The sequence below is a fragment of the Ranitomeya variabilis genome, chromosome 5 (assembly GCF_051348905.1).
Source record: "Ranitomeya variabilis isolate aRanVar5 chromosome 5, aRanVar5.hap1, whole genome shotgun sequence".
Taxonomy (NCBI): Eukaryota; Metazoa; Chordata; class Amphibia; order Anura; family Dendrobatidae; genus Ranitomeya; species Ranitomeya variabilis.
The window spans coordinates 583,747,950-583,820,038 of record NC_135236.1 but is presented as its reverse complement, the minus strand read 5'-3'; the positions used below and the strand labels follow the sequence as shown (position 1 = coordinate 583,820,038).

The 72,089-nt window shown below is 47.1% G+C and overlaps 1 long non-coding RNA gene across 1 annotated transcript; it reads right to left on the bottom strand.

The window, feature by feature from the left end:
• Positions 1 to 31,048: 31,048 nt before the first annotated feature.
• LOC143776527 (uncharacterized) lies at positions 31,049 to 62,574 on the bottom strand. Its single transcript, XR_013215856.1, has 4 exons — positions 61,951 to 62,574; positions 33,565 to 33,600; positions 31,731 to 31,786; positions 31,049 to 31,442 (listed from the first exon to the last, which is right to left on the bottom strand). It is a non-coding gene; the product is annotated as an uncharacterized LOC143776527 (long non-coding RNA).
• Between the last annotated feature and the right edge of the window lie 9,515 nt (positions 62,575 to 72,089).

Genomic DNA, 72,089 nt, shown 5'->3' with positions numbered 1-72,089 from the left:
CCAGGAACAAATTAGCATAACTGGGCGCACAGGGGCTACCCATTGCGGTGCCCCTGAGCTGGTGGAAGGTTTGTCCATCAAAGCAAAAATAGTTGTTACAGAGTACATTAAACCAAAAAAAGCAAAAAATTGATCTCATAGCAATATATAAAATAGAAATTTTATTGATGATTATAACAAGACAATTTTATCATCATAAAAATAAATAAATAAATAGAAACAAAAAAGAAAAAGGATATAGTGACACCTTAGTGCCACATCCAAAAACAGATAGTATGGTTAAAAAGGTTTAGTTAGACCACAGACATGTATATATCCACATATAATTCCTATAGGAGGCAGCCTACTAAAAGACAATATATAATAAATATATTGAAGTCCTGCTCTCCCCTCAGCCCCGCTGATCTCCCCTCAGCCCCGATGATCTCCCCCCTGCCCCGCTGATCTCCCCCTGCCCCGCTGATCTCCCCTCTGCATTGCTGATTTTACCCCTGCCCTGCTGATCTCCTCCCTGCCCTGTGGATCGCCCCTTGCCCTGCTGATCTCCCCCTGCCCCGTTGATCTCCCCTCTGCTCCGCTGATCTCCCCCCTGCCACACTGATCTCCCCCTGCCCTGCTGATCTCCCCCCTGCCCTGCTGATCTCCCCTCTGATCTCCTACTGCCCGCAGATCTCTCTCCGCCCTGCTGATCTCCCCCATGCCCCGGTGATCACCTCCCTGCCACAGTTTTTCCATTAGGGTTAGAGTTTGGCTAAGGATAGGGTTGGGGCTAAAATTAGGGTTAAGGTTAGGCTAAAGTTAGGGTTGGGATTAGGGTTAGGGTTAGGATTAGATTTGGGATTAGGGTTAGGGTTTTTAGGATTAGGGTTGGGATTAGGGGTAGGGTTAGGATTAGGTTGGGATTAGGGTAGGGTTAGGGTTGGGATTAGGGGTAGGATTAGGATTAGGGTTGGGATTAGGGGTAGGGTTAGGATTAGGGGTGTGTTGGGGTTAGGGTTGGGGTTAGAATTGGGGGTTTCCAGTGTTTAGGCACATCAGGGGCTCTGCAAACACAACATGATGCCCGCAGACCATTCCATCAAAGTCTACATTTCAAAACGTCACTACTTCCCTTCCGAGCCCCGACGTGTGCCCTAACCGTGGTTCTCCCCCACATATGGGGTACCAGCATACTCAGGACAAACTGGACAACAACTTTTGGGGTCCAATGTCTCCTGTTACCCTTGTGAAAATAAAAAATTGCGGGCTAAAAAATAATTTTTGAGGAAAAAAATGTTTCTTTATTTTCACGGCTCTGCGTTATAAACTTCTGTGAAGCACTTGGGGGTTCAAAGTGCTCACCACACATCTAGATTAGTTCCTTGGGGGGTCTAGTTTCCAAAATGGGGTCATTTGTGGGGGAGCTCGAATGTTTAGGCACACAGGGGCTCTACAATCGTGAAATGGTGTCCGCTAACGATTGGAGCAAATTTTCCATTCAAAAAGTCAAAAGGCACTCCTTCCCTTCGGAGCCCTGCTGTGGGCCCAAGCAGTGGTTTAACCCGACATATGAGGTATCTGTGTACTCCGGAGAAATTGTCCAACAAATTTTAGGATCCATTTTATCTTGTTGCCCATGTGAAAATGAAAACATTGAGGCTAAAAGAAAATTTTTGTGAAAAAGTACTTTTTCATTTTTACGGATCGATTTGTGAAGCACCTGAGGGTTCAAAGTGCTCACTATGCATCTACATAAGTTCATTGGGGGGTCTAGTTTCCAAAATGGGGTCACTTATGGGGGAACTCCAATGGTTAGGCACACAGGGGCTCTCCAAACGCGACATGGTGTCCGCTAATGATTGGAGCTAATTTTCCATTCAAAAAGTCAAATGGCACTCCTTCCCTTCCGAGCACTGCCGTGCGCCCAAACAGTGGTTTACCCCCACATATGAGGTTTCAGTGTTCTCAGGACAAATTGGACAACAACTTTTGGATTCCTCTCTCCCCTTTTACACTTGGGAAAATAAAAAAAATGTTGCTAAAATATCATTTTTGTGACTAAAAAGTTAAATGTTCATTTTTTCCTTCCACATTGCTTTAGTTCTTGTGAAGCACCTGAAGGGTTAATAAACTTCTTGAATATGGTTTTGAGTACCTTAAGGGGTGCAGTTTTTAGAATGGTGTCACATTTGGGTATTTTCTGCCATATAGACCCCTCAAACTGACTTCAAATGTGAGGTGGTCCCTAAAAAAAATGGTTTTGTAAATTTTGCTGTAAAAATGAGAAATCGATGGTCAACTTTTAACCCTTATAACTTCCTAACAAAAAAAAATTGTTTACAAAATTTTGCTGATGTAAAGTAGACATGTGGGAAATGTTATGTATTAACTATTTTGTGTCACATTACTCTCTTGTTTAACAACATAAAAATTCAAAATTTTAAAATTGCAAAATTTTTGCCAAATTTCCAATTTTTTTCACAAATAAAAACAAAAATTATCAACCTAATTTTACCACTAACATGAAGCCCAATATGTCATGAAAAAACAATCTCAGAATCACTTGGATCTTTTGAAGCGTTCCTGAGTTATAACCTCATAAAGGGACACTGGTCAGAATTGCAAAAAATGGCCAGGTCATTAAGGTCAAAATAGGCTGGGTCATGAAGGGGTTAAAAGACCAATAGAATCCCATGCTTGCTGTACCACTTTTGGCTGGTATTAGGCGGGAGGGGGGAATGAGGGGTTTAAGGAGACCTGCTTTTGCAGCTCATAGCCATAAAAATTCCTGAAGGAGGGGAAATGAGGGGCTTAGGATTACACATGCAGGCACAGGAAACAGCAGCTGAGAGCTCTGTATGTGTAATTGAAGTAGTCAGAACTTCTTCCTATTTCCTGACACCTATGCTACGGAGGCAGAACCTCGTGGTACTCCTCCATGCGCACCTCGGCAGGTTCAACCCGGCGGGACAATCCATCTGCATTGCCATGCTCGGTGCCCTTTTTGTGCTTCACAGTGTAGTTGTACTGTTGGAGGGCAAGGCTCTAGTGTAGCAACCTTTCATTGGTCCCACACATGGCTTGTAGCCAGCGCAGAGGGTTGTGGTCAGTCACCACAGTGAAGGTGTGATCGTACAGGTAGGGCTGCAAAAGTTTCAGGGCCTAGACTATGGCCAGGCACTGCTTCTCGATGGTGGAATAGGCCACTTCCCTCGGCAGAAGCTTCCAGCTCAGGTACAACACGGGGTGCTCTTGGTTCCCCGAGTCGACCTGGCTGAGAACAGCACTGAGGCGAAACTTGATGGCGTCGGTCTGCACCAGGAACAGTCAACTGCTTTTAACACAGGGGAGTGTAGCACAGGGCTGTTTTCAAAGCCTGGAAGGCTCCCTCACAGCCATCGGTCCAGTCGACTATTTGGGGTAGCTTCTTCCTGGTGAGGTCCGTCAAGGGTTTTGCCAGGCTACTATAGTTCTGTACAAAGCTTGTATAGAACCCTGCAGTGCACAGGAAGGACATCACCTGTTTCTCGGTCTTGGGAGTGGGCCAGGACGCGATTCCCAGGCTCTGGCCTTATGGAGTTCCCGCCTACCCGGTGACCCAGGTAGTGGACCTCTCATGCCCACCTGGCACTTTCCCAGCTTGATGGTCAGACCTGCTTGGTGAATTCGCCTGAGCGCCTCCTGAAGATGCTGCAGGTGTTCATCCCAGGAGGAACTGAAGATGGCAATGTCATCCAAGTATGGCACCACGTACTTCTGCAGTCGCTGAAGCAGGTGGTTGACCATGCTCTGGAAAGTGGCAGGGGTATTCTTCGTGCCGAAGGTCATGGACGTGGACTCATACAGTCTGAAGGGTGGGATAAAGGCAGACTTGTCCTGCACCTCTGGGCTCAGGGGAATCTGTCAGTATCCTCGACTCATCCATTATGGTCAGATATTCGGCACCAGCAAACAGCTCCTCGATGCGCGGCATTGGGTGCGTGTCAGAGGCTGTGATGGCATTGAGCCCCCTGTAGTCCACGCAGAACTGGGTGGTCTGATCCTTCTTTGGCACGAGAACTACAGGTGAGACCCCTGTGCTCTTTGACCGTTGATACACCCCCAGATGTAACATCTCATCAATCTCCTGGCACATAACCTGCTGCACCTCGTCGGAGATCCAATAGGGTGTTCGCCATAGTGGGGCATGATTCCCGGTGTCCATCTCGTGTACCACTCACTCAGTCCTTCCAGGTCAGTTGGAGAACACGGCCCGGAAGGGTTCCAGCGTGGTCCGCAACTGCGACCGCTAGGGTTCGGTTAACAAGGCACTTACCTCCACATCCTCAATGGACCCACCAGCCTTGGTTTGGGCCAGCATGTCCAGGAGGGGGTCTTCCTCCCTGTCTTCGGGCAGGCAGCAGACCGGTAGGATGCAGGCTTCATGTTGGTGATGAGCCTTCATCATATTGACGTGAAAGCCCTTTCGCCTACCCCGAGCATGGTCAAGCATGACCACGTAGGGTTGAGCTGTTGGTGGACGACCTATGGGCCATCCCAGGTTGCCTAAAACTTATCCTTTGGTAAGGGGACCCGCACCCACACCTTTTAACCCACCTGGTAGGTCCGCTCCCTGGTGTTCTGGTCGTACCAGTGCGTCTGATCAGCCTGAGCCTGCGTCATGTTGTCATCAAAATGTCTGCATCAAGGTCTGCATTTTGTAACAGAAGTGCATGACATACTCCACTATGGACACTTCAGAAGGGTTTAGCTCCTCTTCCCAGGATTTCCTTACCAACCCAAGGGGTCCCCAGACTTGCCTGCCATACAGAAGCTTGAAGGGGAGAACCCCATCGAGGCCTGCGGAACCTCTCGTTAAGCGAATAGCAGGTGTGGGAGGTACCGCTCCCAGTCACATCCTTGGGTCTCAACCAGCATGCGTAGCATCTGTTTGAGGGTACCATTGAAGCACTCACACAAGCCATTGGTCTGTGGGTGATTCACACTCAATACCAGACGCTTCACCTGCACTCCCTTACAGAGAGCCTCCATTAGGCGAGACATGAATTGGGTCCCTTGATTGGTAAGCATCTCCCTGGGAAATCCTACCCATGAAAAGATGGCCACCTTATCCACCCTAGTTGAGGACAGAGCCACTGCCTCTGGGTACCGGGTAGCGTAGTCTACCATAGTGAGGACGTACTGCTTTCCAGAGCTGCTGGAGACAGCCAGCGGGCCCACAATATCCTCTGGAAAGACTCCTCTATCACTGGCAAAGGGATCAGGGGAGCCTTAAGAGCAGGCCCGCCTTCCTCACTCTTTGGCAGGTGATACAGGAGTGGCAGTGGTTTGCCACATATGTCTCCATCTTGGGCCAATAGAAGTGTTGAGACAGAGGGGCCTTAGTTTTGCTGATTCCCAAGTGTCCAGCGAATGGGATCTCATGGGCAATCCGCAACAACTCACCCCTGAATTGGTACGGGATGACCAGCTGTCTTTCCCTCAACCACTCCTTTTGGGATTTTCCGGGTACTGTCTCCCAGTACAACCTCCCTCGTTCCCAGAACACCCTCTCCTTATCTGTCACGGAGGTGAAAGTCTCTGCGAGGTGTCTCAAATTCTCGAGGCTCCCATCTGAGTGCAGAGCAGTCTGGAACTCCTGGCTAGGGGCAGCCAGAAGTGAAGTCAGCGTCCCTTCCCCACGGGAGCTCTCTGGGACCTGCTCTGGATCCATTTCCGGCTCAGTCACCCCTGTGACTGAGGAGGGTCCAGAAGGCAGAACGTTATCTGTGTTCCGGGCACTCTGACGGTGGGTGACAGCAGCTACGCAGGCTGTCTTCCCGGGGATTTCCACAGATCCATCAGCCGGCGCTGCTATTAGTTCTACCTCCCCATCCACCCCCAACATCCCAGGAGAAGTGCTACTTATTGGGCAGTTACCTTCTTCTGTGGCACTGGTCAGTTGCACGGCAATCACCTTCCTCACAGTTCCCATGCATCTCCCCATTCCCTTAGCACCATCGCTTGCTCCTGTTAGGGGTTCCTCAGCCATCCTACCCCACGGAGTGACGTGGCTGAGCACTTCTGCACCTGTGAACACATCACTCTTAGGAAATAAATGGTTAGCAGGAAAAACATGCACATTTACATCATCAGCATCATGAGTATTACCCTCGGCATTTTCAGAAAAATGATTATCAGGTACATCATTAATCGGTAAAGCATTGTCAGGTAACACATGCAATTTCCCATCGCTATCATCAGCATTCGATCAAGGAGGGTAGTCAGGGACATAATATGCAACCATCCTCTCCAAATCAGTCCCCAATAAAACATCAGTGGGCAAGTTATCGGACAGCCCCACTTCCTTCACCCCGCTCTCGGCACCCCATATACACCCGGGCCATTGGCAGGGGACAGTGGATGTCCCCAATCCCAGTGACAGTCAGGGTTTTCCCCGGAATAATCTCTTCAAGGACCGCCAGTTTGGGTCGGATGAGGGTTCGTTCAGCCCCAATGTCCTTGAGGCCTTGAGCTACATGGCCCCCCACAGTGACGTGCTGCACGTTGTCATACACTTTCCCAACCACCCCACCCACCAAAAGAACTGCTGCATTAGGCCCTGGGGCCTTGGCGGGGGTTCTTCTGCTTCTCTGGACAGTGGGCGCTGATATGACCAGTACGCTTGCAGAAAAAACACTGACGAAGGTCGGTGGTAGGTCTGATGCTGTTGGCAACAGGTACAGGGCCTCTGGTGTGTTGGCTAGCAGGGGCACTGGGGTTGGTTGAAGGCTTACCCCCTCTCTAGATGGCAGTGACTGGCTTCCGCACTTCCGGTTTACGGTTGGCCTCATAGGAGTCGGCAATCTGCGCTGCTTTATCCGTGTCTTTGGACTCTCGGTCCATTACGAACTGTCGCACCTCAGCTGGGCACAGATGTAGAAATTGGTCTTTGATCATCAGGTCCCGCAGCTGTGCAAAGGTGGTCACTGACAGCCTTTGGGTCCACTGGTCAAAGTGGGTCCTGAGTCCATGAGTCACATCACCGTAGCTGTCGTTTGGGCCACATTGAAGGTTCCAAAACTTTCTACGGTAGACCTCAGGTGTAAGGATGTACTTGGTTATCAGGGCCATCTTGATGGCCTCATAGTCTTCATCTTGGTCTGGCGGGAGAGTGGCAAACACCTCCAGAGCTTTGCCTTTTAGCCCTGTGGTCAGGTATTGGGCCCATTTGTTCCCAGGCAGCCAGTACTCTCTGCAGGCTTTTTCAAATGCCCGCAGAAAAGTGTCCAAGTCCCCGTCCTTTTCCATCACAGGAAAGTGCTCTGGTCGAGGTTTAGGGGTCTGAGCACTGTTGGGCTCGCAGCTGGACTGGGAAGACCTCGGCTCAGGCTAACTCCAGCTGGTACTCTCGCTCCGCTTGCCGCTCTGCTCTCTCCTGGTATTGCTGGACCAGCTGCAGATGTCCATCATGGTCGTTGGTGGGGAGTTGTTCCAAGGCTGCCAGCAGGTTGGGGTCCAATCCGCCTTGGTTGCAAGTAGGGCCAGCATTCAGTGGTTGGACCTTTGCTGCAGTCGGGCGGATTCTTTTAAAGGGAATCTGTCACCCCAAAAATGGCCTGTAAACTAAGGCCACCGGCATCAGGGGCTCATCTACAGCATTCTGTAATGCTATAGATAAGCCCCCGATGTATCCTGAAAGATGAGAAATAAAGGTTATATTATACTTACCCAGGGGCGGTCCTGCTGCGGTCAGGTCCGATGGGCGTCGCGGTCCGGGTCCAGCGCCTTCCATCTTCATAAGATGATGTGCTCTTCTTGTCTTCCTGCCGTGGCTCCGGCTCAGGCGTACTTTGCCCTGTTGAGGGCAAAGCAAAGCACTCCAGTGCGCAGGCGCCGGGAAAGGTCAGAGGTGCCTGCACACTGCAGTACTTTACACTGCCCTCAACAGGGCAGACAAAGTACACCTGCACCGGAGCCGCGGCAGGAAGACAAGAAGAGGAAGTCATCTTATGAAGATGGGAGGCGCTGGACCCGGACCGCGACGCCCAGCTGACCGGACTAGGACCGCCCCTGGGTGATTATAATATAACCTTTATTTCTCATCTTTCAGGATTCAATGGGGGCTTATCTACAGCATTACAGAATGCTGTAGATAAGCCCCTGATGCCGGTGGCCTTAGCTCATATATACGATTTTTGGGGTGACAGATTCCCTTTAAGTGTAAACATGGCGTAGTTACATGACCCGCTTACGGAGAAACCCACTCCTTGCACTCATTGGGTTCAGCTCCTAGTGATTTCAGTGAGCTATAGATCTATCGATGGACATCCAGTATATATAATCCTTATATCTCTAGCCCGGATCAGTGCCAATATACATGACCTTAAAAGACCAATAGAATCCCATGCTTGCTGTAGCAGTTTCGGCTGGTATTAGGCAGGAGGGGGGAATGAGGGGTTTAAGGAGACCTGCTTTCGCAGCTCATAGCCATAAAATTCCTGAAGGAGGGGGAAATGAGGGGTTTAGGATTACACACGCAGGCATAGGAAACTGCAGCTGAGAGCACTGCATGTGTAATTGAAGTAGTCAGAACTTCTTCCTATTTCCTGACAAGGCTTAATTATAGTCTATGGTGGGGCTGCATTATACCCTATGAGGGGGGCTGCATCATACTATATGAGGGGGGCTGCATTATACTCTTTGAAGGCGTTACATTATATTCTATGGGGTATTGCATTATATTCTATGAGGGGGCTGCATTATACTAAACGAGGGGGCTGCATTATATTTTATGGGTTGGCTGCATTATAATATATGGGGTGGCTGTATTATACTCTATCCAACTATGAGCAGTGCATTATACTATATGTACTACATGGGACCTGCGTTATACTGTATCGAAGACAATGGAGAATACATTATGCTATATGATGGACTATGGGGTGCATTAAACTATGGGAAGTGAATTGTACTACATGGAGGACTATGGGGGATGCATTATACTATATGGAGGACTATGAGGAATGTATTATACTATATGGAGGACTGAGGAGTGTATTATACTATATGGAGGATTGAAGAGTGTATTTTAATATATGTAATCATCAAGAGTATTAGGCTGCCTAAATGGTGCTTCCAAAAAATCATACATCAAACAAAGCAAAACGGAAGCTATGTGCCATAAAATTATTCCAATTTTATTAGCATATAATTAAAACAATGAAAAAGCTAAATGTGAAACACTTGTCGGGGAGTTAGCACCACTTAAAGGTACAGTACCCACTTACAACCAATGATCCCTTTTTTTCATTTTGCTTTCTCTGCCTAAATCCTTCATTACTAGTAAGGCTTTTCTTAAGGGATAATAACCTCAGGCACTTCAATTGCTGCTGTAACAACTCTGCTGGCATCACGGCATGGCCTCACATCTCTCACACTATCTTACCCACTGCTCCAGGTCATGATGTGGTTTCTGTTTCATGCCAGCTCCATGTTCTGTGTCTCTGCTCTCTGCATGCTTAATGGCTGTGTGTATAGTGGGGCGGCGCCTGAACTCTCTGGTTCTTATAGGAATCAGGTGCATCTGTCTAATCTATTCCTGACCAATTACCAAGAGGCCTCCAGTATACTGTATAGTGCAGCTCCACCCAGTGTTCTGGGCCTGTGCAATGTGTTAGCTCAGTTTGTGTTTAGCTGCTGAGTTTGCCAGGCCTTGCTCTGAGTTACTCCCTCTCTGGAGGCTTTCCTCTGTGCTATTGCCTTGATCTTGTTGTCCGCCCTCCAGGAGGAAGAATATCCTGGTCCCTGTGTCTTTGTTTCTTGTCTTGTTCCATTTCCTTGTCTGAACTTAGTCTTATCTCAGTCTCCTTGTCTGTGGCTTCCTTCCCTGCTGTGTCTTTCCTCGTGTTCTCAGTCTGCTTACACTCCGCGCTCTTGCGGCTCTGCCTGCTCTGTACCTTTGTGGCTTTTCCTCTGCTCCGCACTCCTGCAGTTCTGCTCCTTTCTACGCTGCTTAGCTTCTGTAGCTGCCGTAATCTCTTGCTGCAGCTCCTCTCCACATTCCTTGTGGCTCCGCTCTGCTTTGCTGCAGAAACCTCTCGCTGCAGCTCCTCTCCGTATTCCTTGCGGTTCAGCTCTGCTTAGCTTTTGTTGCTACACTTTCTCTTGCTGCTCTACCATTCCTATCCGCAGCCTTGCGGTTCTCTTCCTGTGTGAAGAGGTCCCAACCTGTACCTTCATTCTCCCTTCCTTCTGGCTTGTTTCCGTACCTACATCTCCTGTGTGAACAGGTCCCAACCTGTTCCTTCATACCTCATTCCTTTCTGCTTCTTTCCTTTCCTGCACCTCCTGTGTGAACAGGTCCTGTTGTGAATTTGGATTCTGGGCTCCCCCGGTGGCTACTGGTGGAATTGAACTGGTGTTTTCATCTTCTCTGTTCACCTGTTCCCATCAAGATGTGGGAGTCGCTATATAACCTTGCTGCTTTGTTAGTTGCTTGCCGGTCATCAATGTTATCAGAAGCCTCTCTGTGCTTGTTCTTGCTCCTAGACAACTACTAGATAAGTTGGACTTTTGTCCATGTTTGTTTTTGCATTTTTGTTCCAGTTCACAGCTGTAGTTTCGTTACTGTGTCTGGAAAGCTCTTGTGAACAGGAATTGCCACTCTGGTGTTATGAGTTAATGCCAGAGTTTTAAAGTAATTTCTGGATGGTGTTTTGATAGGGTTTTCAGCTGACCATGAAAGTGTCCTTTCTGTCTTCTGCTATGTAGTAAGTGGACCTCAAATTTGCTAAACCTATTTTCATACTACGTTTGTTATTTCATCTTAATTCACCGCCAATACATGTGGGGGGCCTCTGTCTCCTTTCGGGGTATTTCTCTAGAGGTGAGCTAGGACTAATATTTTCCTCTGCTAGCATTATTTAGTCCTCCGGCTGGTGCTGGGCATCTAGAATCAACGTAGGCATGCTACCCGGCCACTGCTAGTTGTGCGTTAGGTTTAGTTCATGGTCAGCTCAGTTCCCATCTTCCAAGAGCTAGTTCCTATATATGCTGATGCTATGTTCTCTTGCCATTGAGAACATGACAGTTTGACCGGCCTACTAAAGGGTTAAAATCCTTGGCTGAGAAAGGAGAGAAATAAGAAGTCTGCTGAGAACTTTTTTTTTTTTTTTTTTTTTTTTCCTAATCTTTGAATGGCTCTGTGTCCACCTGTTTGTAATGGATCTTCAGAGTGTAACTGCAGGTTTGAATAATCTCGCCACGAAGGTACAAAATTTACAAGACTTTGTTTGTCATGCACCTGTATCTGAGCCGAGAATTCCTTTGCCGGAATTTTTCTCGGGGAATAGATCTGGGTTTCAGAATTTTCGAAATAATTGCAAATTATTTTTGTCCCTGAAATTTCGCTCTGCCGGAGACCCTGCACAGCAGGTCAGGATTGTGATTTCCTTGCTCCGGGGCGACCCTCAGGACTGGGCTTTTTCATTGACACCAGGGGATCCTGCGTTGCTCAATGTGGATGCGTTTTTTCTGGCCTTGGGGTTGCTTTATGACGAACCTCATTTGGAGCTTCAGGCAGAAAAAACTTTGATGTCCCTATCTCAGGGGCAAGATGAAGCGGAAATTTACTGTCAAAGATTCCGTAAATGGTCTGTGCTTACTCAGTGGAATGAGTGCGCCCTGGCGGCGACTTTCAGAGAGGGTCTCTCTGATGCCATTAAGGATGTTATGGTGGGGTTCCCTGTGCCTGCGGGTCTGAATGAGTCCATGACAATGGCTATTCAGATCGATAGGCGTTTGCGGGAGCGCAAACCAGTGCACCATCTGGCGGTGTCCACTGAGAAGTCGCCAGAGAGTATGCAGTGTGATAGAATTCTGTCCCGAAGCGAGCGGCAGAATTTTAGACGGAAAAATGGGTTGTGTTTCTATTGTGGTGATTCTACTCATGTTATATCAGCATGCTCTAAGCGCACTAAAAAGCTTGATAAATCTGTTTCCATTTGCACCTTACCGTCTAAGTTTATTCTATCTGTGACCCTGATTTGCTCTTTGTCATCTATTACCACGGACGCCTATGTCGACTCTGGCGCCGCTTTGAGTCTTATGGATTGGTCCTTTGCCAAACGCTGTGGGTATGATTTAGAGCCTTTGGAGACTCTTATTCCTCTGAAGGGGATTGACTCCACCCCATTGGCTAATAATAAACCACAATACTGGACACAAGTAACTATGCGTATTAATCCGGATCACCAGGAGATTATTCGCTTTCTGGTGCTGTATAATCTACATGATGATTTGGTGCTAGGATTGCCTTGGCTGCAATCTCACAACCCAGTCCTCGACTGGAGAGCTATGTCTGTGTTGAGCTGGGGATGTAAGGGGGCTCATGGAGATGTACCTGTGGTTTCCATTTCATCATCTATTCCCTCTGAAATTCCTGAGTTCCTGTCTGACTATCGTGACGTCTTTGAAGAATCCAAGCTTGGTTCATTACCTCCGCACCGAGAGTGCGATTGTGCCATAGATTTAATCCCGGGTAGTAAATACCCAAAGGGTCGTTTATTTAATCTGTCTGTGCCTGAACATGCTGCTATGCGAGAATATATAAAGGAGTCCTTGGAAAAGGGACATATTCGTCCATCGTCATCTCCCTTAGGAGCCGGTTTTTTCTTTGTGTCAAAAAAAGACGGCTCTTTGAGACCATGTATCGATTATCGGCTTTTGAATAAAATCACTGTAAAATATCAATACCCATTGCCGTTGCTGACTGATTTGTTTGCTCGCATAAAGGGGGCCAAGTGGTTCTCTAAGATTGACCTTCGTGGGGCGTATAATTTGGTGCGAATCAGGCAGGGGGATGAGTGGAAAACCGCATTTAATACGCCCGAGGGCCACTTTGAGTATTTAGTGATGCCTTTTGGTCTTTCAAATGCTCCGTCAGTTTTCCAGTCCTTTATGCATGATATTTTTCGCGATTATTTGGATAAATTTATGATTGTGTATCTGGATGATATTCTGATTTTTTCGGATGACTGGGACTCTCATGTCCAGCAAGTCAGGAGGGTTTTCCAGGTTTTGCGGTCTAATTCTTTGTGTGTGAAGGGTTCTAAGTGTGTTTTTGGGGTACAGAGGATTTCCTTTTTGGGATATATTTTTTCTCCCTCTTCCATTGAAATGGATCCTGTCAAGGTTCAAGCTATTTGTGATTGGACGCAGCCCTCTTCTCTTAAGAGTCTTCAGAAATTTTTGGGCTTTGCTAACTTTTATCGTCGATTTATTGCTGGTTTTTCGGATATTGCTAAGCCATTGACCGATTTGACTAAGAAGGGTGCTGATGTTGCTGATTGGTCCCCTGACGCTGTGGAGGCCTTTCGGGAGCTTAAGCGCCGTTTTTCCTCTGCCCCTGTGTTGCGTCAGCCTGATGTTGCTCTACCTTTTCAGGTTGAGGTCGACGCTTCTGAGATCGGAGCTGGGGCAGTGTTGTCGCAGAAAAGTTCTGACTGCTCCGTGATGAGGCCTTGTGCCTTCTTTTCCCGTAAATTTTCGCCCGCTGAGCGGAATTATGATGTGTCATGATCTCTGCAGGCAGAGATCATAGCAAGCCTATAGAGGGACAAGCTCTCGGAAGATGGAACTATACTGACCATGAACTAAGCCTGCCGCGCAACTAGAAATAGCCAGGTAGCATTTCCTATTTATCGCTAGATGCCCAGCTCTGGCCTAAGACCTAAATAGCTAGCAGAGGGAAATATAAGACCTGGCTCACCTCTAGAGAAATATTCCAAAGAAGACAGTAGCCCCCCACATATAATGACGGTGAGTTCAGATGAAACAACAAACGCAGCAGGAAAATAGTCTTAGCAAATTTGAGGTCCGCTTACTAGATAGCAGAAGACAGATAGTATACTTTCATGGTCAGCAGAAAAACACTAACAAAACACCATCCAGAGATTACCTTAAACTCTGGCATTAACTCATAACGCCAGAGTAGCAATCCCTGATCAACGAGAGCTTTCCAGACACAGTAACCAAACTTCAGCTGTGAACTGGAACAAATAGGCAAAACAAAACATGGACAAAAGTCCAACTTATCTAGTAGTAGTCTAGAAGCAGGAACAAGCACTGAGGGGCATCAGATAACATTGTTGACCGGCAAGAAACCACCAGAGAAATGAGCTTAAATAGCGACACCCACTACTGATGGAACCAGGTGAAACAGGAAAGAGGATGACAAGTCCAATTCCACAAGCGGCCACCGGGGGAGCCCAGAATCCAAATTCACAACAGTACCCCCCCCTCAAGGAGGGGGCACCGAACCCTCACCAGATCCACCAGGGCGACCAGGATGAGCCCTATGGAAGGCACGAACAAGATCAGAAGCATGAACATCAGATGCATTGACCCAAGAATTATCCTCCTGGCCGTAACCCTTCCAGTTGACCAGATACTGGAGTCTCCGTCTGGAAACACGAGAGTCCAAAATTTTCTCCACAACGTACTCCAACTCACCCTCAACCAACACCGGAGCAGGAGGCTCAACTGAAGGTACCACAGGTACCTCATACCTGCGCAATAACGACCGATGAAAAACGTTATGAATGGAAAAGGACGCAGGGAGGTCCAAACGGAAAGAAACAGGATTAAGAATCTCCAATATTCTATAAGGGCCGATGAACCGAGGTTTAAACTTAGGAGAAGAGACCCTCATAGGGACAAAACGAGAAGACAACCACACCAAATCTCCAACACAAAGCCGAGAACCAACACGACGATGACGGTTGGCAAAACGCTGAGTCTTCTCCTGGGACAACTTCAAATTGTCCATAACCTGCCCCCAGATGTGATGCAATCTCTCCACCACCGCATCCACTCCAGGACAATCCGAGGATTCCACCTGACCGGAGGAAAATCGAGGGTGAAACCCCGAATTACAGAAAAACGGGGACACCAAGGTGGAAGAGCTGGCCCGATTATTGAGGGCGAACTCTGCCAATGGCAAAAAAGCAACCCAATCATCCTGGTCAGCAGAGACAAAACACCTCAGATATGTCTCCAGGGTCTGATTAGTCCGCTCGGTCTGGCCATTAGTCTGAGGGTGAAAAGCAGATGAAAAAGACAAATCTATGCCCATCCTAGCACAGAATGCCCGCCAAAATCTAGACACAAATTGGGTACCTCTGTCAGAAACAATATTCTCAGGAATACCGTGCAATCGGACAACATTCTGAAAAAACAGAGGAACCAACTCAGAAGAAGAAGGCAACTTGGGCAGAGGAACCAAATGGACCATTTTAGAGAAACGGTCACAGACCACCCAGATGACAGACATCTTCTGGGAAACAGGCAGATCTGAAATAAAATCCATCGAGATGTGTGTCCAAGGCCTCTTAGGAATAGGCAAGGGCAACAGCAGTCCGCTAGCCCGAGAACTACAAGACTTGGCCCGAGCACAAACGTCACATGACTGCACAAAGACTCGCACATCTCGTGACAGGGAAGGCCACCAGAAGGATCTTGCCACCAAATCCCTGGTACCAAAAATTCCGGGATGACCTGCCAATGCAGAAGAATGTACCTCAGAGATGACTCTGCTGGTCCAATCATCCGGAACAAACAGTCTATCAGGCGGACAACGATCCGGTCTATCCGCCTGAAACTCTTGCAAGGACCGCCGCAGATCAGGAGAAACGGCCGACAAAATTACTCCCTCCCTAAGGATACCTGTGGGTTCAGAATTACCAGGAGAGTCCGGGTCAAAACTCCTAGAAAGGGCATCTGCCTTAACATTCTTAGAACCCGGTAGGTATGACACCACAAAATTAAAGCGAGAAAAAAATAAAGACCAGCGCGCCTGTCTAGGATTCAGGCGTCTGGCAGTCTCAAGATAAATCAAATTTTTGTGGTCAGTCAATACCACCACCTGATGCCTAGCCCCCTCGAGCCAATGGCGCCACTCCTCAAACGCCCACTTCATGGCCAAAAGCTCCCGATTCCCAACATCATAATTCCGCTCTGCGGGCGAAAATTTGCGAGAAAAGAAGGCACAAGGCCTAATGACGGAGCAGTCGGAACCTTTCTGCGACAACACTGCCCCAGCTCCGATCTCCGAAGCGTCAACCTCAACCTGAAAAGGCAGATTCACATCAGGCTGACGCAACACAGGGGCAGAGGCAAAACGGCGCTTAAGCTCCTGAAAGGCCTCTACAGCATGAGGGGACCAATTAGCAACATCAGCGCCTTGTCTGGTCAAATCAGTCAGTGGTTTAACGACATCCGAAAAACCAGCAATAAATCGGCGGTAAAAGTTGGCAAAGCCCAAAAATCTCTGAAGACCCTTAAGAGAGGAGGGCTGAGTCCAGTCACAAATAGCTTGCACCTTGACGGGATCCATCTCAATGGAAGAGGGAGAAAAAATATACCCCAAAAAGGAAATTTTCTGGACCCCAAAAACGCACTTAGACCCCTTCACACATAAAGAATTAGACCGCAGAACCTGAAAAACTCTCCTGACCTGCTGGACATGAGAGTCCCAGTCATCAGAAAAAATCAGAATATCATCCAGATATATTATCATAAATTTATCCAGAAAATCGCGGAAAATATCATGCATAAAAGACTGGAAAACTGAAGGGGCATTAGAAAGACCAAAAGGCATGACCAAATACTCAAAGTGGCCCTCGGGCGTATTAAATGCGGTCTTCCACTCATCCCCCTGCCTGATCCGCACCAAATTATACGCCCCACGAAGATCAATTTTAGAGAACCACTTAGCACCCTCTATACGAGCAAACAAATCAGTAAGCAATGGCAATGGGTATTGATACTTAACAGTGATCTTATTCAGAAGCCGATAATCAATACATGGTCTCAAAGAGCCGTCTTTTTTTGAGACAAAGAAAAACCCAGCTCCCAAGGGAGAAGAAGATGGACGAATATGTCCCTTTTCCAAAGACTCCTTTATATATTCCCGCATAGCAGCATGTTCCGGCACAGACAGATTAAACAAACGACCCTTGGGATATTTACAACCCGGTATCAAATCTATGGCACAATCGCACTCACGGTGCGGAGGTAACGACCCAAGCTTGGGTTCGTCAAAGACATCTTGATAATCAGAGAGGAACTCAGGGACTTCAGAGGGAATGGACGACGAAATAGAAACCAAAGGTAAGTCCCCATGAATACCCTTACATCCGCAGCTCAACACAGACATTGCTCTCCAGTCCAAGACTGGGTTGTGAGACTGCAACCATGGCAATCCCAGTACCAAATCGTCATGTAAATTATACAGCACCAGGAAACGAATAATCTCCTGGTGATCCGGATTGATACGCATGGTTACTTGTGTCCAGTATTGTGGTTTATTATTAGCCAATGGGGTGGAGTCAATCCCCTTCAGAGGAATAAGAGTCTCCAAAGGCTCTAAATCAAAACCACAACGATTGGCAAAGGACCAATCCATAAGACTCAGAGCGGCGCCAGAGTCAACATAGGCGTCCGTGGCAATGGATGACAAAGAGCAAATCAGGGTTACAGACAAAATAAACTTAGACTGAATGGTGCCAATGGAAACAGACTTATCAAGCTTCTTTGTACGCCTAGAGCATGCTGATATAACATGAGTAGAATCCCCACAATAGAAACACAATCCATTCTTCCGTCTAAAATTCTGTCGCTCGCTCCTGGACAGAATTCTATCACACTGTATACTTTCTGGCGTCTTTTCCATAGACACCGCCAGATGGTGCACCGGTTTGCGCTCCCGCAGACGCCTATCAATCTGAATAGCCATTGTCATGGACTCATTCAGACCTGCAGGCACAGGGAACCCCACCATAACATCCTTAACGGCATCAGAGAGACCTTCTCTGAAAGTTGCCGCCAAGGCGCACTCATTCCACTGAGTAAGCACAGACCATTTACGGAATTTTTGGCAGAAAACTTCAGCTTCGTCTTGCCCCTGAGATAGTGCCATCAAAGTTTTTTCTGCCTGAAGTTCCAAATGAGGTTCCTCATAAAGCAAGCCCAAGGCCAGAAAAAACGCATCCACATCGCGTAACGCAGGATCCCCTGCTGGCAATGAGAAGGCCCAATCTTGAGGGTCACCCCTGAGCAAGGAAATCACAATCCTAACCTGCTGAGCAGGGTCTCCAGCTGAACGAGACTTCAGGGACAAATAAAGCTTACAATTATTTCGGAAATTCTGGAAGCTAGCTCTATTCCCTGTGAAGAACTCCGGCAAAGGAATTCTCGGCTCAGATACCGGAGCATGTACCACAAAATCTTGTAAATTTTGTACTTTCGTGATGAGATTATTCAAACCCGTAGTTATACTCTGGAGATCCATTATTGTCAGGTGCACACAGAGCCATACAGAGATTAGGAGGAGAGAGAGAAAAAAGACTGCAGCAAGGCAGACTGGAGGAAAAAAAAAAAAAAAAAAAAATTCCAGCAGACTTCTTATAACTCTCCTTTCTCAACCTGGGTCTTTAACACTTTATTGGCCGGTCAAACTGTCATGATCTCTGCAGGCAGAGATCATAGCAAGCCTATAGAGGGACAAGCTCTCGGAAGATGGAACTATACTGACCATGAACTAAGCCTGCCGCGCAACTAGAAATAGCCAGGTAGCATTTCCTATTTATCGCTAGATGCCCAGCTCTGGCCTAAGACCTAAATAGCTAGCAGATGGAAATATAAGACCTGGCTCACCTCTAGAGAAATATTCCAAAGAAGACAGTAGCCCCCCACATATAATGACGGTGAGTTCAGATGAAACAACAAACGCAGCAGGAAAATAGTCTTAGCAAATTTGAGGTCCGCTTACTAGATAGCAGAAGACAGATAGTATACTTTCATGGTCAGCAGAAAAACACTAACAAAACACCATCCAGAGATTACCTTAAACTCTGGCATTAACTCATAACGCCAGAGTAGCAATCCCTGATCAACGAGAGCTTTCCAGACACAGTAACCAAACTTCAGCTGTGAACTGGAACAAATAGGCAAAACAAAACATGGACAAAAGTCCAACTTATCTAGTAGTAGTCTAGAAGCAGGAACAAGCACTGAGGGGCATCAGATAACATTGTTGACCGGCAAGAAACCACCAGAGAAATGAGCTTAAATAGCGACACCCACTACTGATGGAACCAGGTGAAACAGGAAAGAGGATGACAAGTCCAATTCCACAAGCGGCCACCGGGGGAGCCCAGAATCCAAATTCACAACAATGATGTTGGGAATCGGGAGCTTTTGGCCATGAAGTGGGCTTTTGAGGAGTGGCGCCATTGGCTTGAGGGGGCCAGACATCAGGTGGTGGTATTGACTGACCACAAAAACTTGATTTATCTTGAGACCGCCAGGCGCCTGAATCCTAGACAGGCGCGCTGGTCATTATTTTTCTCTCGGTTTAATTTTGTGGTGTCATACCTACCGGGTTCTAAGAATGTTAAGGCGGATGCCCTTTCTAGGAGTTTTGAGCCTGACTCGCCTGGTAACTCTGAGCCCACAGGTATCCTTAAGGATGGAGTGGTATTGTCAGCCGTTTCTCCAGACCTGCGGCGGGCCTTGCAGGAGTTTCAGGCGGATAGACCGGATCGTTGCCCACCTGATAAACTGTTTGTTCCTGATGATTGGACCAGTAGAGTCATCTCTGAGGTTCATTCTTCTGCGTTGGCAGGTCATCCTGGCATTTTTGGTACCAGGGATTTGGTGGCAAGGTCCTTCTGGTGGCCTTCCCTGTCACGAGATGTGCGAGGCTTTGTGCAGTCTTGTGACGTTTGTGCTCGGGCCAAGCCTTGTTGCTCTCGGGCTAGTGGATTATTGTTGCCCTTGCCTATTCCTAAGAGGCCTTGGACGCACATCTCGATGGATTTTATTTCAGATCTGCCTGTTTCTCAGAAGATGTCTGTCATCTGGGTGGTGTGTGACCGTTTCTCTAAGATGGTCCATTTGGTTCCTCTGCCCAAGTTGCCTTCTTCTTCCGAGTTGGTTCCTCTGTTTTTTCAAAATGTTGTTCGTTTGCATGGTATTCCTGAGAATATCATTTCTGACAGAGGGACCCAATTCGTGTCTAGATTTTGGCGGGCATTCTGTGCTAGGATGGGCATAGATTTATCTTTTTCGTCCGCTTTCCATCCTCAGACGAATGGCCAGACCGAGCGGACTAATCAGACCCTGGAGACATATCTGAGGTGTTTTGTGTCTGCTGACCAGGATGATTGGGTTGCTTTTTTGACATTGGCAGAGTTCGCTCTCAATAATCGGGCCAGCTCTGCCACTTTGGTGTCCCCGTTTTTCTGTAATTCGGGGTTTCATCCTCGATTTTCCTCTGGTCAGGTGGAATCTTCGGATTGTCCTGGAGTGGATGCTGTGGTGGAGAGATTGCATCAGATCTGGGGGCAGGTGGTGGACAATTTGAGGTTGTCCCAGGAGAAGACTCAGCTTTTTGCCAACCGCCACCGTCGTGTTGGTCCTCGGCTTTGTGTTGGGGATTTGGTGTGGTTGTCTTCTCGTTTTGTCCCTATGAGGGTCTCTTCTCCTAAGTTTAAGCCTCGGTTCATCGGCCCGTATAAGATATTGGAGATTCTTAACCCTGTTTCCTTCCGTTTGGACCTCCCTGCATCCTTTTCTATTCATAACGTTTTTCATCGGTCATTATTGCGCAGGTATGAGGTACCGGTTGTGCCTTCCGTTGAGCCTCCTGCTCCGGTGTTGGTTGAGGGTGAGTTGGAGTACGTTGTGGAGAAAATCTTAGACTCTCGTGTTTCCAGACGGAGACTCCAGTATCTGGTCAAGTGGAAGGGATACGGCCAGGAGGATAATTCTTGGGTGAATGCATCTGATGTTCATGCCTCTGATCTGGTTCGTGCCTTTCATAGGGCCCATCCTGATCGCCCTGGTGGTTCTGGTGAGGGTTCGGTGCCCCCTCCTTGAGGGGGGGGTACTGTTGTGAATTTGGATTCTGGGCTCCCCCGGTGGCTACTGGTGGAATTGAACTGGTGTTTTCATCTTCTCTGTTCACCTGTTCCCATCAAGATGTGGGAGTCGCTATATAACCTTGCTGCTTTGTTAGTTGCTTGCCGGTCATCAATGTTATCAGAAGCCTCTCTGTGCTTGTTCCTGCTCCTAGACAACTACTAGATAAGTTGGACTTTTGTCCATGTTTGTTTTTGCATTTTTGTTCCAGTTCACAGCTGTAGTTTCGTTACTGTGTCTGGAAAGCTCTTGTGAACAGGAATTGCCACTCTGGTGTTATGAGTTAATGCCAGAGTTTTAAAGTAATTTCTGGATGGTGTTTTGATAGGGTTTTCAGCTGACCATGAAAGTGTCCTTTCTGTCTTCTGCTATGTAGTAAGTGGACCTCAAATTTGCTAAACCTATTTTCATACTACGTTTGTTATTTCATCTTAATTCACCGCCAATACATGTGGGGGGCCTCTGTCTCCTTTCGGGGTATTTCTCTAGAGGTGAGCTAGGACTAATATTTTCCTCTGCTAGCATTATTTAGTCCTCCGGCTGGTGCTGGGCATCTAGAATCAACGTAGGCATGCTACCCGGCCACTGCTAGTTGTGCGTTAGGTTTAGTTCATGGTCAGCTCAGTTCCCATCTTCCAAGAGCTAGTTCCTATATATGCTGATGCTATGTTCTCTTGCCATTGAGAACATGACAAGGTCCCTACCTGTTCCTTCATATTGCATATCCGTTCCTGCACCTCCTTTGTGAACAGGTCCCTACCTGTTCCTCCACACTACATATCCATACCTGCACCTTCAGTGTGAACAGGTCCCTACCTGTTCCTTTATAAACCACATCAACCAGTCCTGTGTTCTCTGCCGTGCCTTCCAATCCAGTGTTCCTGCCAGTCCTGCCGTTCCTGCCGTGCCTTCCTGTCCTGTGTTCCTGCCATCCTAGCCAGTCCTGTTTTCTGCTGTCCCTGCCAGTCCTGTGTTCCTGCCAGCCCTGTGTTCTCTGCCGTGTCTCTGCCAGCCCTGTGTTCTCTGCCGTGTCTCTGCCAGCCCTGTGTTCTCTGCCGTGTCTCTGCCAGCCCTGTGTCTCAGCCGTGCCAGCCTACTCGTCTGAGTTTCAGCCGTGCTCTTCTGCCAGTCCTGCCTGATGCCCGCACCAATCCTGGTGTTCCTGTCTCCCAAGTGGGATCAGCAGCCACAGCCAGACACCACCCTGGAGTAGCACCTGGCAGCTGCCTGCTGCACAAGCCTGACCTCACCATCAGAGGCTCCAGTGAAAACCCAGGCAGCTGTCATAGTCACGCACCTTCCAGGGTAGTCTGGTTTGTGGCACAGTGGGGCCACAAACCCCCCGAGCTCACGCCCACCAGTCAGGGCGTGAGCGTGACAGCTGCTACTTATATCGACCCTAGACACAAGAATATCTATTGCATGTGAGCAGAATAATTCATTACTGTTGGATTGGGGATATATGGATAACTCTTTTTCTGGAAGCTAGATTACTCCTTAATGATTTTGATGTGTATATCCCTCCTCCCTTGCATTGGAAGAACTTTACAAAATTTTCTGTATTTCACATATGTTATACCATTGTGTTACTGTGTTCCCTAAAGTGGTTGCTTTTTTTGCACCGTTGTCTCCTTTTTTCACATTTTTATCTATTTTCATTGTTTAAATTATATACTAATAAAATTGGAATCATTTTAAGGCACATAGCTTCCGTTTTGCTTTGTTTGATGCATTTTAATATATGGAGGACACTATGAGGAGTGTATTATACTATATGGATGACTATGGGGAATGTATTATACTATATGGAGGACATTATACTATACGGAGGACTATGGAGCACATTATATTATATTAGATGGTGGCCCGATTCTAACGCATCGGGTATTCTAGAATATGCATGTCCACGTAGTATATTGCACAGTCCATGTAGTATATTGGTCAGACACGTAGTATATTGCCCAGTGACGTAGTATATTGCCCAGCTACGTAGTATATTGCCCAGCCACGTAGTATATTGCCGAGCCACGTAGTATATTGCCCTTTGATGTAGCATACAGCACAGAGCTACACAGTATATTGCACAGTGATGTAGTATACAGCACAGAGCCACGCAGTATATTGCACAGCGATGTAGTATACAGCACAGAGCCACGTAGTATATTGCCAAGCCACATAGTATATTGCCTAGCCACGTATGTGACAGGTTAAAAAATAAAAAATAAACATACTCACCTTCCGATCCGAGGGCCCCTTGTAGCTCTAACATACTCACCATACTTGTAGTTCTGTCGCCTGTGCGAGGTATACGTGACGTAGTATATTGCCGAGCCACGTAGTATATTGGCCAGCCACGTAGTATATTGCCCAGCCATGTAGTATATTACCCAGCCATGTAGTATATTACCCAGCCACGTAGTATATTACCCAGCCACGTAGTATATTGCCCAGCCACGTAGTATATTGCGCAGCCACGTAGTATACAGCACAGAGCCACGTAGTATATTGCCCAGCGATGTAGTATATTGCCCAGCCACGTAGTATATTGCCTAGTGACGTAGTATATTGTCCAGCGATGTAGTATATTGCCCAGCGACGTAGTATATTGCCCAGCCATGTAGTATATTGCCCAGCCACGTAGTATATTGCCCAGCCATGTAGTATATTGCCGTGACGTAGCATACAGCACAGAGCCACGCAGTATATTGCACAGTGATGTAGTATACAGCACAGAGCCACGCAGTATATTGCACAGCGATGTAGTATACAGCACAGAGCCACGTAGTATATTGCCCAGCCACATAGTATATTGCCTAGCCACGTATGTGACAGGTTAAAAAATAAAAAATAAACATACTCACCTTCCGATCCGAGGGCCCCTTGTAGCTCTAACATACTCACCATACTTGTAGTTCTGTCGCCTGTGCGAGGTACAGGCGGCAGCTTCCAGTCCCAGCCTGCTCGCACAGGCGCGCAGGGCCTGTGATGACGTCGCGGTCACATGACCGTGACGTCATGGCAGGTCCTGCTCGCGCAGAGCCTGTGATGACGTCGCGGTCACATGAGCGTGACATCAGGGCAGGTCCTTCTGCCAGACCATCCGTGCCAACGGAACGTGGCGGTTGCATCGCGAGGAGCGGGAAAGGCGGCGTAGGTGAGTATATAATAATTTTTTTTTTTTTTAATTATTTTTAACATTAGATGTTTTTACTATTGGCGCTGCATAGGCTGCGTCAATAGTAAAAAACTTGGTCACACAGGGTTAATAGCAGCGGTAACGGAGTGCGTTACCCGCGGCATAACGCGGTCCATTATCGCTGTGTGAGCAGTGAGTGGAGGGGAGTATGCGGGCGCCGGGCAGTGACTGCGGGGAGTAAGGAGCGGACATTTTCTTCCGGACTGTGCGCGTCGATGATTGGTCGCAGCAGCCATGACAGGCAGCTGGCGAGACCAATCAGCGAACGAATAACCGTTACAGACAGAAGGACAGACGGAAGTGACCCTTAGACAGTTATATAGTAGATGGAGGACTATAGGGTGTCCATTATACAATATGAAGAACTGTGGTGCACATTATATTATATGGAGGTGTCATGATCCAGGCCGGGGTTTTGTTTTGTCTTTGCCGGTTTGGTCATGTCAGGGGTTAACTTTCACAGTCTTGTTCCCGTGTCAGGTCTACTATATATCTGTGCTGCTACCTGCATTCAGTGCCAGTTATATTGCTTGCTTTCGGCGTGCTAGCTGGCTCTGGTGAGTTCCTGATCTCTCCTGCTGCATTCAGTTAACCCGACCCGTGTATATCTCCCGCCTACCTGTCTCAGCTTCTTATTTCCCTGTTTGTTTGGATTTCCCGATACCTGAATTTGGCTTGACTCTGACCTGATTTTGTCTCTCCCCTCTGGTATTTCTGCTACTGACTCTTGCTTTCCTCAGACTTTGCACCTCTGTTTTTCCCTTTTTTGTACTTCGTTTTCCTCTGGTATTGACTCGACTCTCTGACTACTCTGCTGCCACCTAGTGGTGGCTTCGCTGTACTGCTGTGAGACTGCTTCTCAGCAGGATATTCAGCTCACTCTCCACTCTGTTGCCATCTAGTGGAGCTTGCGTTACTCTGCATTAACCCTCAGTAGTACAGCGTGACAGGAGGACTGTGGGCACATTATACTATATGGAGAACTGTGGGGTGCATTATAATAATATATGGAAGACTATGGGGTATATTATATTAAATAAGCAAAATGCTGCCTATCCATAGAGTGATTGGCTTGTTTATGAGAGAACAAAAATCATTGTTCTCAGCAGCACATCGCATGGTGAAAATTGAAGATATGCTGCTGATAACATGATAGTGTATGTGAGGACTGGCGGAACGCACCGAGTTAATATGGATGTTATAATTGGTGCATTCGCAGCCTGGGGTCCACCTTGCAGGAGACTACCTGCTGCTAGAAAATGACGGCACTATATGGCGGTATAAGTGAACTCAGTTACTTCACTGAGTCACACAGAAAAGAACACGCTGTGCCGTGTTAGCGTTACAGGGGAACACAGCTAACTGCTGAGCTGATGGGAGTCAGTGGTTATGCACACAGAGAAGCACACAAAAACTCCTCACCGGAGGTGTTGGTATTCTAGGGGCTTATTTCAGCCGGGTCCCTGAATACAAACATACAAACTCCTCACCGGAGGTGCCGGTATTCTAGGGGCTTATTTCAGCCAGGTCCCTGAAAACAATCATACAGGCGTGACCACAATTAGCAAGCTCATAACATGAAGTGATACTAGCGCATGGCCGTGCAGCTATGCAAACCTTTAATAGCTTCAGCAGCTTCATGACCTTCCTAGAGGACCAATGGAAGCTGCTACAATACCAGAGCAACTTCAGGACCTTCCTAGAGGACCAATGGGAGCTGCAGAAGTACCTGAGCATTTGACCCCTGACCTCCAATGAGAGGTCTTACCCTGGGCATGTGGAGCGCCCCCAAGGGCTAGAGGGTACTCGGAGCCGGGTCCTTCGGTTCTCAGGGGAATGTCACGGTGGCTGACCCTGTCCGTGTCCCTAGGGACATCCGTGTATGAAAGGGGGAAAGGTCTTTAAAGGGATTGTGTTTGTGATGCCACCTGTGGTATTCGGTCAGGGTGACCGACGCTGCTTTAAAGGGTCCGCTGGGTTGATGTTATTGCAGCTAGATGGTATACCTTCCCACAGGTGAATTGTATCCCCAGGGCTTCCCAGTGAGTAGATGGTGGATGGTGTGAAGCGCAGTGAAAAACGAGGACACAAGGTTGCAGTCTCTTTACCTTTTACTGAAGGCTTCAGCATCCACAGTCCCGAGCACCAGACCACAGGGCAGGCAGAGTCCGAGCGGATTGGAGGCAAATCCAGAGTCCCCTTATCCAGGTGGAAATCAGTAGCCTTCCTCTAGCGCCTGGGTGTTGTAGTACCTTACTGCTGAGCTTCTCATAAGGTCCTCACAACTGTGGTGGATGTTCTAGATGTTGTGTCTCTCTCTGTCCCCCGGATGGATAGGACAAAACCCGTATGACCGGTGGCGTGAGGCTTTTTACAGGGACTCTATCACACCCCAGCCTCTCGTGGGTGCCACCTTGCCTCCTGGGTATAGGGCGGGCAGGTAATGTGAAATTAGCTGTCCTGCCGGTCTCTGGAGCAAGGCATAAAGGACTGTTGCTCCCTCGGTGTTCCGGCTACCGGTATCCTGCGCCTCAGAAGGAGGCAGCCTGTGCAAGGCAGTACTCCTTCTGGTTTCCTCTCCTTTTTGCTGACTTCTCACACTTTACAACACAGTTCTCTGTTCGTGTCTCTTTCTGAAAGCTGCCACACGTCGAGCAGGCGCAGCTCTGTGGCCTTCTGTCTAGGCCTCCGACAGGATCCCACCCCTGTCAGGGACCAACTACCTGAGCCGAAGCTCAGCCAGCAACTGCCTGAGAGAAGTTCAGACAGCATCTGCCTAACTTCCTATCCAGACCACCAGTTTTTCCTAATTGTGAAGAGTGCCCTAATAAATAGGAGCATAGCTCCCCGTGGTGGACTGGAGTATGAAGTGTGTTGTGCGTTGGTGTTACCTGGTAGTGAGATCTCCTTTATTGTCTCCAAAGTAACATCACTCCCCCCTAGAGGAGAACGACATGACCAGGACCCTGGGGCGCTGCACCCCCCCCTCCCTTCCCTGTTAAATCCAGTACTCCGGGACTGGGAAAAGAAAACAACAATACATTAGCAAAAAAGACATGCAAATTTTTAAAATGCTATAAAACAAGTTAATTTAACTGATGCTTCCCTTTATGGGAGGTGAGGACCCTTGAACATTACAAACAGAAACATGTTTACATTGCCGGCCTACTCCTAACAATAGAACGTCCTAGTAACAAATATATTAACTAACTATGAAGTGTAATTACCCATACGGGCATACTATCTATCAAGAGCAAAGGTAAACATTTTATTCTTATTCAAGTGCGAAACAATTATTCCTTTCTAAGCAGATCAGTCTATCAACCCCCATGGGCTCACTACACGTTCTGTCAATTTATTCACAAGTGCATCATTTCAGACTATCTAACTTTGAACTCTATAATGTTAACTACATTCTATCGATTATGTAAAACACAATTCTATCTAACTATTCAATACTTTCAAACATTATCACTTTTAGGCAAAGTGAAACAAATAAACATTTCCTTTAAGGGCAAACTCAAGTCTTTTCTGAGGTAGTGCAACATATCAATCACATCATCAATATTCAGTTCAGTTTAGCAACAAAGGTGACATGATGTGAGGGACCCCTGACGAACCCCCAACGTTGATTTGGGCGGGCTACAAGGCGTGTATCCTGACCCGGAATTCTGCCACACCAACGGGATTTTCTTCAGGTCTGAAAAGCAAAGCAATTCCTACAACAAATTAGTAGTAGTTTCTGTTGGAAGCAGTCTGAGTAAAAGCCTCCTTTGTAAAACCAGTAGGAAGCACCCTTAAGAATATGCCAACTATTTACAAGGACAGTTAGTGAATCATTCACCGTCCATGATTCAAATGTTCTTGAGACAATGACGAAACTGGTGCAAACTGAGGATCCCTTTTCAACATGGGATCCCTTTAAAGAATAACCCTGGACGGGTTCAAACTTGAAAATAGCAGCAAAAGATGAACAGTTAACTATTTACATTCAGTGCAGATTTTGGAATTATTTGAACAGTTCTGGAGGTAGCACTGGTGGAAGTAACCCTTTGGGGTACTGGCGGCTACCAGGTGCTACATATGGGGCTCCTCCGCTCCAGACAGGGGTCTGAGTGCCCACTGACTTCGATTCTGGAGTAACCTTGGCACAGGTTACAATTGGAGTTGGTTCAGTACTTACCGCCGCTTCTGTGGTGGTAACAGTACACACGGTGGTCCTAGTAAAGGTGCAAGTAGGAGTGACAGTAGTAGTGGTTGTAGTGGCAGTTGCCTTGACATAAGGTGGTGCTGTGGTGACAGGAGATGGCATAGCAGAGGTTTCAGCGTGGTGTGTCACAGTGTCTCTGCGCTTATGGACATTTAAGGCAAACCAGCCCTTTTCACCAAAGTGCCTGGTGTAGGTGACACTGGCTCCTGGATACAAGTCTCTATCTGGATGTCCTTCCCAGAGATGAGATTCCACATCCCTCCTGTTGACAAATATTTCCGCATATAGTCTCTGTTCTTTGATAAAGCCGCAACCTCCTTACAGCTTAAAGGCAACGACTGTGCTCTGCTTACGCGGGGCCTGGTTAGCGGTGCGGCCCTGGGCTTTGACATGTAGGTCACATTTGTCAAAGGCTCTGCGTTGGGCCTAATGTTTTTCCTCCTTCTCCTCCCACTTGCAGGCAAGCTGGGCCTGGTAGTCCTCCAACTTAGAACCTCTACAGTCTCTACTTTTCGTTTGGCGGTCCTGGGGAACCCCATAAGGTCAGGGCCTGGGTTAACCCATCGGTGCACAGTTTGCTCTGTATATAACTCACCCGGTAGGGTGGTGGGCGCAATTGGGGCCTTCATAAATTGCTCCATTCCCGTGGTCTGGTCCCAGGGCTTGAGGTGTTGAAGCCGGCTGGTACCGCGGGGAGGTGGCGCTGCTACAGGGCCTATCAGCAGTCCCATGGTCACCGGGGCAGGGTCAGCGTTCTTACCTGCCGCAGCAGTGTCTCCGATTCCTCTGGCGGCGTAGTCTACAGCAGTGTTGGCAGCGGCTCTGGAAGCGATGCAGGGAGAAGTGTTGGAGGCGGTGCTGGTGGATCCTCTGCAGGCGTCGTCCAGCACAGGGCCTTGGTGCTCAGCCGCAGCTGCAGGAGCTGGTCAATTATCTCTTCCACGCCAGCCTGCAGGAAGTCAGGGCCAATGGGTGACGCTTGGCTGTGGTGTCCCTCCAGGTGGCTGGGGGAGTCCTCGGCCTCTACCCCTCGGTCTGGTTCCGGACGGCTGGCCATGGCATCTTCCACCTGGATGGCTCCTTCCTTGTCCTTTTTCCGCTCTCTCCTCTGGGGGCGGTTTCTTGTTCTTTGTCTCCGCCCATCATTGAGGATCAGGAGGCATATCTCGGCTACTGACGGACACGTCCTCAAGGTACAGAGAAATTTGGACTGGGCGGCCATTATTTTTCGCGCTCTGTCAGTTCACGCCCACGATGGCACTCCCTTCTTCTTCTCCTGCGCCCCTCGTGGCGCTGTAATGGCAGCGGTTTTGGCGGGAATTTTGGCGTTTTTTGTAATACACAGTCTTTCAACAAATCTCAGTTCAGCACAGTTCTGGCATAGTCTCTAGGTGCACATGACCCGATTTTCAGGCTTAAGTAGATCCTATTTGAGATGCCAAAAAGATTGGAGTGCCCCCTAGGGCTAGGGGGTACTCGGAACCGGGTCCTTCGGCTCTCAGGGGGGATGTCATGGTGGCTGACCCGGTCGGTGGCCCTAGGGACGTCCGTGTATGTGGAGCGGCCCCCAAACGCAGGGCAGCGGGGTACTCAGTACCGGGTCTATCGGTTCTGGGGATGTCACGGTGGCCCGACCCGGTCCTTGGCCCTGTTAAGGGGCGCCCAGTAAAAGGTGTAGGTGGTGGTGTAGGTTGCAGTAAATGACGAGGACACAGGGTTGCAGTCTCTTTACCGAAGGCTTCGGTATCCGCAATCCAGACCACTGCTAACAGGGCTGGCTGAGACCGGCCGGTCCGAAGGCACATCCAGAGTTCCCTTTGCAGGTGGAAATCAGTAGCCTACCTACTAGCGCCTGGGTGTTGTAGTACTTCCCTGCTGAGCACCACGGGATAGTCCTCACAACTGTCGTGTTCGTTTCTGTTCTCTCTCCGTCCCCCAGATGATATGGATAGGACACACCCGTATGACGGGGTAGGCCTGGAGTTATTTTATAGGGACCCTAGAGACGCCCCTCTCCCACAATTGCCTGTCTTCATTAGGTGAAAAAGGTGAGACAGCCAACCTAAAGTTAACTGCCCTGCCGTAGTTTAAAGTAATGCGTGGAGTCTATTACTTCCTCGCGTTCCGGCCGCCGGCTTTGCGCCTCAGAAGAATGTTGCCGATCTCGGTGCACGGCTCCTTCTGGTTCTATCGCCTTTGTGCTGTGATCTCGTTTCTCACTTCTCCACAATATACTTCGCTTCGTGTCCTTTCTTAGGATGCCGCCGCAATGAGGTGCAGGCACGGCTCCGTAACGATCTGTCCTTTTGCTAGGCCACTGTCAGGATCCCACCCCTGACAGGGACCCCGTGAATCCTCCCAAGTAACGCTCTCCTCACACTAGATGTTACCTGGACAAAACCCAGTCAGCTTCTCTCTAACTTCCTATCCAACCCCCAGTTTTACCAGAGTGTGAGGAGTGGCCTAATACATAGAACCTTTTGCTCCCCCTGGTGGCCAGAGTGTGAAGTGTAATGCGTGACTGTGATACCTGGTCAGGTGAACTCCTTAAGTGCCATCAGACGTACCATAATAATAATAATAATTTTTATTTATATAGCGCCAACATATTCCGCAGCGCTTTACAAATTATAGAGGGGACTTGTACAGACAATAGACATTACAGCATAACAGAAATCACAGTTCAAAACAGATACCAGTAGGAATGAGGGCCCTGCTCGCAAGCTTACAAACTATGAGGAAAAGGGGAGACACGAGAGTTGGATGGTAACAATTGCTTTAGTTATTTGGACCAGTTATAGTGTAAGGCTCGGGTTTTCATGTAAAGCTGCATGAACCAGTTAACTGCCTAAGTAAGTAGCAGGTGGAGGAAAAATTGGTGTGCACTAGGGTTAAAGTAGGGCGAGGTGCCGGTGTAGAGGACTGGAGTGTCCCAAACACTAAGACTAAATATAATACACCGCACACTCTAAGGGTATCATATGAAACAATTTTTTGAATTTATTGAAGTGCTATAGATTTATTGTTCAACAGTGCAAAAATGCGACCAGAAGTCAACGTTTCGACTCTTCCCGAGTCTTTGTCAAGTGGTCGCTGAAAAGAACAAAACATATATAAACAATTGTACAACACGAGTATACATACAAAGATCATTCCGTTCACAATTGTAGCACAAAAAACCCGAGGGAAAAAATAAACATAAACATATATAAATATATATACATATATACAAGACATAGCATTTTACAGGTATTGCCTCCTGTCACGGGTGAGAGGAATCCCCCCTTGTTGTAGGTGAGAGTGACGTTCCGCGTGATTGGAGGTGATCTCATAATAGTTCAAAGGACGGTAGGCACGAGAAGATACCAGGGTGAGGTTTACCTTAGCAAGGTGAATAGTGGTGTAGCACAAAAGTATCCTTGTAGCATATAGAAAATCTATAAAGAATAAATAGTGTTAGTAGAGGCTATAAATGTAAGACAACCTAAAGCCAAATATTGAGAAAATTACCTTGCATAATATTTTATTTATAATAATAGACGGATAGCCCTGCTTAGTGGTACCGTAGATATAATCTGTCAGGAATAAATAGGAGGAAATGAATGTATGGTAAAACAAAACACATGGAGGGGCATGTACAGTAGTGGTGCCGGAAGTTGTACCTGTCGAAGCTGGTAAGGGTACCAAATGGTATAGTAGTGGCCCAGAATAAATTGCAATAGTCCTATTGTGCCGCAGGATGGAACCTGTAGAGGATGCACCCGATTAGGGGATTGCCAGCATGGACATGTAAAAGGCAGTACTATATGGTATTACCTGGTAAGGTCAGTAGGTAGGGAGAAATATTATCCTCGTAGGGAATGCTCATTGGTTGGTGGGTCCGGAGTATTATAGGTGCACTCTGTTATAGATGCACCAAGTTAGACTGTGTATATACAGTACAGAGGTGAAAATAGAAAATGGTTATAAAGGGTATTACCTTGCACTGCTGTTAATGTGGGACTATTGTAAGATTTCTCTGGTAATACACGTAAATAGGTAGCATTAGCTACAATAAGGCTGCAGGTGGAAAACCTCTGTGAAGAGATATATAGTGCAAATCAAATGTCTGAGTGCTATCAAGTTTAAGGCATACATAAGTAGTGCATAGGGAAAGGCATCATAAGATGTTACCTTGTAATATACCTAGTAAGAGACTCCACCTGAGAGTTCTCTGGCCGTAGCAGGGACAGGATTTGCACAGTTAGCAGGGGGGCTGGAGGTAAAGGGCCTCTGCAGAAAAATGCATATTGTAAGCCGGCACCCTGGAAAATACCAGGGTCATATATCATAGAGAACAGTGGGCTACAAATACATTGGTGGGTCAGGGTATTACCTGGTGACGCTGTGATACCAGCGGCGCTCCTGCGCCTTGCTGTGTGAGCAGGTGCTGAATGGCGTCCTGTGCTTTGTATTTGAGCGCGGAGGGACCTGCGGCACCGGAAGTGCGTCATCCGGTACCGGAAGTCCCGCCGCCTGGCCTCTGGAATCAACTGCGCAGGAGCAGGCGTCGTCAAGGGAACGGAGCGCTGTATACTAGTTATAGTAACAGCGCCTGCGCTGTAGGGTAACTACTGGAATGCACTGCGCAAGTGCGGACGTGGTCAGGGGAACACAGCGCTATGTGTAACCTATGGTGATAGCGCCTGCGCTCTGGGATGACCGCTGGACTTAGGTGTATGTGGAGTAGGTGTGACACAATGGTTAAACGTCCAGACAGATTATAAATACGGTATAGGTTAGCTGTTCTGTATAGGAGGGGCAAACCCCTGGTACATATAGGAACCTTAATTGTGGAGCAATGGAAAGGAATGATGGTAAAACTAAAAGTTAAAAATTAAAATAAGAATGAAAAGAAAAATGAATTAAAATGAAAAAACAATGAAAAACCAATGAAAAAGAAAAAGAAAATAAAATAAATGGGAACAAAACGAAGATTTGCGGAAAAATATAGGAAAAAAGTCTGAACAATATATGCACCTTGATGGGAAAAAAAATAAAAAATAAACTAATAAGAATGGAAATAAAATGAAAAAAATAAGAAAAAAATAAAATAAAAATAAAAATAATGATAGTAAAAATAAAAATAATAATAAAAATTAAATAAAATTAAAAATAAAAAATAAAAATAAAAATTAGATGATAACCCCCTTAGCGGGGAAGAGGGTAGTCATACCGAATGGAGATTAGACTCACCACCACGTCAGCGGGTCTATAAGGAAAGAAAGAAGACATGTCAATATCAAAATTTAGGGCAGCCAGTCAATTTCCCTATTTAGGCCCTTTGGTGCAAGCGTATCAAGTGTATAGATCCAGTACGCCTCCCTGGATCGAAGTAATTTGATGTGGTCACCCCCCCGCCTTGGTCTAGGTACCTGCTCTATAACCTGGAACTTGAGTTGTGCTACCGTGTGTCTGGCAGCAGCAAAATGGGCTGGCAGGGGGAGCCATGTTTTACCACATCTAATCGTGGATTTGTGGCTTGCCACGCGATCCCTTACATGTTGTATGGTTTCGCCAACATACAGAAGGCCACATGGGCACTTGATTAGGTACACCACGAAGTTGGATTCGCAGGTGAAAAAACCCCGTATTGGAAAGGACTTCCCAGTTCTTGGGTGCGTGATACTGTCTGTTCTGATTATGTTAGAACAGGCAGCGCAATGGAGGCATGGAAACGTACCCTGTCGGCGTGTACTGAGGAGTTGTTGGGTAAGTTCCGTGCGTGCACTCCCTATGTCAGCCCTTACGATCTGATCCCTGATGTTTGGGGGTCGTCTAGTGCTCATCAGAGCTGGTGTTTGAAAAGAGGGAATACTTGGATAGGCTTTGCCCAAAAGAGGCCAATGTCTCCTGATGGCTGAGTGGACCTTCGGCATGAACGGGTGGTGAGTATGTACAAAAGGAAGCCGCTCCTGTTTTAATTTAGGTGGTTGGTCTCCCACGGGAGCAGAGGACAGTAACCGTTCTTGATGTAATAGTGTGGAGGGGTATTCTCTATCCCTAAATTTCTCAGACATAAGGTCAAGTCTAGTATGGAGTGTTTCCGGATCCGACACTATTCGTGACACTCTTTTAAATTGCGAGCGGGGAAGGCTGTCTTTTGTGGACCTAGGATGACAGCTAGAATACAGCAATAGACTGTTACAGTCAGTGGGTTTGGTGTGGAGATCTGTGCTCAGTCTACCCTGGGGGTCCTTCAGGACCATGGTGTCGAGAAAGGCTATGTGTGTAGCACTGGAGTTTAATGTAAACTGAAGTTCTTGAAAGATGGAGTTGAGATATCCATGGAATTCACTCAGTGTGTCTGGGGTACCTGTCCAGATCATGAAAATGTCATCTATGTAACGATGATATTCAATTGCATACTGGAGAAAAGATTCATTGTTGTAGATAAATTGTTCCTCGAAGGAATGCATATAGGCATTGGCGTACGCCAGGGCCACGTTTGAGCCCATGGCGGTCCCCCGTGCCTGGACATAGTACGAATCCTCGTATAGGAAGTAGTTCTCATAAAGTACTACCCTGAGTAGGTCTAGACAGAAATTGATGGAATTAGGTGACAAATCAGATTTATCTAATAGGTCCTTGGTAGCTAGGATACCCCTTTCGTGTGAAATGGATGTGTACAGACTTTGTACATCCAAGGTGACTAGTAGGCTGGACTCAGGTATTTGTCGGATATTTCTTATAACACCCAAAAACTGGCTAGTGTCCAAAAGAAAAGATCTTGTCCCCTTGACAAGGGGTGTCAGGATCTTTTCTAAGAAAATTGAGAGAGGTGAGAAGACAGAATCCGTAGAGGCCACAATGGGCCTCCCTGGAGAGTTACTGAGGGATTTGTGGATTTTGGGTAAAACGTAGAAAACTGGAATCATTGGGTGGGGTTTTTTTAGAAAGGTTGCTGTTTTGGTGTCTATTGTTATCTTGTCAAGATAAAGGGTGAGAAGGTCCCGTATACGCATTTGATTTGCACTATATATCTCTTCACAGAGGTTTTCCACCTGCAGCCTTATTGTAGCTAATGCTACCTATTTACGTGTATTACCAGAGAAATCTTACAATAGTCCCACATTAACAGGAGCGCAAGGTAATACCCTTTATAACCATTTTCTATTTTCACCTCTGTACTGTATATACACAGTCTAACTTGGTGCATCTATAACAGAGTGCACCTATAATACTCCGGACCCACCAACCAATGAGCATTCCCTACGAGGATAATATTTCTCCCTACCTACTGACCTTACCAGGTAATACCATATAGTACTGCCTTTTACATGTCCATGCTGGCAATCTCCTAATCGGGTGCATCCTCTACAGGTTCCATCCTGCGGCACAATAGGACTATTGCAATTTATTCTGGGCCACTACTATACCATTTGGTACCCTTACCTGTTATGGTTTCCAATGGCAAGGAAACATCAGAAGCATAGAATAAACGGACAAGCTCTCGGGTGATGGAAACTAGAGCTGACCGCGATGCTAAACCTACACACCACACTAGAAGTAGCCAGGGGGCATACCTGCGTTGTCTCTAGATGCCGCGCGCCAGCCGGAGAACTAACTACCCCTGGTAGAAGAAAACACAGTCCTGGCTTGCCTCCAGAGAATGTCCCCACAGGAGATAGCAGCCCCCCACATATAATAACGGTGAGAGCAGATGAAAAGACACACGTAGTATGAAAGCAGATTTAGCACAGAGAGGCCCGCTAACTAAATAGCAGAAAGATACAACAGAGGACTTCGCGGTCAGCTGCAAAACCCTTCAAAACACCATCCTGAAATTACCTTAACTCATGTGACAACTCATGCCACTGGAGTGGTAATTTCAGCCCAACAAGAGCTTCCAGCTGCAGAGATTCACATAAGTGCAAACTGGACAAAACATACAAAAATAGACTTAAGGACTAAAATGTCCAACTTAGCTGAGCAGAAAACTGGGAGCAGGAACATGCAACAGAATCACTCTGGATACATTGATGGCCAGCATTAGAATGACTGAGGAGCAAGGTTAAATAGGATACTCCCACATCCTGATAGGAACAGGTGAACTGAGAAGGCAAAGCTTGCAGGACACCAGTACCACAAGAGACCACCGGGGGAGCCCACGAACCGAATCACAACAGTACCCCCCCCTTAAGGAGGGGGCACCGAACCCTCACAAGAACCACCAGGGCGATCTGGATGAGCCCTATGAAAGGCACGGACCAAATCAGAAGCATGAACATCAGAAGCTGTAACCCAAGAATTATCCTCTTGACCGTAGCCCTTCCATTTCACCAGATATTGAAGTCTCCGTCTGGAAACACGGGAGTCCAAGATTTTCTCCACCACGTACTCCAATTCACCCTCAACCAGCACAGGAGCAGGAGGCTCAACAGAAGGCACAAGTGGTACCTCATACCTCCGCAATAATGACCGATGGACGACATTATGGATAGCAAAGGATGCTGGGAGGTCCAAACGAAAAGACACAGGGTTAAGAATTTCCAAAATCTTATAAGGACCGATGAACCGAGGCTTAAACTTAGGAGAAGAGACCCTCATAGGGACAAAACGGGAGGACAACCACACCAAGTCCCCAACACGAAGACGAGGACCAACACGACGATGGCGATTAGCAAAACGTTGAGTCTTCTCCTGGGACAACTCCAAATTGTCCACCACCTGCCCCCAAATACGATGCAACCTATCCACCATGGTATCCACTCCAGGACAATCCGAAGACTCCACCTGACCAGATGAAAAACGAGGATGGAACCCTGAATTGCAAAAGAAAGGGGAGACCAAAGTGGCAGAACTGGCCCGATTATTAAGGGCAAACTCAGCCAACGGCAAAAAGGAGACCCAGTCATCCTGATCAGCAGACACGAAACACCTCAAATAAGTCTCCAAGGTCTGATTAGTACGTTCCGTCTGGCCATTTGTCTGGGGATGAAATGCAGACGAAAAAGACAAATCAATGCCCATCCTGGCACAAAACGCCCGCCAAAATCTGGACACAAACTGGGATCCCCTGTCGGAAATGATATTCTCCGGAATACCATGCAGCCGAACCACATTCTGAAAAAACAGGGGCACCAACTCAGATGAGGAAGGCAGCTTGGGCAAGGGCACCAAATGAACCATCTTAGAAAAGCGGTCACACACCACCCAAATGACGGACATCTTCTGAGAAACAGGGAGATCAGAAATAAAATCCATAGAGATGTGTGTCCAAGGCCTCTTAGGAACAGGCAAGGGCAACAACAACCCACTAGCCCGAGAACAACAAGGCTTGGCCCGAGCACAAACATCGCAAGACTGCACAAAAGTACGCACGTCCCGAGACAGGGAAGGCCACCAGAAGGACCTAGCCACCAAATCTCTGGTACCAAAAATTCCCGGATGACCTGCCAACGCAGAAGAATGAACCTCCGAGATGACTCTATTGGTCCACTCATCCGGCACAAACAATCTACCAGGCGGACAACGATCAGGCCGATCCGCCTGAAACTCTTGTAAAGCACGTCGCAGGTCTGGGAAGACAGCAGACAATATCACCCCATCCTTAAGTATACCAGTAGGTTTAGAATCACCAGGGGAATCAGGTTCAAAACTCCTAGAAAGGGCATCCGCCTTCACATTCTTAGTACCTGGCAGATACGAAACCACAAAATTAAACCGGGAGAAAAACAACGACCAGCGCGCCTGTCTAGGATTCAGACCTCTGGCCGACTCAAGATAAATCAAATTTTTGTGATCAGTCAAGACCACCACCTGATGTTTAGCACCCTCAAGCCAATGACGCCACTCCTCGAATGCCCACTTCATCGCCAAAAGCTCCCGATTACCGACGTCATAATTTCGCTCGGCGGGCGAAAATTTTCGAGAAAAGAACGCACAAGGTCTCATCACTGAACAATCTGAACTTTTCTGTGACAAAACCGCCCCCGCTCCGATCTCGGAAGCATCAACTTCCACCTGAAAAGGAAGAGAAACATCAGGCTGGCACAACACCGGAGCAGAAGAAAAACGGCGCTTAAGCTCCCGAAAGGCCTCAACAGCAGCAGGAGACCAATCTGCAACATCAGCACCCTTTTTAGTCAAATCAGTCAAAGGCCTGACAACGCTAGAAAAACCAGTTATGAATCGACGATAAAAGTTAGCAAAGCCCAAAAATTTCTGAAGGCCCTTAAGAGAAGTCGGTTGCGTCCAGTCACAAATAGCCCGAACCTTCACAGGATCCATCTCAATAGAAGAGGGGGAAAAAATGTACCCCAAAAAAGAAATCTTCTGAACCCCAAAAACACACTTTGAACCTTTAACAAACAGAGAATTGGTCCGCAAAACCTGAAAAACCCTCCTAACTTGTTGAACATGAGATTCCCAGTCATCCGAAAAAATCAAGATATCGTCCAAATACACAATCATAAATTTATCCAGATATTCACGGAAAATATTGTGCATAAAAGACTGAAAGACCGAAGGGGCATTTGACAGACCAAAAGGCATCACCAAATACTCAAAATGGCCCTCGGGCGTATTAAATGCGGTTTTCCACTCATCCCCCTGCTTAATTCGCACCAAATTATACGCACCGCGAAGATCAATCTTAGAGAACCACTTCGCCCCCTCAATGCGAGCAAATAAATCTGTCAGCAATGGCAAAGGATACTGATACTTGACTGTGATCTTATTCAAGAGTCTATAATCAATACAAGGTCTCAAAGAACCATCGCTTTTAGCTACGAAAAAGAACCCCGCTCCAAGAGGAGACGAAGAAGGACGAATATGTCCCTTTTCCAAGGACTCCCTAATATACTCTCGCATGGCAGCATGTTCAGGTACAGACAGATTGAATAGACGACCCTTAGGAAATTTACTGCCAGGGATCAAATCTATGGCGCAATCGCAATCTCTGTGAGGAGGAAGAGAATTAAGAGTAGATTCCTCAAAAACCTCACGATAATCAGACAAAAACTCAGGAATTTCAGAGGGAATAGATGAAGCAATGGAGACCAAAGATGTGTCCCCATGATTTCCCTGACATCCCCAGCTTAGTACAGACATTGTTTTCCAGTCAAGGACTGGGTTATGAGTTTGTAACCATGGCAATCCCAGCACCAACACATCATGTAGATTATACAGTACAAGGAAGCGAATCACCTCTTGATGGTCTGGAGTCATACGCATAGTCACTTGTGTCCAGTATTGTGGTTTATTACTAGCCAATGGTGTAGAATCAATACCCTTTAAAGGTATAGGAACTTCCAGAGGCTCTAGATCAAACCCACAGCGCCTGGCAAAGGACCAATCCATAAGACTCAAAGCGGCGCCAGAATCCACATACGCATCCGCAACAATAGAAGATAACGAACAAATTAGAGTTACAGACAAAATAAACTTGGACTGCAAAGTGCCAATAGCAGAGGATTTATCAACTTTCTTTGTTCGTTTAGAGCATGCTGATATAACATGAGTAGAATTTCCACAATAGAAGCACAAATGATTTTTGCGCCTATAAATCTGTCGTTCGCTTCTGGACAGAAAGCTATCACATTGCATACTCTGTGGTGCCTCTTCAGAAGACACCGCCAACTGGTGCACAGGTTTGCGTTCCCGTAAACGCCGATCAATCTGAATTGCCATTGTCATGGACTCATTCAGACCAGTAGGCGCAGGAAACCCCACCATGACGTCTTTTACAGCATCAGAGAGACCTTCTCTGAAAATTGCCGCCAGAGCGCACTCATTCCACTGAGTAAGCACAGACCATTTTCGAAATTTTTGGCAATATATTTCGGCATCATCTTGCCCCTGAGAGAGGGCTATTAGGGCTTTCTCAGCCTGAATCTCCAAATTTGGTTCCTCATAAAGCAACCCCAAAGCCAGAAAAAACGCATTCACATTGAGCAACGCAGGATCCCCTGGTGCCAATGAAAATGCCCAATTTTGGGGGTCACCCCGCAGTAAAGAAATAACAATTTTTACTTGCTGGGCAGGATATCCAGCAGAATGAGATCTCAGCGAAAGAAACAATTTACAATTGTATTTAAAATTTAGAAAACAAGATCGATCTCCAGAAAAAAACTCCGGTATAGGAATTTTAGGTTCAGACCGAGGAGCATGTAACAAAAAATCTTGTATATTCTGAACTTTAGAGGCAAGATTATTCAAATTGGTAGCCAGACTCTGGGGATCCATATTTCAACAGATAAAGTCTGAGCCATTCAGGGGTTAAGAGGAGAGGAAAACAGGAGACTGCAATTAAAGCTGGAGTGCAGCTTCAGAGGAAGGAAAAAAAAAAAAAAAAAAAAGGTTTCACACAGTTCCTTTTCTCTCCTGCTTCAGCCTATAGATTAAACATTTGGGCTGGCCATACTGTTATGGTTTCCAATGGCAAGGAAACATCAGAAGCATAGAATAAACGGACAAGCTCTCGGGTGATGGAAACTAGAGCTGACCGCGATGCTAAACCTACACACCACACTAGAAGTAGCCAGGGGGCATACCTGCGTTGTCTCTAGATGCCGCGCGCCAGCCGGAGAACTAACTACCCCTGGTAGAAGAAAACACAGTCCTGGCTTGCCTCCAGAGAATGTCCCCACAGGAGATAGCAGCCCCCCACATATAATAACGGTGAGAGCAGATGAAAAGACACACGTAGTATGAAAGCAGATTTAGCACAGAGAGGCCCGCTAACTAAATAGCAGAAAGATACAACAGAGGACTTCGCGGTCAGCTGCAAAACCCTTCAAAACACCATCCTGAAATTACCTTAACTCATGTGACAACTCATGCCACTGGAGTGGTAATTTCAGCCCAACAAGAGCTTCCAGCTGCAGAGATTCACATAAGTGCAAACTGGACAAAACATACAAAAATAGACTTAAGGACTAAAATGTCCAACTTAGCTGAGCAGAAAACTGGGAGCAGGAACATGCAACAGAATCACTCTGGATACATTGATGGCCAGCATTAGAATGACTGAGGAGCAAGGTTAAATAGGATACTCCCACATCCTGATAGGAACAGGTGAACTGAGAAGGCAAAGCTTGCAGGACACCAGTACCACAAGAGACCACCGGGGGAGCACACGAACCGAATCACAACACTTACCAGCTTCGACAGGTACAACTTCCGGCACCACTACTGTACATGCCCCTCCATGTGTTTTGTTTTACCATACATTCATTTCCTCCTATTTATTCCTGACAGATTATATCTACGGTACCACTAAGCAGGGCTATCCGTCTATTATTATAAATAAAATATTATGCAAGGTAATTTTCTCAATATTTGGCTTTAGGTTGTCTTACATTTATAGCCTCTACTAACACTATTTATTCTTTATAGATTTTCTATATGCTACAAGGATACTTTTGTGCTACACCACTATTCACCTTGCTAAGGTAAACCTCACCCTGGTATCTTCTCGTGCCTACCGTCCTTTGAACTATTATGAGATCACCTCCAATCACGCGGAACGTCACTCTCACCTACAACAAGGGGGGATTCCTCTCACCCGTGACAGGAGGCAATACCTGTAAAATGCTATGTCTTGTATATATGTATATATATTTATATATGTTTATGTTTATTTTTTCCCTCGGGTTTTTTGTGCTACAATTGTGAACGGAATGATCTTTGTATGTATACTCGTGTTGTACAATTGTTTATATATGTTTTGTTCTTTTCAGCGACCACTTGACAAAGACTCGGGAAGAGTCGAAACGTTGACTTCTGGTCGCATTTTTGCACTGTTGAACAATAAATCTATAGCACTTCAATAAATTCAAAAAATTGTTTCATATGATACCCTTAGAGTGTGCGGTGTATTATATTTAGTCTAAGTATGTAGCAGTACAGACACAGAGTGTTATTAACTGCATAAAGTGTATGAGAACATGATGAGAGGAACCTGATTATGTTTTTTTTTTTTTGAATGGGCCCCACAGGGATGGTTAGGTTAATGCATTGAGGCGGTTGGCCAGTCAGAACAAATGAGTTTTTAGGGCACGCTTAAAACTGTGGGGATTAATCTTATTAACCTAGGTTATGCATTCCAAAGAATCGGCACAGCACGTGTAAAGTCTTGGAGACGGGAGTAGGAGGTTCTGATTATTGAGGATGCTAACCTGAGGTCATTAGCGGAGCAGAGGGCATGGGTAGGGTGGTAGACTGAGACCAGAGAGGAGATGTAGGGTGGTGCTGAGCCATGGAGTGCTTTGTGGATGAGGGTAGTAGTTTTGTACTGGATTTTGGAGTGGATGGGTAGCCAGTGTAATGACTGGCACAAGGTAGAGGCATCGGTTGGTGAGGAATATGATCCTGGCTGCAGCATTCAGCACAGATTGGAGCTGGAATAGTTTGGTAAGAGGGAGGCAGATTAGTAGAGAGTGACAATAGTCCAGACGAGAATAAATAAGTGAGACAGTAAGAGTTTTTGCAGAGTCGAAAGTAAGAAAAGGGCGAATTCTAGAAATGTTTTTGAGATGCAGATAAGAAGAGCAAGCCAGTGATCGGATGTGGGGGGTGAATGAAAGCTCAGAATCAAGAATGACCCCAAGGCAGCGGGCATGTTGCTTTGGAGTAATGGTGGAACCACACACGGAGATGGCAATGTCAGGCAAAGGTAGGTTAGTAGAGGGAGAGAACACGAGGAGTTCAGTTTTTGACAGGTTCAGTTTCAGATAAAGGGAGGACATGATGTTAGAGACAGCGGTAAGACAATCACTGGTGTTTTCTAAAAAGGTCGGCGTGATAACAGGAGAAGAGGTGTATAATTGGGTGTCGTCAGCATAGAGATGGTACTGGAAACCAAATCTACTGATTGTTTGTCCAATAGGGGCAGTATACAAAGAGAAGAGGAGGGGGCCTAGGACTGATCCTTGAGGAACCCCAACAGTAAGGGGAAGATGAAAGGAGGAGGAACCAGCAAAACATACAGTGAAGGATTGGTCAGAGAGATAGGAGGAGAACCAAGAGAGAACGGTGTCCTTGAGGCCGATGGAGCGGAGCATAGTGAGGAGGAGCTGATGATCCACAGTGTCGAATGCTGCGGAGAGATCCAAGAGAATTAGCATGGAGTAGTACCATCACTCCCCTTAGCGGCAGAACGACAATACTGCAACGACCATGACTCTGGGGTGCTGCATATGAAGGGGGGAAAGGTCTTTAAAGGGATTGTGTTCGTCATGCCACCTGTGGTATTCGGTCAGGGTGACTGACGCTGCTTTAAGGGGTCCGCTGGGGTGATGTTATGGCAGCTAGATGGTATACCTTCCCACAGGTGAAGTGTATCCCCAGGGCTTCCCAATGAGTAGATGGTGGATGGTGTGAGGCACAGTGAAGAACGAGGACACAAGGTTGCAGTCTCTTTACCTTTTACTGAAGGCTTCAGCATTCACGGTCCAGAGCACCAGACCACAGGGCAGGCAGAGTCCGGCCAGTTTGGAGGCAAATCCAGAGTCCCCTTATCCAGGTGGAAACCAGTAGCCTTCCTCTAGCGCCTGGGTGTTGTAGTACCTTACTGCTGAGCTTCTCATAAGGTCCTCACAACTGTGGTGGATGTTCTAGATGTTGTGTCTCTCTCTGTCCCCCGGATGGATAGGACAAACCCGTATGACCGGTGGCGTGAGGCTTTTTACAGGGACTCTACAACGCCCCAGCCTCTCGTGGGTGCCACCTTGCCTCCTGGGTATAGGGCGGGCAGGTAACATGAAATTAGCTGTCCTGCCGGTCTCTGGAGCACACAGTTCTCTGTTCGTGTCTCTTTCTGGAAGCTGCCGCACGTCGGGCAGGCGCAGCTCCGTGGCCTTCTGTCTAGGCCTCCAACAGGATCCCACCCCTGTCAGGGATCAACTACCTGAGCCGAAGCCCAGCCAGCAACTGCCTGAGAGAAGCTCAGACAGCATCTGCCTAACTTCCTATCCAGACCACCAGTTTTTCCTAATTGTGAAGAGTGCCCTAATAAATAGGAGCATAGCTCCCCCTGGTGGACTGGAGTATGAAGTGTGTTGTGTGTTGGTGTTACCTGGTAGTGAGATCTCCTTTATTGTCTCCAAACATAACATCACTCCCCCCTAGAGGAGAACGACACGACCAGGACCCTGGGGCGCTGCACAGAAGGGAAAAAGCAGGACTTAGTCCCAGAGACGTCTGCTCGCCACCAACCAGGACTGGCTACAATGGCTGAGCCTGGGAAAGCAGCAAAAACCATCCGCACAGTATCAGGCTGAGCCAGATGCTGGGACCGACATCTCCGCTGAGCAGGCTCCACTGCAGCTGGAAAGGAATGGGAGACCACAGAGGAGATGGCTCAAGATTCCCCCTGTGCAGAGGCGGGAACTCGACCCCTAACAGTGTATGAGGACAGATTGATCTAATAGTGACTGTTCTGTGCCCACTATTCTTCCTCAGCTGGTGAAAAGAAGCTGGGAAACAAGTGTCGAATGACTTCAATATTGTCAATTATGCTCGTTTAACCCCTTAATGTCCAATGACCAACATCGTCCATCATTGGACGCCTCCCAACATTTGATGTGGGCTCTGGTGATGAGCCTGCACCTTTTCCGGCACATGACAGCTGGACTGATCACCTGACATGTGCCCCTAACAGCCGCGGGTAGAATCACGATCTACCCGTGGCTGTTAACATGCTAAATGCCGCTGTCAAACTCTGATAGCAGCATTTAACATGCACACGCAGGAAGCGCGTCATTACCTCCTGCCATCGGCACCCATGTCACATAACCGTGGGTCGCCATGACAACCAGTGGTCTCCTGGAGACCTCTATGGCTGTTATTTCCAGATTGCTATGAGTGCCACCCAGTGGTCGCCGCTCATAGCAAGTCAGATATTCTGCAACATGCAGGCGATCTGATCATCGCCTGTGTCATGGTTAAGACATGTTTAATGTCCTGTTCTCTAAGGGTTCATTTTGCTGGCCTCCCTTTGGATCTGGGAGGGTTATTTATACTCACTCCAGACTAGGATTCCCTGTCAGCTATACCAGAGTTGTATCTAGCCTTTCCTGCACCCGGGGCAAAGGATCAGTTTGGCGCCACCACCCCCCAAAAAAAACCTCCCCCATTTGAACCTTAACTCTATTGAAACTGTATGACCAAGCCAAGGTACATTCCTAGCCAAGGTACATTCCTGAATCTCCATAATGTTAAAATAGATACCAATAAAAGTTAAATTAATTGAGACATCAGTAGGTTAAGTGTTTTTGAATATCTATATTGAATCAGGAGCCCCATATAATCCTGCATAAAGGTTAATAATGGCCCCATAAGATGCTCCATAGACACATTTGCCCAATATAGTGCTGCAGAAACGTTGATTATGGCCCCATAAGATGCTCCATACAGACACTTGCCCCATTATAGTGCTGCACAAACGTTATGGCCCCATATAGTGCTGCACAAATGTTATGGCCCCCCTATAGTGCTGCACAAACATTATGGCCCCCATATAGTGCTGCACAAATGTTATGGCCCCAAAGATGCTCCATACAGACACTTGCCCCGTTATAGTGCTGCACAAACGTTATGGCCCCATATAGTGCTGCACAAACGTTATGGCCCCCCTATAGTGCTGCACAAACATTATGGCCCCCATATAGTGCTGCACAAACATTATGGCCCCCTTATAGTGCTGCACAAACATTATGGCCCCCATATAGTGCTGCACAAACGTTATGGCCCCCATATAGTGCTGCACAAACATTATGGCCCCCATATAGTGCTGCACAAACATTATGGCCCCCATATAATGCTGCACAAACATTATGATGGCCCCCATATAGTGCTGCACAAACATTATGGCCCCCCTATAGTGCTGCACAAACATGATGGCCCCCATATAGTGCTGCACAAACATTATGGCCCCCATATAGTGCTGCACAAAGTTATGGCCCCCATATAGTGCTGCACAAACGTTATGGCCCCCATATAGTGCTGCACAAACATTATGGCCCCCATATAGTGCTGCACAAACGTTATGGCCCCCATATAGTGCTGCACTAACTACGTCACCGTGCCCTCTGACCTCAGCGTCACTGCAGAAGACAGAGCGGCGGATGGAACGAGGACAGGTGAATATCGCGCTGCGCTCCCCTCCCCGTTATACTCACCTGCTCCTGGCGCTGTGCAGTCCCTGCTTCCCCGGCGCCGGCAGCTTCTCCCTGTACTGAGCGGTCACCGTTACCACTCATTACAGTAAAGAATATGCGGCTCCACCCCTATGGGAGGTGGAGCCGCATATTCATTACTGTAATGAGCGGTACCATGTGACCACTCAGTACAGGAAGAAGCCAGGGTGCCGGGCAGCCAGGGACCAGCAGGGACCGCACCAGGAGTAGTTGAGTATAATTAGACAGCCCCCGCTCCCTGGCCCTGCCAACCCCCTCCTTGGACCGCCGCATCATCAGGTGGCCCGCTGGCGCCCCCCTGTCGGCTGCGCCCGGGGCACATGCCCCGGCTGCCCCCCCTGGATACGCCACTGAGCTATACTTTCATCTAGTCTATGTGCCTGACCCTTGAAGTGTGTGCCCGGTTTGCAACTGTTTTCCTTGCTCTCCGTGAGTTACTCTGCTTGTTTGTTCTTCTGGATTTATGACCTCTGGCTTCCCTTTCTGACATCCCATCTCACCCCTTTGGTACCTTGTGATCTCCTGGTTCTGATCTTAGGCTAGTTTCACATTTGCCTTAGAATCCGCAGCGTTTAATCCGCAACCGCAAATGAAGGAAAAACCGCATGGAAATGCGTACAAACGCGTGTTTTAGACGCATACGGTAACGCATGCGGTTTAAAAAACGCGGCTTTTGCATGCGTTTGCGTTTTTTGTGCACATGGTGGAAAATTTTACAGGAGAAAAATCTAGATAACCAGACACCGCCAATGGGACGACAGAGAGCGTGTATTATGGGATATCTATAGACCCTAGGACTGTTGAAGTCTTCACAGTTTGCTACTGTATCCTGTGTCATGATGGATCTTCGCATGGAGAGCTTTTTATTTCAACTTGGATTTAAGCATCAAGCTGTTTCTTGCCTGTGCGTTTGCTTGGGGGCAACAAAGAAATCGAGAAAGATAGCGAAGAACACGGCGTCGGCATTTTTGGCGACACCCCATTATCGAACTCCAGAAGAGCCGTGGAGCCTATCACACGCTATATGGCGAGCTTAATGCCAACCTGGACAAATTCCCGGAATATACCCAGATGTCGCAAGACTCTTTTCGGGATTTGCTTGGTTGTGCTCCAAGGAGCCATCCGGAGACAGGACACCCAGCTCCGTAGAGCGATTCCTGCAGAGGAACGTCTCCTGGTTACATTAAGTATATATTCAGCGCCCCAGAGTCCTGGTCGTTGCAGTACTGTCGCTCCGCCACTAAGGGGAGTGATGGTACATCTGATTGCACTAAAAGAGTTCACCTTGCAGGTATCACAGACACACATTACACTTCACACTCCGGCCGCCAGGGGGAGCAAAAGGTCCTATCTACTAGGCCACTCCTCACACATGGGTAAAACTGGGGGTTGGATAGGAAGTCAGGGAGAAAGTAGCTGGGGAGAGCTCGAGAGAGGACCTGTCAGGGGTGGGATCCTGGCAGAGCCCTAGAAAAGGACAGATCGTTACGGAGCCGTGCTGTGCCTTATAGCGGCAGAATCCTAAGAAAGGACACGAAGCGAAGCATATTGTGGAGAAGTGAGAAACGGGATCACAGCACAAAGGAGATAGAACCAGAAGGAGTCATGCCTCAAGATCAGCAACATCCTTCTGAGGCGCGTAGCCGGCGGCCGGAACGCCGAGGAAGTAAGAGACTCGCATTACTTTGAACTATGGCCGGGCAGTTAACTTTAGGTTGGCTGTCTCACCTTTACACCTAACGAAGACAACGGAGGCAATTGTGGGAGAGGGGCGTCTCTAGGGTCCCTATAAAATAACTCCAGGCCTACCCCGTCATACGGGTGCGTCCTATCCAAACCATCTGGGGGATGGAGAGAAAGAACAGAAACATACACGACAGTTGTGAGGACTATCCCGTGGTGCTCAGCAGGGAGGTACTACAACACACAGGCGCTGGTAGGAAGGACACTGATTTCCACCTGTAAAGAGAACTCTGGATGTGCCTTCGGACCGGCCGGTCTCAGCCAGCCCTGTTAGCAGTGCTCTGGATTGCGGATGCTGAAGCCTTCAGTAAAGAGGTAAAGAAACTGCAACCCTGTGTCCTCGTTATTTACTGCGACCTACACCACCACCTACACCTTTTATTGGGCGCCCCTTAGCAGGACCACGGACCGGGTCGGGCCACCGTGACATCCTCAGAACCGATAGACCCGGATTCGAGTACCCCGTCGTCCTGCATTTGGGGGCCGCTCCATATACAAGTATGACAGAAAACCATGGTAAATAAATCAATTTAACTATTCTACTATCTCAATATACTGTTTTCTACCATGCAAACACTGGGATTTACTATAGCCTATCAACTACTGCATAGATTCAGACAAAAAAAGATGATCATACGGCCTTTCCCAACCTTGGTAGTATGGTTTTTAATTATGTTTTTCTAATAAAGATTTTATGGTTACGTTAAGGTACGTAATAATTCTAAACAAATGCCAGTCATAATTATTGTTGGTCTGACATGTATTCTTTGTATTTTCCTTTATGTCTTTAGCAGAACAACACCAGAAATAGAATTGATTGCAATTTATTTTTTATTTATTTTATTACAGATTTCTGGCAACCGGAGAGAGCTTATTATCCCTCCACTTCCAGTACCGGCTTGGAATTTCCACCCTGTGTGGAATAGTTGCGGGCACCTGCCGGGCTTTGTGGAACGTTCTCCGGGATGAATTTATACCCATACCCACCGAGGACATGTGGATGGGAATTGCAGAGAAATTCTGGAGTGTGTGTGTGATTTCCCCAACTGTTTGGGTGCAGTGGATGGAAAGCACATACGCATCATAAATCCCGCCAAAACGGGATCGGAGTACTTAAACTATAAAAAATAAGGAGGCCAGTCCCCCATTAGGGGTACTTAATATTGAGGAAAATATTCAAATTCCTATCTCGAATCAGTTTTCCCAACTCTCCATAACGGGGGGATGAGGTGGAAACCATGACAGAATGGGAAAACCCTACCCCTACTACAAGTACAAATTATCGTACATCACACCCAACTCCAGCAAGTAAAATTAACAGCAGATTTCCCAACCAAACGATAAATAAACAAATAAGAGACACAAATCTCAGTAGCAATCAGAGGAGGGTTCCAAATAAGGTTGCCAATAAAAACAGCTTAAAGCCCGTTGTGCATTCCAATATTAAACAGGATTTTTTCCACCCTCAAAGTTCAAAACGAAAAGAGGCAAGAGGGGTGGGAAACTCGCCCAAAAGAAAAATATAAACAAAACCAATAAACCTCAAGCCTATACTCAAAAAATCTTTAACCTTAGCTCATACCAACTTACTCAAAGTGAGGAGAACTTATTACAAAAAGGTCTCAAATTTGCACCCACAGTTAAAGCGAACCCATTCAACCTATTCATTAGCATTAAGAAATTCATGCGGAATCTGGCCCTAAAAAAACATTTTCTAAAAAAGGGTACTAACATAAATAATACCTTTCCTACCATTACCCCGGAATATATCCACACCAACCTGGCACCTCAGTCCACGTTCAATCCCATCAATGAATATTCAAATGCTTTCCGGTCCTTCGAGACCTTAGTTACCACAGACATTAAAAAGCTGAACATAAACCATTCCAAATATACACCACATAATCTCAGCACAAATGAAAGGAAGGCAATTGTGGACCTACAATCTAACCACAATATAGTCATCCGCCCTGCGGATAAAGGGGGCGGCATAGTGGTCTTAGATTGTGCTACATACCATAATGAGGCATTGAGACTCCTTAGTGACACCATAACATACAAAAGATTGATGTTTAACCCCACTGCCAATTATATTCAGAAGCTCAATCACCTAGCTGTAAAAGGCAAATAATTGGGGGTCCTAAACAAAAAGGAATTCTATTTTATCAATAATCGGACCCCATCAATAGCCATTTTTTATCATATACCCAAAATTCACAAGAACACGGCCAACCCACCAGGCCGCCCTATCATATCGGGCATAAATTGTCTCACTGCCAACCTCTCGAAATATGTGGATTTGCACCTTCAAAAATGCATGCCACTGATCCCGGCTAACCTCAAAGATACCACTCACACTATACAAATTTTGGAACCTATCATCTGGCAAAATCACTTCATTTTGGGTACTCTTGACATTAGGTCTCTATATACTGTAATAAATCATGAAAAAGGTGCGAATCAGCGCAGGTATTCTTACAAGCCTTGGGGGTGTACAAAGAACCTCAAATTCAGTTCCTTTTGGAAAGTATAGAGTTCATACTCAAGCACAATTACTTTCAGTATGAGAACCAGTTCTACTTGCAAACGTGGGGCACCGCGATGGGCACGCGTTTTGCGCCAAGTTAAGCCAACCTATATGTAGGCAACTGGGAGCAACAATATATCTTTAAGGATGGTTCACTACATACTGGCTTGAAACTCTGGCATTGTTTCATCGACGATATTTTGTTTATCTGGGAGGGCACAACCACCGAACTCAATCTTTTTATTTCTAATCTTAACAACAACCAATTTGGTTTGGAATTCACACCTACTATCAGTAATTCCGAAATCAACTTTCTAGATCTTACAATTTATGTGGATAACAATACACTGAAAACCAAATGTTTCCATAAAGAGGTGGATTTAAATAGCTACATACACATCCAAAGCTGTCACCTCCCAATCTGGCTTACCAACATCCCTAAGGTCCAGTATACCCGCATTAGAAGGAATTGCACTGACCTGAAAGATTACATTGAAGAAATGACACACATCACTAAACAGTTTGAAGCCAAGGGGTACAACACACAAACTTTGAATAGGGCTAGACAGGCAGTAGGTCAAATACCTAGGGAGAGCCTGGTCCATAAAATAGGTATAGATAATCCTCCTCAGAATATATACCAACAAATCAACAACTTACCGATAGTAACTCAATTTCACTCAGGATATAAAAAATTCACTAACAGTTAGGAAACACTGGCCCATCTTACAAACAGACAAAATTATTGGGGATTTTTTATCCGAGAACCCAAGATTTGTCTATACTAAGGCACAAAATCTGGGTCTCCTTGTAGCACCTACAACAAAACCGATCCTGGTGAAAAAAGGTGCACTCACATTAACGGCGGATCATCGTCCTATGGGATTTACACCATGTGGACATTGCTCATGCTGTATGCGCACAGCCCGTAAAAGATGTACCCAAACTACATTTTTAGATTCAAGTGGCACTAGAAGTTTCTCTATCAAGAACACGATCTCCTGCGAAACAGCTGGGGTCATCTACATACTTACTTGCCCGTGTAGGAAGATATATGTTGGCCAAAAGGCCTTTGAAGGTCAGGATCAAGGAACATCTGGACAACATCCAGAAAGGTTTTAAAGGGCATCCACTATCTCGCCACTTTTTAGAAAAGCATAATCGATCCTGTACTAACGTTCTTTTTTGTGGTATACAGATAGTCCAACAAAACCGTAGGGGAGGTGATTTTTTAAAAACAATGTCCAGGATTGAATCCAAATGGATTTTCATACTGGACAGCCTGGCCCCTAAGGGGCTTAACCAGGAAATAGAGCTATACGCATTTCAATAATATGGTTATTGTTTAACGGTTTTTATACACCATATTAGCCAAGTACGTGATGTTTTATCTAATCACACTACAGGTACGGGGACCCAGTCTCCAGTCAGCACCCCATTGGGATCTGAAGTGACCATGATTAACTATGCAGACTCAATTAGTTTTAGTGCATTTTTAATAAATAAAATATTTAATCTTTTTATTGGTTTTAACCAAGTTAGATTTTGTATCCCGGTATTGAACCAGGTATTCATTTACGTGACCTTGTTTTTATATATATACTTCTTATATACATATGTTTTAGCCAAATTGGAAATAAAGTATTATTTTGACAGTGTTTTTAACCCCTACATATTTGCACTTTGCACCTTCCTCCCCCCTTCCTCTCTCCCCCCCCTTCGTTTTCTTATTCAGGTCCATTTGTTAGTTCATGGCCATGTATGCATATCATATAAGTAATGCAACCATGGATGCCCCACATTATTGATTAATATCTATATCTCAGTTTTGCCTGTAGCTCCACGCACACATTCGTCTGCATATATCCAGCATACAAAGCGGTACAATTTTCACTATAAGGGAGCCCACGAACGGCACTATCAGTGAGCTGTAGGGGCGGGTCTATATAAGGACGGGTCTTTCAGGGAACTTCAGCCCTGATGAAGAAGGAGTTCCTCCTTCGAAACGCGTTGGTTGGTTGCCCTGACACGCGCCCGCCCAATTTGTGATGTCACTACTTTAGCCACGCCCCCCGCACATACCGCTACTGCTCCGGCGTTGCTTCCGGCCGGGGCACGCTAGGAGTGAGCGGCTCCTGTTCTTTTTAGACGCCCAGTGTCCAGCCACTTGTCTGGGCACAGCCAGTTCTGGATTTCTCTGCAGGCCACGGTCCAGCCCGGCACAGCAGCAGACAAGATCCTTGGACATCGACTGACTTCCTTGACCATCTTCACTTCCATACCTAGTAAGTGTATGTTTATTTACGCAATCATTGCAGGGAGTCATAATATTATCAAAATTTAGCGGTTAGACCGCCACCCCGCTTAAATCACAGATATTGGGCATATTCTGCTCAGTGGACCTAAGACATAAGAAAGAGCGCAGTCGGCTCTGTTTATCCCCACAGCAGGCGGTGCTGTAGTGTATGTAACAACATTATTTCCTCATAAGCGCAGGCGGGTCATTGGCATATTTTAAAAAATATTTTTCTGTTGTGCTCATGGCAACAGCAGATGCGAACTGTCGCTTCATCGCAGTGGACATTGGAGCTTTTGGCCGTGGCAACGATTCACAGACTTTCAAGAACTTGGATATGGGTCGACGTGAGTATGACAAAAATTTTAATTTTCCACGGCCATGACCTCTCACCAACACTCAAGGCCCACCGATGCCATTTGTTATGGTTGGGGATCAGGCCTTTCAGATGTGTGAAAACCTACTGCAGCCATATTCCAGTCGGGACTTGAACCACAGTTAAAGGATCTTTAACTACAGACTGACTAGGGCCCGAAGAACAGTAGAGTGTACCTTTGGTATTCTAGTCTCAAAATGGCGCATTCTTGCGACAACCATTAATCTAAAAATGGAGACAGTCGATGAGGTGGTCAAAGCCTGTGTGGTTCTCCACAATTACATTATGGCTAAGGAGCGACCCAACATTGAACTGGATGAATCAGTTGCAGACCCATTGCCAGATTACCAGCATCACCCGCTGCGGTCAACTGTTGAAGTTGGCCACATGCAGGACGAATTTGCTGCCTTTTTTGATTCTGATATTGGACGTGTGGCATGGCAGGACAATATTGTGTAAAATGTCCTGTTGGGTTGGAGTCTGTACCAGTTATGTTTTAAATGTTACTAATATGTGTTGTTAATAAACTACGTGTTTTGTTATCTTGACCGTGTCTCCTATGTATTTCCTCTACAAACCACTTAGGTTGTTAGTGGTAAGGTTGTTGACGTCATTGCGTCCTGATTCTGTTCTGCAGTATCTATTGGACGCAGACTGAAGAGACGATGGCTGTTTGCAAAACAGATCTATACTCATCAAGTCAGGTGTCAGAAATAATGAATTCATGATGCACATATAACAGCCTCATGAATTCACTATTTCTGACACATGTCCAGGTGAGTATACATATGCCTTGTATGACCTCCATTGTCCCTTCACTTTGTGTGAAATAGATTACGTACACAGAAGAGAAAATGGAGGTTATACAAGGCAGTTCTCTACTCACCAGGTCAGGTGTCATAACTAATGAGTTTTTGGACACGTGACCTGTTGAGTATAGTTCTGCTTTGTATTACGCGCCATTTTCTCTTCAGTCTGCAACACAAAGTCAGAGTAAGCAGAAGGAAGAGATTATGGAGAAAATACAAGTATTATTTTTTTGGGCCACCACATATCTCTATACCAAACACACACAAAGCTGCAGTGTTGTACTTACTAACTACTGGAGCTATGAGGTGGCAAAAAAATAAAGTGTGCGGCGCAGTGTTTTATTTGGGGTGTGTGTTGCCGGCGGAGAAATACACAATTAACCAAACATTATTGGGGGCAAAAAACATTATAATTTATTTTTACACACAAAAAAAAAAAAGAACTGCACCTGCTTGGGGTAGAGTGCTAGAAATGGGGGGGTATGTAGCTGTGAAGCTTGATTAACTGTGGACGACGCAGGGGTGGCAGGAGAAGGGGCAATTAAATTACTGGGGTCTGGCAGTTCGGGGATGGTGCTTGACGCATTAGAGGGCAGAGACACATGGGAAGGGTGAGACAAAAAAGACATTACAGACACATTGGGAGGTGAGGGGGGAGGGATAGCGATAGTCTTCTGTTTCTTTTTTCCTTTCTCTTTTTGGGATCGGCGCTGCGGTACGGGGAGCCTCGTTGGGCTCATTTCTAGCGGCCTGGCCGTGGTGGCCGACCTGTCAGGGTCCGTGTGCCGCTGCATGGTTGTGGTGGTGGGGAAGGCCATGCCAGGGTCCTTGTGCCGCTGCTGCTGCATGGTTGTGGTGGTGAGGAAGGCCATGCTAGGGTCCAGCTGCTGCTGCATGGTGGTGGTGGGGAAGGCCATGCCAGGGTCCGGTTGCTGCTGTTGCTGCATGGTGGTGGCAGAGGAGGAGTTCCAAGCAGGAGCAGCAGTTGTCATGGTGGTGGCGGTGGGCTGTCCAACAGCACTCGGCATGGTGGTGGTGCTGTAGTGGTGTCCGGCAGTGCTTGGAATGGAGGTGGCCGTGCAGTGGTATGCAGCAGAGGTCGGCACTGAGGTCAAGCGTGACAGTGTAGGCACAGGTGGATATGCTGCCACTGTCTGCTGAAAATACCGACTCTGCTGCATAGCCTGCACGTAAGCAGCATTGCAGGCCTGCATGACACTAAGCTGGAGATCAGGAGTAAGGTGTTCCGACATGCCCTTCTCTATTTGAAAACATGATGTGCTGGCCTCTTGAAGTCGGCTCTCACTTGGTCAAGGCTTTTGTGACCTCCTGGATACGTGTATTCATATTGTTTGTGGCACTATCCAATCGGTCACCCATCGCCTTGAGTCCATTATGAAAAACCGAGCTCAAGTGCAAAAACTCGGGCATGAGTGACCTGTCCGAGGCCCTCTGCCGCTGCCGGGAAGAGCCCCCCCAAAAAAAATAAAAAGAGGCAGAGGACTGGGAAAGGGGAACACCTGATGGACCAGCTTTCTGGTCTCCAGTTTGTGTGGCAGGCCCACTTGCTGCAGCGCTGCTGGATGGCTGGGATGGGTCCGTGGCTGTCTGATGAAGGGCCGCTCCAGAACCAGGGTCAAGAGTGCTGCTCCATGTTCTGTGAAAAAAGAAGATAAAAAATTAATACCAAACATTTACAAAAAGCCAACTCCTGTGGAATAGAAACATACAGATTATGGCAATACAACACAACCTAATACACCAAAAAAATACTTACGTTCTCTGGGCAAGGACCGGTCTCAAAAATGCCAGAATGCGGTGGTATTTATATTTTCGGATCCTTACTCCAAAACCACTTGGAACCCGGATCTCTTGACGGAGGTCCTTGTTGAAGCGATCCTTCATCGAACGCCAACGTGTTTTGACTTTGAGCATTGTTGAAAAAACAAAAAAGAATGGTTAGACAATGGACTTTTGGCCGTGATCACACAACTCACAAATCACGGCCAAGGTCACTGCTGCATCACACTGCATTGCAATACTTACAAAATGCATTTCTGACCCGAGTCGGGGCGTTGTCCCAGCCATCACACATCGCTTTGGCCACCTCTTTCCATAGCCGCCGGATCGTCAAGGAGGTCATTTTCAATGAGGTTCTCATCCCGTTCTGGAACCTAAAAAATAAAGACATTAATGTTGGATACATTAACATAAGGAAAAGAAAGAAAACAGACAGAAAACTGGCATGAATATTGAAAGTCAAGAAACAAAAGGACTCAAGAAGAAAAAGGGAAAGAAAGAGGAAAGTAAAGAAATGAACATCCAATAGTAAAGTGAGGATACAATAAACAGTCAGCCACGTATACGTACACGCTGCCGCCTAGCCACCCGACCGTGACCCCGCTGCTCCTGCTCAGCCTCTGCCGCAGTGGAAGAAGTGCTCTAAAAAAAGGAAAAAAAAAATTGTCATATGTGTAGATGTGACAGTGAATACTTACCAATCTGAGGTGAGTACTCACTTCACTGACATGTTCGGCTTGTGCAGGCCCAGGCCCTTGCTTCTCCTCAGAAGAAGATGACATTCTATGCACGCAGAAAGAAAGAAATGGCAGAAATTAGGACATATAGAGACAGAACATAGAAAACAAAAACATTGGCTAGGATATACTCACATTGTTCAGAGTGTAGATTCCTTCCTGTGTCTGGTCTGCTGCGTCTGCTCTTGTTCCCAGTCTGCTGAGTAGTGACCTGCAAATGTCCACTCCCTCCCTTTATCAGTTTGTATGTGGGGGGTGGCTAATCAGTGTCTAGACAAGTTTTCCTGTGGTGCAACGCATGCGTTCACCAACGCAAGCAAACGCATGTGCTTGCGAACGCATGCGTTCAAATAGACAGCAATGCGTTTTTTTGCCGCATTCCTTCCGCTAACAACCGCATACGTTTCTAGGTGGCAAACTGACGCCTCTAAAATTACTACATGCAGCGTTTACCGCGGCAAACCGCAGACGACGAAATGACGCATGTGTCGTCAAATACGCAACCGATCGCAGACACATGCGTCCCTAATGTTAAATATAGGAATACACGACGCATGCGGATATTTGCTGAAGAAACGCTGCGTACACAACCGCAAATGTGAAACCAGCCTTTGCTTGTTTGACTACTCTCCTGTGTTCATCATCTCCTCTGCACCCCTATGTCTGGCCTCGCCCGACCACCTCCTACTCTGTCACATGGTTCAGGTCCTGGCTGTTACCTGGTTAGTTACCCGATGCCTTTGGCCTCTTTCACATTTCCGTTTTTTGCCATCCGTCACTTTGGCAAAAAAAACGGATCCTGCAAATGTGCCCGCAGGATCCGTTTTTTTTCCATTTACTATTACAGACAACGGATTGCGACGGATGGCCACACGTCGAATCCGTCGTGCGACGGATGCGTCGTGTTTTTGCTGTCCGTCGTGACAAAAAAACGTTCAAGGGAACGTTTTTTTGTCCGTCGGATCCGCCATTTCTGACCGCGCATGCGCGGCTGGAACTCCGCCCCCTCCTCCCCGCTCTTCACAATGGGCAGCGGATGCGTCGTAAAACTGCATCTGCTGCCCACGTTGTGCTGATTTTAGCACAACGTCCATCGGTACATAGGGCCGACTGTTTGCGACGGCCCCGTAACGACGGAAATGTGAAAGAGGCCTAACTCAGCTCCCTTGCTGCTGTGTGCAGCTCCCCTGCAGCAATAACACCCAGGAGATGTGATAGCCTTGTATGTAGCAGGGCCAATTGAGTTATGGCAGCTTCTAGTCCCCCATGGAGACTATTGAAGCATGCCAAAAGTAAAAAAAAAAAGTTTTTAAAAATCTTAAAAAAATATATAAAAGCTCAAATCACCCCCCTTTCGCCCCATTCAAAATAAAACAATTAAAAAAAATCAAACATACACATATTTGGTATCACAGCGTTCAGAATCGCCCAATCCATAAAAAAAGGATTAACCTGATCATTAAAAACGGTGTAGCGAGAAAAAATGTAAAAACGCCAGAATTACATTTTTTTGTCGCCGTGACATTGCATTAAAATGCAATAACGGGCGATCAAAAGATCGTATCTACACCAAAAGGGTATCATTAAAAACATCAGCTCGGTGTGCAAAATATAAGCCCTCACTCATCCCAAGATCACGAAAACAGATGCTACGGGTATCGGAAAATGGCGCTTTTTTTTTTTAACAAAGTTTGGATTTTTTTTTTCTCCACTTAGATAAAAAAGAATCTAGACATATTTGGTGTCCATGAACTCGTAATTACCCGGAGAATCATAATGGCAGGTCAGTTTAGCCATACCTCCCAACCGTCCCGGATCCAGCGGGACTGTCACGATTTTGACAGTCTCCCCCGCTGTCACGGCCGGGACAAGTATGTACCGCACTGGTTGGGAGGTGTGCAATGTATCAGCCGGTCATCCCTGTACCCGCAGAGCCTTACACCACATATTGGCTGCTCTGTGCGCACAGGACCTGTGATGAGGTCACAGGAGGGGAGTAGTCAGGGGTCACATGCTCGGGACCTCCGTGGATTGCAGGACTCAGCTGTGCTGGTTGCCAACTTGCCATGGTGCTGGCTGGATGAGGTAAGTAAGCTGCCTAAGGCTACTTTCACACTAGCGTCGTACGACGCACGATGAATTGCGTCGAGACGTACCGACGCTAGCAGTGAAAGCGCCGCACAACGGGGGCAGCGGATGCTGTTATTCAACGAATCTGCTGCCCCACTGTGAGGTGCGGGGAGGCGGGGGCGGAGTTCCGGCCGCGCATGCGCGTTCGGAAAAGACGGGCAGAACACACCAAAAAACGTTACATGCAACGTTTTTTTGGTGGCGACGGTCCGACGCAACCGTCGCATGACGGTTGCAACCTGTGGCAATGCGTCGCACTGCGTCGCTAATGCAAGTCTATGTAGAAAAAACGCATCCTGCAAGCACTTTTGCAGGATGCGTTTTTTCCTACAAAACGACGCATAGCGACGTGCAGTGCATGACGCTAGTGTGAAAGCAGCCTTACGTGTGGGGTCAGGAGGTGTTTACAGTGTGGATGTAGCAGAGCCATGTGTACGAGGTGTATGGAGCGGAGCTGAATGTGTATGAGGTGTATGGAGCGGAGCTGAATATATACGAGGTGTACGGAGCGGAACCGTATGTGTATGAGGTGTATGGAGCGGAGCTGAATGTGTATGAGCTGTACGGAGCGGAGCCATGTGTTTATGAGTTGTATGGAGTGGAGCCGTGTGTGTACGAGGTGTACGGAGCGGAGCTAAATGTGTACGAGGTGTATGGAGCGGAGCCGCGTGTGTACGAGGTGTACGGAGCGGAGCTGCGTGCGTACGAGGTGTATGGAGCGGAGCACGTGTGTACGGAGCAGAGCCGTGTGTGCAAATTGTACGGAGCGCAGCCGCGTGTGTAGGAGTAGCTATGTGTGGCCATTATACAGTATGGAGCATCATGTGCAGCCAATATACCATATGGAGAATCATGTGCAGTCATTATACAGTATGGAGCATCATGTGGGGTCATTATACAGTATGGAGCATCATGTGGGGTCATTATACAGTATGGAGCATCATGTGCAGCCAGTATACAGTATCGAGCATCATGTGCAGTCATTATACAGTATGGAGCATCATGTGCGGTCATTATACAGTATGGAGTATCATGTGCGGTCATTATACAGTATGGAGCATCATGTGCGGTCATTATACAGTATGGAGCATCATGTGTGGCCACTATACACTATGGAACATCATGTGTGGTCATCATACAGTAGTATGGAGCATCATGTGTGGCCATTATACAGTATGGAGCACTGTGTGGCCATATTTTTTTGTTTATAATTATTGTATATGAAACAGTGTGATCAGCAGTGCTAAATGGGTGTGGTTGGGACGTGGATATGGGTGAGACTAAATATGAATGGGTGTGGTCAGAGGCGTGGCCTAAAATTTGCTGCGTTGCGCGCCGCAAACTTTGTCCCTCTTTCCCATCTTCAAAAGTTGGGAGGTATGGTTAGCAGTTAGTGAACCAAGTAAAAAAGCCAAACAAAAAATTTCACCGCAAGTGGAATTCTTTTCCTGTTTTCGAGTCCTGCAAAAAACAAGCCCTCACATGGCCATATTGGCGGAAAAATAAAAAAGTTATGGCTCTGGGAAGAAGGGGAGCAAAAACTGAAACCGCAAAAATTGAAATACCCCCGTCCTTAAAGGGAACCTGTCACCCCGTTTTTTGAAGATGAGCTAAAAATACCGTTAAATAGGGGCAGAGCTGGGCGTTACATTAGTGTCTTTGTGTGCCTTTATAACCTACCTAATCTGCCGAAATACCTTTGTAAAGTCGCCGTTTTCTGCTGTCACTCACGCTGGTCTGGTCATATGGGCGTGGTGACAGCGCTGTTTCTCCCCCAGAAACCTGCTCATCATTACGTTGGTGGCGTAGTGGTGTGCGCATGTCCAAAGCGAAGATCCACTGCCCAGGAGATTCAAAACAGCGCGGTCTTCGCTATTCGCCGTTTACCGGTGGGCGCGGCCATCTTTCCTGTGGCTGCGCAGATGGAGCGCTCTGCTGCCCGGGGCTTCAGGAAAATGGCCGCGGGATTCAGCGCGTGCGCAGATGGAGATCGCGGCGGCCATTTTCCTGAAGCCCCGGGCAGCAGAGCGCTCCATCTGCGCACGCGCGGCCACAGGAAAGATGGCCGCGCCCACCGGTAAACGGCGAATAGCGAAGACCGCGCTGTTTTGAATCTCCTGGGCAGTGGATCTTCGCTTTGGACATGCGCACACCACTACGCCACCAACGTGATGAGCAGGTTTCTGGGGGAGAAACAGTGCTGTCACCACGCCCATATGACCAGACCAGCGTGAGTGACAGCAGAAAATGGCGACTTTACAAAGGTATTTCGGCAGCTTAGGTAGGTTATAAAGGTTATAAAGGCACACAAAGACACTAATGTAACGCCCAGCTCTGCCCCTATTTAACGGTATTTTTAGCTCATCTTCAAAAAACGGGGTGACAGGTTCCCTTTAAGGAGTTAATGGCCTGAACTCAGCATATGTAAATACAACCAAAATGCTTCTGTGTGATGTGCAATATGTTTACATTTGGGGCCTCATTTTAAATTTTTGCCCAGGGCCCCACGTTGCCTAAAACCGGCTCTGGCTGGGCCTTATTATCCCCTCACTGCAGTAACTCCATAGTGGCCGAATCTGTAATTAGGTGACTAGAATGGAGCGCCTCTGATGAGCTTCTGTCACCTCAGTAATAAGCCGTCTGGATTGGAGTTGTTCTCCTGAGCGACCTCGCTCTAGCACCTCCATTCTAGTCACCTGTGCAGTGTGCACTGGACTGTCTAGGTTGGAGTGGCCACTTGGAGATTCTCACTATAGCCACTCCAGTCTTGTATTCTCACTAGTGAGGCGGAGTCTTCTAGAGAGGAGTTGCTGGAAAGGCCCTCGCAGGAGCCACTCCACTCTAGACCTCACCCAACCCTAGGCCCTCTGCACTCCAGCAGCGCAGCCTCAGCACAACCCTGCTTCCTGCTTTCGGGACTGGAGGATGAGGAAGCCCCGTCCCGTCCCCTGCTGTGACATCTTCCCCTCACAGCAACAACTCCATTCTAGACGCTACCTACCTTGTCAGCAAGGAACAGAAAGCCATGAGAATATCACCTTCACATATGGTACTGAACTACTCATGAATAAAACTGATGTATAGGCGGCAGAGCCGTGCCTGTGTGTATTCGGCAGAGCAGTGTCTGTGTGCGGCAGAGCCGTGCCTGTGTGTGTTCGGCAGAGCAGTGTCTATGTATGGTCGGCAGAGCAGTGCCTGTGTGTGTGGCAGAGCCTTTTCTGTGTGTGCGGCAGAGCTGTGACTGTCTGTGCCTACGTGTGTGGCAGAGCCGTGTCTCTGTGTGGAGCAGAGCTGTGACGGTCTGTGCCTATGTGTGCGGCAGAGCTGTGTCTGTGTGTTCAGCAGAGTCGTGCCTATGTGTGTGCGGCAGAACCGTGCCTGTGTGTGGGCAGCAGAGCTGTGTCTATGTGTGTGCGGCAGAGCTGTGCCTGTGCTTATGTGTGTGCGGCAGAGCTGTGCCTGTGTGTGTGCGGCAGAGCTGTGCCTGTGTGTGTGCGGCAGAGCTGTGCCTGTGTGTGTGCGGCAGAGCTGTGCCTGTGTGTGTGCGGCAGAGCTGTGCCTGTGTGTGTGCGGCAGAGCTGTGCCTGTGTGTGTGCAGCAGAGCCGTGTCTATGTGTGTGCGGCAGAGCTGTGACTGTCTGTGCTTATGTGTGTGCGGCAGAGGCGCGTCTGTGTGTGCGGCAGAACCGTGCCTGTGTGCAGCAGAGCTGTGACTGTCTGTGCCTATGTGTGCAGCAGAGCTCTATGCGTGTGAAACCGAGGCCAGGGGGGTAGTCGTTTCTGAGGGTGGCAGTACTGACACACCTTGGCCTGCCGTGTCATAAACATATTTTCCCTTCTGTGGTGCACTTGGTGGTACACTTACTTGCACATTAGGGTCCATCTCGGTCTGCTGGAGGTCTTTTCCTTTTAAACACCAGGTAAGGCTACGTTCACATTTGCGTTGTGCGCCGCAGCGTCGGCGCCGCAGCGCACAACGCAAACAAAAACGCAGCAAAACGCATGCACAACGCTGCGTTTTGCGCCGCATGCGTCCTTTTTTAAATTGATTTTGGACGCAGCAAAAATGCAACTTGCTGCGTCCTCTGCGCCCGGACGCGGGCGCCGCAGCGACGCATGCGGCGCAAAACGCAAGTGCGACGCATGTCCATGCGCCCCCATGTTAAATATAGGGGCGCATGACGCATGCGGCGCCGCTGCGGCGCCCGCCGCTAATGTGAACGTAGCCTAATTACAGGCAGAGTCCAATTTCAACACAACAACTTTACTCAGTCTGTCCAGTTCAGTCACAGAGCCAGCACAAGGCTCCTTACAGACAATCAACCACCTGTTCCCTGTACTGTCCCTCACTTCTCCAGGAATATCACAGGGTCGTGCTGTCATCTTCGGTATCGCAGCCTCTTGACAGGCCATCCTAACTTGCTTCAGGTTTTTTCCCCCGTTTCGCACCGGACATTTAGGATAGTTCCCACGGAATTAGCTGCTACCATTCCTCTACCACCGTGTGACTATCAGCCCATAGGCCCTGGACGGCCGGGCGCCCAAGCATAACCGTTGCGGGACACAACTGTCCAGAATCCCAGCCCCTACTAACTAAACTTGGGAAGCTCTCTCACTTACACCCAGTTGGCCCCTCCTAATTAAATAAACTTTATTGGTCGGTCTAATTCCTCACTTACTCTATTCTCCTGTGCCCCCTCTAGTGGGCTAATCCGAATCCTATACTTTCCCTACGTTTATACAATACATGGAATATACTGTGTATATATATCTAATATATAAAGCTGAATGTGTGTGTGTGTGTATGTATGTATGTATGTATGTATGTCCGGGATTGGCATCTGAACCGTAGCAGCTACAGCCACAAAATTTTGCACAGTCACACGTCTGGACCCCGAGAGCGTCATAGGCTATGTTGTGAGGTGAAATTTTAACCCCGCGCTTTCCAATTCACCAAACAATTTTGCCCCTATCTACATAATGGGGAAAAAGTGAAAGGAAAAGTGTTGGAGGCGTCGCAGCTACAGGCACAAAATTTTGCACAGTCACACGTCTGGACCCTGAGAGCGTCAAAGCTATATTGTGAGGTGAAATTTTAACCCCGCGCTTTCCAATTCACCAAACAATTTTGCCCCTATCTACATAATGGGGAAAAAATGAAAGGAAAAGTGTTGGAGGCAAATTAACAGCTGCCAGATGTGAACAAGGGGGACTTAAAGAATGACAGCGATGGCACCAAAGAGTATATACTGTACAGTTGCTAAGGTGGGGCCCCAACATGGGATAATCACACCACCACGGGGATATGAACACACACACAAAATGCGCCACACACTACCACGTGCTCGAACACATATACCACCCTCAGTGCACATTTCACCACACATACACCAACCTCGCCACATAAAAGTAGAAACACAAAAGTCGCCGCTCAAAACTCGCCACGCGCAAAACTCTCCACATGCAAAACTCGCCACACGTGCAAAACTCGCCACACGCAAAACTTGCACACGCAGAAAAATTGCCACACGCAGAAAAATGGCCACATGCACAAAAGTTGCAACACATGCAAAAGTTGCCTCACACAAAACTTGCACATACTCAAAAGGCACCACACATAAAACTCGCCACGCGCAAAACTCGCCATGCGCAAAACTTGCTGCACACAACTTGCTACACTAACCTGTCACATGCAACTCGACACACAAAAAGTTGCTACACGCATGTCGCCACACAAAACTCATCTCACAAAAGTCCCTACATGCATGTCGCCACACGCAACTCAACACACACAACTTGACACACGAAACTCGCCCTAAAACACACACAAGTCTGGTATCCTTCAAAAATAAAAATCTGATTAATAAGCAGACAAACTACAAGAGCAACAAATGTACCATATAGGAATCCGGCAGCTGTCAGTCACATGACCAGTCTATTATGTGTATGTGTGAGCTAATATATACTGCCAGGGGGTGGGCTTACTGTTGGCTGGGGATTTATCAGGCTGCCATTTTAGCTTACAAATACTGAGGTAAAAATACTGACCAAATAACGTGTGAACGAGGGCTAATACAGGAGGAGATGACATACAGCTATATACTATATACAGGAGATGACACACAGGTATATACTATTTACAGGGGAGATGACACACAGGTATATACTATATACAGGAGGAGATGACACACAGATATATACTATATACAGGAGAGATGACACACAGGTATATACTATATAGAGGAGGAGATGACATACAGGTACATACTACATACAGGAGGAGATGACATACAGGTATATACTATATACAGGAGGAGATGACACACAGGTATATACTATATACAGGAGCAGATTACCTACAGGTATATAGTATATACAGGAGGAGATGACACAGGTATATGCTATGTATAGGAGGAGATGACATACAGGTATATACTATATACAGGAGATGACACACAGATATATACTATATATAGGTGAGATGACACACAGGTATATACTATATACAGGAGATTACATACAGGTATATCTAATATATAAAGCTGAATGTGTGTATGTATGTATGTGTGTATGTCCGGGATTGGCATCTGTACCGTCGCAGCTACAGCCACAAAATTTTGCACAGTCACACGTCTGGACCCCGAGAGCGTCATAGGCTATGTTGTGAGGTGAAATTTTAACCCCGCGCGTTCCAATTCACCAAACAATTTTGCTCCTATCTACATAATGGGGAAAAAGTGAAGGGAAAAGTGTTGGAGGAAAATTGACAGCTGCCAGATGTGAACAATGAGGACTTAAAGAATGAGAGCGATGGCGACAAAGAGTATATACCGTACAGTTGCTAAGGTGGGGCCCCGACATGGGATACTCACCACACACGGGGATATGAACACAAACACAAAATGCGCCACACACTACCACGTGCTTGAACACATATACCACCCTCAGCACACATTTCACCACACACACACACCAACCTCGCCACATAAAAGTCGAAACACAAAAGTCACCACTCAAAACTCGCTACATGCAAAACTCGCCATATGCAAAACTAGGCTCACGCAAAACTCGCCACACGTGCAAAACTCACCTCATGGAAAACTCACCTCATGCAAAACTTGCACACACAGAAAAATTGCCACATGTACAAAAGTTGCACCACATGCAAAAGTTGCCTCACACAAAACTTGCACATACTCAAAATGCACCACACATAAAACTCGCCACGCGCAAAACTCGCCATGCACAAATCTTGCTGCACACAACTTGCTACACTAACCTGTCACATGCAACTCAACACACAAAATGTTGCTACACGCATGTCGCCACACAAAACTCATCTCACAAAAGTCGCTACATGCATGTCGCCACACGCAACTCAACACACACAACTTGACACATAAAACTCGCCCTAAAACACACACAAGTCTGGTATTGTCCTTCAAAAATAAAAATCTGATTAATAAGCAAACTACAAGAGCAACAAATGTACCATATAGGAAATACGGCAGCTGTCAGTCACATGACCTGTCTATTATGTGTATGTGTGAGCTAATATATACTGCCAGGGGGGAGGGCTTCCTGTTGGCTGGGGATTTATCAGGCTGCCAATAGCAACCAATCACAGCTCAGCTTCTATTTTGCTACAGTTAATTAACCTGAGCTCTGATTGGTTAATATAGGCAACAAAGACATTCTCAGTATAACAAAGCTAATATATGTTGTGAAATGCTTCTATTTGCTTAGTTTTTGCCTTTTAATAATTACATTTCTATCTATTTGTTTTGTGGTTTTTGTGTGCAGAATAAATTTTTGTTAACACATTCTATTTTGCTAACAGCAGTCATTAACCCGGGCGAAGCCGGGTAGTACAGCTAGTATATATATATATATAATTGCAACACATTACACAGTATAGCAATATTACAATACACATACCACATATCGGACATACACAACATAGCAGCATTATAGGACATATTAAAAGTACCAGCTTCTCAGGGACGTAGAAACATGGGCGAAGAGATTAAGGCACAATCCAATCCTTGTACACCCCTTACACACCTGCCTCCTTTAAATATGGCCGTCCTGTCCCTGACCATGCAGTGCTGGCAGCACACAACTTTTAGTTTACAATAGGAATATTCCACGCAGGGATGCAAACCGTTAAATAAGAAAATCCACAATTAAAAAACGAAAATATACAGTAACATTAAACTCGCATATGTCTTTTAGAAAACTTTGTACATCCGGAGAATGTCTTTTGGCTCTAAGTAAGAGTCTGGTTTTTTTTTTAACAGCTTTAAACAGATGCCTGGTTACAGTCCTTCAGCTAGCACCACAAGTCCAAATGGCTCCTTTCCCTTTTATTTTCGGTACCCGAGCACGTACACAGTTCCAGCAACTACTGTCAATATTACGGTAAATTGTTCTAACCGCCTTTACCAGGTTTTCAGTCTTTTACAGGTCTTCGTCCTCCCTCCTTTTCACGGAGTACGGCCCTTTAAACACGTGTTCTACTCTTTCCTAGAAATAAAATGCGGGTTAAACATATCATCTTTTAAAATACAGTCCTATGCAGCAGTCACACGCAGTCCGTTTACAGCCTAATTGTCCATAACCCTGCAGTCAGTGATGCACCTATAATGAGGCATGTTGCCTCAGGCGGCAGACAGCTGCTGTGCAGAGAGGGGGACAACATCACTGCTCTCCTGTACTAGCTCCAGTCTGCAGTCAGTATAGGAGATTGAAGCTGACAGAACAGCACAGAGAGCCCCCCCCCTGCCCTGTCTCTGTTACCTCATTAGGTCCTGATCTGGACACCAGACCTCTCATTTCCTCCTGTCTAGTATGGGTGGCAGGGCCAGAAGGGATTTGCTAGCATCTGATAACCTTATCTGAGTGCACAGAGCAGAAGCCCAGACAGCATCTGAGTTAACTGGAAACAAAGAAGCTAGAGGCAAGCATTAATAGAATTAAGAAGTAAAAAAAACTGTGTCCACTCTGCTCCCATGCCACTAAGGGTACCGTCTCACAGTGGCACTTTTGTCGCTATGACGGCACGATCCGTGACGTTCCAGCCATATCCATACGATATCGCTGTGTCTGACACGCAGCAGTGATCAGGGACCCTGCTGAGAATCGTACGTCGTAGCAGATCGTTTGGAACTTTCTTTCATCGCTGGATCTCCCGCTGTCATCGTTGGATCGGTGTGTGTGACACCGATCCAACTATGCGTTCGCTTGTAACCAGGGTAAACATCGGGTTACTAAGTGCAGGGCCGCGCTTAGTAACCCGATGTTTACCCTGGTTACCGTCGTAAATGTAAAAAAAAACAAACAGTACATACTCACATTCCGGTGTCCGTCAGGTCCCTTGCCGTCTGCTTCCCGCACTGACTGACTCCCGGCCGTAAAGTGAAAGCAGAGCACAGCGGTGACGTCACCGCTGTGATCTGCTTTCACTTTACGGCCGGGAGTCAGTCAGTGCGGGAAGCAGACGGCAAGGGACCTGACGGACACCGGAATGTGAGTATGTACTGTTTGTTTTTTTTTTACATTTACAACGGTAACCAGGGTAAACATCGGGTTACTAAGCGCGGCCCTGCGCTTAGTAACCCGATGTTTACCCTGGTTACCCGGGGACCTCGGCATCGTTGGTCGCTGGAGAGCTGTCTGTGTGACAGCTCCCCAGCGACCACACAACGACTTACCAACGATCACGGCCAGGTCGTATCGCTGGTCGTGATCGTTGGTAAATCGTTTTGTGAGACGGTACCCTAACTCAAAAGAAAATCACTAGTGATGAGCGAGTGTACTCGTTACTCGAGATTTCCCGAGCACGCTTGGGTGTCCTCTGAGTATTTTTTAGTGCTCGGAGATTTTGTTTTCATCGCCACAGCTGAATGATTTACAGCTATTAGCCAGCTTGATTACATGTGAGGATTCCCTAGCACAAAGGCAACCCCCACATGTACTTATGCTGGCTAGTAGCTGTAATTCATTCAGCTGCGGCGATGAAAACTAAATCTCTGAGCACTAAAAAATACTCGGAGGACACCCGAGCGTGCTCGGGAAATCTCAAGCAACGAGTATATTCGCTCATCACTAACAATCACCACTCCTGTGGTGACGTATAACTCCCAGCATGCCATAGGGCCTGCTGTACATTCTGGGAGTTATAGTTCTCCTCAAAAGCATAAGGATAATAGTCAACCATGTGACATAAATGGCACCTATGGGATTGTAAAGGGAATCTGATGGCTGATACATGCAGCCTGTGGCTAGAGCAGCATGTATCAGACATTGGCTGGCAGTGTGATCTCAGCCAGGTATGTTTTTCTCTGTGATGCTGCAGCGTTTCAGAGACAAACATACCTGGCTTAGATTGAACAGACGGTGCCGGATACGTGCTGCCCATGGGTCACACAGCAGGTATCAGCGGTCAGGTTCACTTTAAGGGTATGTTCCCACGGGCAGTATTAGGCAGCACTTTGGACGCAGTACATGTCCGCTCCGTCCAAAGCGATGCCGGCTTCTGAACGCCGGTGATTCCGCATGTGTTCATTGAACTGTTCGGAATCACAGCATCCTATACATTGTACTGGTGATATTTATCTTGCGGAGGCTCGCGTCTCCACAAGATAAATAGACATGCTGCGGTCTGGAAAGACGCACCGCATGTGCGTCTCCACAGGTGTCCATGCACGCATAGTGGTCGTAGGATTTTTTGAAATCCCATACACTATGATGTAACATCTAGACACTGCAGGTTGGATGCTTCGGATGTACACAACGTCCAACCGGCAGCGTTTACTGACCGTGGGAACATATCCTAAAGGGTTTGTTCAGCTCTGCTTACTTCGACATTGGGAGGAGAACAGCGTTGATGACATAGCCCACCGATACCAGACAGGACAGATGCATGAATGGCAGCTATCATGGACATGTCTTGTGGGTATGGTTTCACACAGGATATCGGCACTACTCAGTTCCCAATGTGGAAATAAATAGAGCTGGAGAAACCCTTTAACCCATCTGTATAACAATAACAACTCTATACAGAAAAATTATAGTTAGTGGTCAATTTTTTTTTTTTTTCCTTTTTTTTGTGTAAACGAAAAATGTAAAGAAAAATATATAAATTTTATATTTTTTGTAGGGGTATCGTTTCTCCTTATGGAGAGTGACATGCCATCTCTGGCTTGTCAAGGTAAGGAGGCTTATTTGCCGTACAATGCTCCTCTGGGAATTTAAATATGCAAATTGCCTCTTCTGAGAAAAAGAGGACTTAACTCTATAGCGCCACCTGTTGGAAGTAGCGATCCTACAAGTCACAATCAACCCTTTAACGAGTCGTGCAATATGACTTAGAATAAAAGCCAAATCAGTATCTCAATTCACAGACACGGTGTTTCGGGCTGTTGGCCCTCGTCAGTGCGAAGCATGAGAACTGATTTGGCTAGGTGAGAGGCTCTGGACTGGGGTCTAAGGGGTATCGTTTCTCCTTATGGAGAGTGACATACCATCTCTGGCTTGTCAAGGTAAGGAGGCTTATTTGCCGTACAATACTCCTCTGGGAATTTAAATATGCAAATTGCCTCTTCTTGCCATGTGATGTTTTACCGAATAGCACTCTGCCCAGTGTTATTCTGTGGGATAGAGCAGTTTAGCTATTATTTTCTCTTGCTGAATCGGCATGAGAGAACAATGGCAGCATGCTGTAATTGGCAGTATGCTCTGCTCACTCGCACCCCCATGCAAGTCTATGGGCCATTGACTGAGACGAGAAATTATTTTCTCCGTCTCCTCTGCTTCAGTGCTGTGATTCTCTCATGAGAGAGCATCGGAGCACAGAGCACTGACACTTGGATCACGCTAACAGCAGAGCAGGAGCTGAGTATCATTAGCATATCACATCCAATGTGACACCATAGTGTAACTTCAGACTCATGCTCTGTGTCCATGATGAGATTTTGGTGAGTTTTTGGCGCTACATATTTTTGTTGCATCAAAAATGCAGCATCTTTCAGTGTCATTCATGTGGTTGGGATTTACTTTATAAAAAAATCTCCTGCCCAGTGGGCTTTTTTTATGTAGTGTAAACTGACCTGCGGTACGTGCTTCAAATTCGCAACATGACAATTTTTCTTGCAGATATGCAAAATTTTTTGTGCATATTTTTCACATAGAATCAAAATCTAGGTAATGTGGCCACTTTGTACCAGACCGTAGCACTATGGAGAGCGCAGCTTCATCTTCATTATCTACGAGACCCCGCTCTGGGTGTAAAGTAGTAACTTTTCTTGGTACTGCAACTAAGGCTGGAATCACGCGAACATATAACATCAGGTACAAGAGCATAGGATGTGATATGCCAATGACCCCCGGCTCCAGCTCTGCTGCAAGCGTGATGCGAGTGTCAGTGCTCTGTGCTCCGATCACATAGGAGAATCAGAGCACAGCTGCGGAGGAGACGGAGAAAGTAATATCTCCATCTCCTCCATTACCTGTCTCGATGTATAGCGGACTGCACTGGAATGACATCCGAGTGCACTCTGATGTTTCACATGCATCAATAGACTTGTGTGGGTGTGAGTGAGCCAAGTCTCTGTGCCAATCGCAGCATGCAGCGACTGTTCTCATGCCGAATCAACATGAGAAAATAATCGCAGATCTGAGCTGCACCAAAGGACAACACTGGGCCAGGTGCTTTGTGATGTTTTATCACATAGCACTCAGACATGTTATACGCTCGTGTGACCCCGGCCTTTGAGCAACAAATAGGACTGAGCTGTAATACTGGACCATCTGGGACTGTATGTTAGGCTACGTTCACATTAGCGGCGCCCGCCGCAGCGGCGGGCGCCGCAGCGGCGCCGCATGCATCATGCGCCCCTATATTTAACATGGGGGCGCATGGACATGCGGTGCACTTGCTTTTTGCGCCGCATGCGTCCCTGCGGCGCCCGCGTCGGGTCGCGGAGGACGCAGCAAGTTGCATTTTTGCTGCGTCCAAAATCAATGAAAAAAAGGACGCATGCGGCGCAAAAAGCTGCGTTGTGCATGTGTTCACATTTGCGCTGTGCGTTGCGGCGGCGACGCTGCGGCGCACACCGCAAATGTGAACGTAGCCTTATA